This window comes from Hemiscyllium ocellatum, unplaced genomic scaffold (genome assembly GCF_020745735.1).
Source record: "Hemiscyllium ocellatum isolate sHemOce1 unplaced genomic scaffold, sHemOce1.pat.X.cur. scaffold_539_pat_ctg1, whole genome shotgun sequence".
Classification (NCBI taxonomy): domain Eukaryota; kingdom Metazoa; phylum Chordata; class Chondrichthyes; order Orectolobiformes; family Hemiscylliidae; genus Hemiscyllium; species Hemiscyllium ocellatum.
In genome coordinates, this window is record NW_026869106.1 from 65762 (window position 1) to 137850 (window position 72089).

The window sequence follows — 72089 nt, forward strand, 5'->3', positions numbered from 1 at the left end:
TGATGGATACAGGCCAATAGATGGTAAATGGGAATCCATTAGTTTAGGATTCCTTGTTGGCACAGACGAATTGGACCGGAGGTCTGTTTCTTTGATCTTAATAAATTAAGATGCATTCCTCTCTTTTGTGCAGAGCTAGCTGAAGCACAGATAATTATCCTTGGAGCTGAGAAGGTGAAGCAGTGATTTTGACCTGGTGCAGATTTTGTTCCAAGGTCTTGAATTTGCAAAGAGAGAGAGGAATTGTTAACCCTGTCACAATTTTTAGTAACTACTTTCAAGTAATTGGCAAATAATACAAGGTGAAAATGTGAACACTATTTTACTCAGTAAGTTCTGAGCATCTGGAACAGTCTGAACGACACAGATTCAGCAGGTATTTTGAAACAGACTTGGAATTTTACTTTTTAAGGAAAGATTTGGGGGTAGTTGGGACAGATTTGCACCATCTCCAGAGGGAGAGAGGACAGCTCCAATGGGCTGAATAGCCCCCAGCCCCTGTGCTCTGTGATACTGCCCCATTCACTGTGAATGATGAAGCTCATCCCAGAGCAGAGAGAGGGAGGAGCTCACCTCTCAATCGGCGCCGGCTTGATTAACGGCAGCTCCAGACCAATAGGAGGAGAGCCTGTGTGGTCCTGCAGCCAATGGGAGTGAATGAGGGGTGTGGCCAGCAAGACGACACCTGTCCATGAGCTGTGCAGGTGCAGTCTCACTGGGTGGGGGTGGGGAGAGACAGCAGAGACTGGGACAGAGGCTGTGGACCTGAATTACAAACTCCCGGTAATTAAAACCAAAAGAACTGCAGATGCTGTAAATCAGAAACAACAACCAGGAGGGTCTGGAGAAGCTCAGCAGGTCTGGCAGCATCTGTGACGAGAAATCAGAGTTAACGTTTACGATCCGGTGTCCCTTCCACAGAACAGATGTTACTGAGAAAAAAAAAGTCCGTTTATGTGCAGAAGATAGTGTGGGGGGATGGGGGCAAGATAAAAGGAGTAAAGGTGGGGATAGAGTGAGAAGAGCGGTTGGATAAAGGAGTGGATAACGATCTGACTGGGGAGGGTGATTAGCTGTTAATGGAGACTATTAGTGGCTAACCATAGGTAGTGTGTAATGACAGGCTGTGACATGAGGTGGCTACGACATGAGGTTGTTAACCTGTGGTTAGCCACTAACTGTCTCCATTGTAAGCTGTTGCCCACCTATATCACTGCACGATTGGAGCTGCTGAGGACACAAACCTTTGGAATATCCTCCCTCACCCCCTCTGTCCGCCTTAAAGATGTATCTAAAAATCGTTCTCTTTAATCAACGTTTCCATCATCCGTGAAGCATTTTAGGAGATTTGTCAATGTGAAAGGCTCCATACAATGCAGGTAGTTGTTGTTATTGTCTGACATCAGGAGAAACAGGGATGAGCCCTCTCTCTCTCTCTCTCATACCTGATGAACAGCAGCAAAAGCAGGAAGCACTGAGCATGCTCCAGCCCACAATGGGCCTCGGATTATTGATGTCAGCGCAGGACCAATAAGAGTCGGGGGAACGAGGCTGGAGGACCAGGATGTGCCAGTTGGTCCTTCAACCAATCGGAGTGAATGAGGGGCGGGACAATACTCAACCACGTGATAAACTTCACTGACAGCACAGTGTTGTTGTGGCCAAGGCATTGGAAATGTGTGAAGGTGCAGGGCAGGGGAAAGGAAAGACATAGACCAGAAAGAGAAGGAAATTTTCATGGTATGGGATGAGAGGTTTTACAGAACTTAGTGCACATTGTGAATCACAAATTTGAAAATCCCAAATTCTGCCCCGTTTTCCCTCCTTATAATGCATTTTGCACTCCCTGAAATAGCAACTGTGTTTCTCCCTCCACAGATCCCAGTGATCAGTGCCAAAGCCCCATTGCCTGTGGAGAGGGTGATGTTTGATTTCCCTGTCCAGCTGCAGTTCATGTGGTGAAGGTGCTCCCACAATGTGGTTGGGTAAGTGCTGTTATAGATTATTCACTCAGCAATATTGAAGAGTTGACAATGTATGTGCAAATCAGCAACAGTTTGTTTTTTTTAATCATGTTTATAATTTCACAGAAATACTATTGAAAAATTCTGGCATAAGGCCACAGATTGAGATACTAGGTCAAGTGATCAAAAGCATTGCCAAATGAGCAGGTTTTCGAGAACACCTTAAAAGAGGAAAGCAGGTCTGAGAGGGTTCAGGTGGGAATTCCAGACAGTGTTGCCTTGGCAACAGTAGAAACAGCCAGACAGGTGAAGCAATGAATAAACACAAATGAGTTGTCAAGGTCTTGCAGGGTGTGTGGTGCAGGGAGACAGGGATGTTCACAGGGTGAGAATTTTAAATTGTTGCCTGTAAATAGGAGCCTTTCGATGGATCAACTAGTTTTGGTACAAGTGAGCACTTGGGCAGGAGGGTTTAAGATACTCTTGAGATTACATGTAAGTTGAATGTGGGAGGCTGGCCAAGAGTGTTTGGATAATTAAGTCTGGAGATAAATACTCGTCCATCCCTGCATTCAGTAAATGAGCTGAGACTAGGGTGGAGTTGGGTGATGTCACCAATGAAGAAAGTGTGTTTTTGGAGTTGGGCTCTTCCTCCACATCACCCCCACCTCCCTCCCCTCACCAAATCACAGGTATTGTTCCTTGTTCTGTCTGTCTGTCTTTTCTGGTTATGTCCTTCTCTCCCATTCTGCTACGAAGTAATATTTTGACCTCACCGTTGTTGGAAAAACCTACTCCATCCCCACTCTCCCATTCCTTTCTAAATTCCTTGTATGTGGTGTCCCTCAAGGATCGATTCTTGGTCCCTCCTGTTTCTCACCCACATACTGTCAGGAGGTGACATCGTCCAAAAGCACCGTCTGAGGGTTCACATGTACACTGACAATGCCTAGCTCTCCCTCCCCATCATCCCTCTCCATTACTCAGTTATCAAACTGCTCATCACACTCCCACTACGCGATTGGCTGCAATTTCCTGCAACGGAACATTGAAATGGTTAAACCCATTGCCTTCAGTTGCTATTACAAATTCCTTTCCCTTACTGCTGAGCCCCTCCCTCTCCCTGGGAACTGTCTGAGGCAGAACTACACTCTTCACAATATTGCTCTCATATCTGTAACCCCAAGGTGACCTTCTGATCAGGTATCTACACAATCACAAACACCAGGAATTCCAATCTCTAAAACGTTGCTTTCCCCCCCCCCCCCTTCACCCCAGCTCCATTGCTACTGAAACCCCTGACCCGTGTTGATGTTGCCTTAAACTTGACGAATCTAAAACAGAACCCTTGATTCCGTGACTATCCGAGTATCTGATTCCAGATCCCTCATGATGGGAAACATCCTCTCAGTATTTACCCTGTCAAACTCCTTAAGAATCCTGCATGTTACAATGAGATCACCTCTCATTCTTCCCAAATCCAGTGAGTAGAGTCCCAACATTTTCAGCCTTTTCTTAAAAGATAATCCCTACAAGCCAGGGATCATCCCAGTTAATCTTTTCTGAAATGCCTCGGATGAAATTATGTATTCCCTTAAATAAAGGGACCAAAACTTCTGTCATTACTCCAGATGTGGTCTCACTCGCACTTTGTAAAGTTACTCTCAGGTATATACTCCAAACACTTACACTGAAAACTCCTTGTAATAAGAAACAACGTTCCATTCCCCATCCTGATTCCCTGTTATAACTGTGTTTCCTACGCAATTACCCCTGGTCCCTTTGTGGTGCAGCTTTCGACAGTTTCCACCATTTACATAGCACTCTGTTCTTTTATTATCTCCTCCAAAATGAGCAACTTCACAATTTCCCAAATTATGCTCCATTTGCTAACTTGTTGCCCACTTCTCCAATGAATCCCTCTCTGTAAACTGTTTATAATCCTTTTGGAACTTTACCGTTCTGCCTTTTCTCAGAGATTTCCCCGCTCATTCTTCTAAACATTTCCTGGGAGCACTGGGCAGTGGGAAGCAGTTGTTACCTTTTCAGAGAGACTCTTTGGAATGACTGGGAGGAGCTTGCTGCTCATGGGTCAGAATGGAGACAACTTGCCCATCGAGCTGCATGAGCCTTTCACCCCCCCTGTCTAATTGATGAGGCACAGCGGCAGCACGGAAGGAAAGAAAAGGAAGCACACATCCTGCTCTCCACATCGCACTGACTCTTGAAACATTGTGTCCCATGTGTCAAAGATCTGCCCTGTTCAGTCACATGAAGACCCAGTGTGGAAACTCACAGAAACCCATACAGATTTCCCCCTGAACTAACTGCTGACCCCCACAAGGGGTAATGTGTCCAGTCATCCTGGGCCAGGAGGAGGGGGTGGTGAGAGTTTCTTAAATGAACTGACAGTGACAGTTTTATAAACGTGTATTACAGGTGGACATTCAGATGGTAATCTCAGTAATTGTAACGCCAAACTGTGACAAAATTACTCAATTCATCAGGAGCTGGATATTCACATTGTGTGTGAGTATTGTATTCCAGCTCATTCCCATTTGCTGCATAAATGTCCTCTTTTGAATCACCCCACACTCTCAGTAGATCTCCCCCAAGTCTTCAATATGTGTCCTGTAATCCTTTTCTGATGAACTCATGAGTGTAAGGTGGATTATTCTAAATCTGTAAACCCCTCTGTCACAGGGCACCCGCAATTTCCTCTGCTACAAGGAGAACAATCTGTTTCCCCAAACCCCTGATTCCCCAATGTCTGTTTGCTCCCTATAAGGCACACATCAGGATTGTGTTGGAACATTCCCACTTGCCTGCATCAGTGCAGACCCCAACAATATTAAAGTGAACATCCTCCAGGACAAAGCACTGTGCCTGAGTGGTGTCCCATCCACCACCTTCAGCGTTCCCTCTCCCCATCCCCAGGGTACAGTGGCATCACTGTGTAAAAGGGAAAGGCAGCATTGTCTGACCAGACCATAGGGCTGCTCTCTCATTAGGGAGAAATGTCTGGTGGTGGGTTTAACCTGAAGGTTACCACAGCCCAGGCAAGGGGAGAGGTTGAGAACAAGAGTCCATCTATTGTAGATGGATATTCTTGATATTTATTAACAACACCCATGTCTCTGCAACTAAAATCCCCCATTCCTTGAACCATCCTGGTAAATCTCCTGTGCCCCCCCCTCAGGGACCCTGCCATCCTTCCCAATGTGTGGGTGATCTCTGGTTTGCACAGACCCAGCTGCTCTGTGTTCCTGTGGGTGATGTCCTCATCGAGCAACAGTTGCATTGAACCTCACTGTCTGTAAGGGTGGGAGACACAGAAATCCCGGTAGCATTTGAGATGTATTTAGTGTGCACTTGCAATGCCATGATAGATGAGACTTTTCCACAATTATTGGAAAATAGATGAGGACAGTTAGGTGGTAGTTTTCTTTGTCACAGACCCGATGTACTACCAGAGCCTTTTTCTGTTCTGTAGACCGCTAAGATGTTTATTATAGGAATATGACAGGCTCCATTGGACTTCAGGTCAGAAAGGGTGATACTAGAGTAGATGACAGATTATTGGCCGATGTTTTGGGAGGAAAAGGAGATTGAGAGGTTTAAGGAAGAATTCAGAAGCTCAGCACAGAATCGGAAAGGGCCGTCATCAAGTGAGAAATAAACATTGGGAATCCTGAAGGCTGGAAATAAAAAAGGCACATATAGCAGAGCTTTGAGAGACTGGAGGGGATTAGAGATAGGGAGAGTAATGAAGCTGGAGGAGATGAAAGTTGGAGAGGATTCTGAGGATTGAGGATGTTACAGAGATAGAGATATTTCTGATAGACTTTTTTGAGTTTTGAGGCTGGAGAGGAATTATCGAGATAAGGAAGAGTTGTAAGACTGGATGAGGTGGCATTGACGGAGAGTTCCGAGCATAGAGGAATTTACAGAGATAACGAGCGATAGAGTCAGAACGTTATACAGCACTGACACACACCCTGTGTTCCAACCAGTCCGTGTCAACCATAAATTCGAACTGAACTAATCGCATCTACCTCCACTTAGTCCAAATCCATCCAAGCATTCCCTATCGATATACAGGTCCAAATGCTTTTTCCTCTTAGAATCCCATTCCCCTACCGTTTTACTCTACATTTACCCCTTACTAATTCACTAAACCCAATCATCCCTGAACACTATGGGCAATTGAGGACTGCCAGTTCACCTACCCTGTACATCTGTGGCTTGTGGGAAGAAACGGGAGCACCTGGAGGAACTCACGCTGACACGGGGAAGCATATCCAAACTCCGCATGGACAGCCACCCAATGCAGGAATTGAACCTGTGTCCCTGGCAGCAGTGCTAACCATTGAGCCACTGTGCCACCCTTAAATTGTAATTGTATTCACAGCTACCACGTCCTCTGCTAGTTTATTCCACATGTGAATCACTCTCTGTACAAAAACAAAAAGTAAAATCCGGAACGTCTTTTTAGGGTCTTCCTTTTCTCACCCACTCTTGAATCGCGCCCCCTCCTGGAAAGGGCACCTGCTGTTCACATTACCTATACTCTTCAGGATTTTATAAACCTCCAATAAGGTCACCCCTCAGCCTCCTACACCCCAGTGAAAGAGGTCCCAGCCTACCTAGCCTCTCCTTATAACCGAAAGCATCCATTCCCATCAACATCCTGGTAAATCTCTTCTGAACCCGCTCCGACTTAATAACATCTGTCCTATAACAGCACAACCTGAACTGAGCACAGTATTCCAGAAGAGGCCTCACCAACATCCTGTACAACCTCAATGTAATGTCCCAACTCCTATACTCAAAGGTGTGAGCAATGAAGGCAAGTGTGCTATACATCTTCTGAACAACCCTGTCTACATGTGACATAAACTGCAAAGATCTGAACCCCGAGGTCTCTTTGTTCTATATCACTATGCAAGGCCCGACTTTTAATCAGTGTAAGTCCTGCCCTTTTATCAAGATGAAATATTTGGCATTTATTCCAATCCAGAACATCCTTCTAGTATAAAGGCAATAGAAGTATACTTAAGAGGAAAATCAGTAAGGCAAAAAGGGGACAGGACACAGTTTTGGCGAATAGGGTAAGGACAATCCAAAGGGTTTTTATAAATACATTAAGAGCAAATGGGTTACTAGAGACAGAATAGGGCTCCTCAAGGATCAGCAAGGCAGCCTGTGTGTGGATCTGCAGGCGATGGGGTGGGGAGGGGATACTAAACAAGTATTTTGCATCAGCATTTACTGTGGAGAAGGATATGGAAGATATAGAATGTTGGAAATCGATGGTGACACCTTGAAAAATGTCCATATTACAGCGAAGGTGGTACTGGATGTCTTGGAACGCAGAAAGGTGGATAAATGCCCAGGATTTCATCAGGTGTGTCCTAAAATTCTGTAGGAAGCTAGGGAAGTGATTGCTGGGCCCCTTGCTGAGATTTTTGTATCAGCGATAGTCACAGCTGAGGTGCCAGAAGACTGGGGGTTGGTTAATATGATGATACTGTTTAATGAAGGCGGTTTGGACAAGCCCGGGAACTACAGACCTGTGAGCCTGATGTTGGTGCCAGACAAGTTGTTGGAGGGAACCCTGAGGGACTGGATTTGCATGTATTTGGAAAAGCAAGGACTGATTAGGGATAGTCAGCATGGCTTTGTGTGCGGGAAATCATGTCACTTACTTGACTGAGCTGTTTTATGAAGAAGTAAGAAAGTGGATTTTTGAGGGCAGAGCGGTAGATGGGATCTATATGGACTTCAGTAAGGCGTTCGACAAGGTTCGCCATGGAAGACTAGTTAGCAAGATGAGATCTCACCATACCAGGAGAACTAGCCATTTGGAATATAGAACTGCCTCAAAGGTAGAAGACAGAGGGTGGTGGTAGAAGGTTGTTTTTCGGACTGGAGGACTGTGACCACTGGAGTGCCACAAGGGTCGGTGCTGGGTCCACTACTTCTCATCATTTACATAAATGATTTGGATGTGAACATAGGAGGGATTGTTAGTAAGTTTCCAGGTGACACCAAAATTGGAGGTGTAGTGGGCAGTGAAGAAGGGTACCTCAGGTTTCAATGGGATCTTGATCAGATGGGGAAATGGGCTGAGGAGTGGCAGATGGAGTTTAATTTAGATAAATGTGAGGTGCTGCTTTTTGGAAAAGCAAAGCCGAGCAGGACTGATAGACTTAATGGTCAGGTCCGAGGGAGTGTTACTGAGCAAAGTTTCCTTACAGTGCAGGTTCATAATTCCTTGAAAGTAGAGTCGCAGGTGGATAGGATAGTGAAGGTGATTGGTATGATTTACATTATTGGTCAGAGCAGTGAGTACAGGAGTTGGGCAGTCATGTTGTGGCTGTACAGGACATTGGTTTGGCCACTCTTACAATATTGAGTGCAATTCTGTTCTCCACCTATCAGAAGGATGTTGTGGAACTTGAAAGGTTCAGAAAAGATTGGTGGCAGAATATTCTTTAAAGGGTAGAATAACCAGTGGGAGGTCATTGGACATTGGTACCAATGACACAGGAAGAGAAAAGATAGGTCCTGATGAGAGAATATAGCAAATTAGCCTGGAATATAAAAAAGTAGATACTCGGTCGTAATATCTGAATTACTCCCAATGCTACATGCTAGTGAGAGTAGGAATAGCAGGATGGAGGAGATGAATGATTGGCTAAAGATCTGGTGTAGGGCAGAAGGATTCACATCTTTTGGTCATTGAATTCTCCTCTGGAGTAGAAGTGACTTGAATAAGAAGGATGGATTGTCCCTGAATTGGAAGGTGACTAATATCCAGGCAGGGAGATTTGCTAGTACTACTCGGGAGGCATTAAACCAGTGAGGGAGTGGGGGTAAACCTAAAGAGATAGTGAGAAAGGAGGTAAGTCTGAGGCTGGTACAGTTCAGAAATCAAACAGTCAAGGCAGAACGCGGTAGAACCGAGCAGTTACACTGCATTTACTTCAATGCAAGAGGCCTGACAGGGAAGGCAGATGCGCTCAGGTTATGGTTTGAACATGGGACTGGGATATCATCGGTATTATAGAAATATGACTCAGGGATGGATGTGACTGGCAGCTGTATGTTCCAGGGTATAGATGCTATAGGAAGGATAGAAAGGGGGACGAGAGGAGGACGAGTGGTGTTTTTGGTTAGGGATAGCATTAGAGTTGTGCTTGGGGACGATATTCATGGGAGTAAGTTCAGTGAAATTATTTGGACGGAACTGGGAAATAAGAAAGGATTGATCACCTTATTGTTAATATCTGCGTGTGTTTCATCTGATTGCTCTGGTTTCCTCCCACTATGTAAAGATGTGCAGGTTAGGTGGATTATCCAGGCTGAATTACCCACAGTGTTCAGGGATGTGCAGGTTGGGTGGATTATCCAGGCTGAATTACCCACAGTGTTCAGGGATGTGCAGGTTAGGTGGATTATCCAGGCTGAATTACCCACAGTGTTCAGGGATGTGCAGGTTGGGTGGATTATCCATGGGAAAGGCAGCATTACATGGGTAGGGTGGGAGTCTCTGAGGGTCAGTGCGGATGTGATGGGCTGAATGACCTGCTTCCCCACTGTCTGGATTCTCTGATAATTATAATAGTTTTAAAATAGTTCCAAAAAAGAATAGACCAGATCTAAAAGTTGCTGTTCTAAATTGGATAAAGGTGCATTGTGATTGAACAAGATAAAATCTTTCAATACTTCTTTGCTATTCCCAGGTAAAGGGACGGCTGAAAAGTGGGAACGTAACATAAGGAATAGGAGCAGGAGGAGGCCATCTGGCCCCTCCAGCCTGCTCTGCCATTCAATAAGATCAGGGCTGATCTCAGCTCCACTTTACTGCTCTCTCCCATAACCTTTAATTCCTTTCCTGTTCGTAAATCTACATTTTGACCTAAAGACATTCAAGATGAAAGTCTCAACTGTTTCAATCAGCTGGGAATTCCACAGATTCACAACCCTTTAGCTGAAGAAGTTTCTCCTGAACTCAGTCCTAAATCTGATGCACCATAGTTTGTCCAGTCCACAGTGGAAATGACCTCCCTGCTTCTATCTTATCTACTCCTTTCATAATTTTATATTTTTCCTATACAATCTCCCATTATTCTAAATTCCAATGAGGATCATGCCAGTTTTGTCAATCTCTGCTCAGAAGGCAACCCTTTCAACTCCAGACTCAAACTAGTGACCCTGCTCTGCACCCCCTCCAGCGCCATTACATCCTTCCTGAAGTAGGGGACGAAAACCTGTACACAGTACTCCAGGTGTGGCCTCCCCAGCCCCCTGTACAGCTGCAGCATAACCATCCCTCTAGCAATGAAGGACAATATTCCCTTCACTGCCTTAATTACCTGCTGTACCTGCAAACCAGCTTCCTGTGATTCATGCACAAGGACACCCAGCTCCCTCTGTACAGCAGCCTGCTGCATGTTTTCACCATTTCATCATCCAGTTTGTTGTTAGTCTGACCAAAATGGATGACCTCACATATCCCAACATTGTCCTCCATCTGCCAGACCCTTAACCACTCAATTAACCTCTCTGTATCCCTGTGCAGACTGACAGTGGCCTCTGCACACATTGCTCTACCACTCATCTTAGTGTCGTCCACTTTTCATGAATCCATGCTGTGTCTGCTCGATGAGACAATTTCTATCCACATAGCTCACTATTTCTTTCTTGAGAGATCAGACATTTCCCCCACTACAGAAGTTATGCTGACACGTCCATTTTAAAATATTGGCATCACATTTGCAGCTTTCCAATCTGTTAGAACCGTCCCAGAGTCAGCAAATTTTAGTGAATTATCACGAGTGTATTTGCTATTTACCCACTGCCATTCCTTACAGTCCCCGGGGATGCATTCCATCACGGCCAGGAGACCCATCTACCTTTCGGCTGGTATCTTTCCCAGCACTGCCTCTTTACTGAGAATGATTGATTGTTTCTCTGTCTTCATCTGCCATTGCCCCCATAGGCCTGCGACAATGAGTATATAGACAGTATGTTCCTGTTAAGGACGAGGCTGGGAAGTGTAAGGAATGCTGCTGTCAAGAGGAATTGTGGCTCTGGTCAAGAAAATGAAGGAGGGATATGGCAAGTCCAGACAGCTGGGTTTGTGTGAATACCTAGAGGTATATAGGGGCAGTAGGAGTATACTCGAGGGAAACTAAGAGGGCAAAAAGGGGACGAGAGAGCTTTGTGAAATGGGTTTGGGGAAAATCCAAAGAGATTCTAGAAATACACTAAGGACAAAAGAGTAACCAGGCAGAGAATAGGGACCCTCAAAGATCAACAAAATTGTCTATGGATCTGCAGGAGGCAGGAGAGATACTATCTGCGTATTTCATGTCCGCTTTTACTGAAGGAGGATATGGAAGTGAGAGAGTTTGGAGAAATAAATAGGGATAACTTGACAAGTGTCCATATAAGTTATGAGGCACTGGAACTTGTATAATGCATCAAGATTGATAAATCCCTGATACATGATCAGGTGAATCCCAGAACTTTGTGGGAAGCTAGGGAAGTGATAGTTGGGTCCCTCGCTGAGATATTTGTATCACCGAGGTGCTGGAAGACTGGCGCCATTATTTGAGAAAGGTGATGAGGAAAAGTCAGGGAACAATACACTGGTGAGCCTGGAGTCAGGTAAGTTGTTGGAAGGGCTTCTCAGGGATAGGATTTAGATGTAATTGGAAAGGTAAGAAATGATTAGGGACAGTCAGCATGGCTTTGTGTATGGAAATCACTAACTTGGACTTCAGAAAGACATTCAAGGTGGAAGAACTAGCTATTTGGATATAAAATTGGCTGTAAGGTTGGAGACAGAGGATAGTGGTGAAGGGTTGCCTTTCGGACTGGAAGCCTGTGATGAGCAATATGGTGTAAGGATCGGTGCAGGGTTCACTGCTTTTCATCATTTATATCAATGATTCCTATGGTTCGTGACTTTACATAGACACCAAATTGGATCTGGAGGAAGTGGATCGGGAAGAAGGTTACCTCAGAGTACAATGGGACTTCAATCAAATGGGCTGGGGAGTGGCAGGTGGAGTGAATTCAGATAAATGTGAGGTGCTGCATTTTGAAAAAACAAATCAGGGCAGGACTTATACATTTAATGGGAAGGTCCTGGGGAGTGTTGTTGAACAAAGAGACCTTGTCGTGCAGGTTGATAGTTCTTTGAAAGTGGAATCATGGATAGGCAGGGTAGTGAAGGAGGCGTTTGGTGTACTTGGTCAGTGCATTGAGTATTGGAGTTGGGACATTGTTTTGCAGCTCTACAGGACATTGATTCAGCCACATCTGGAATTCTGCTTTCAGTCCTGGTCTCCCTGCTGTAGGAGTGATATTACAGAACATGAAAGGATTCTGAAAAGATGTGCAAAAGTGTTGCCAGGGTTGAGGATTTGAGCTATAGGGAGAGGCTGAATAGGCTGGGGCTGTTTTCCCTGCATCATTGGATGCTGAGAGATGACCTTCGAGGTACATAAAATCGTGAAGGACATGGATAGGGTGAACAACCAGGGTCTTTTCCCAAGGTTAAGTGAGTACAAAACTAGAGGGCACAAGCCTAAGGTGTGAGGCAAGAGATTTTAAAGGGATCTTAGGGGCAATGTTTTCAAGCTGAATATGGAATGAGCTGCCAGAGGAAGTGTGGAGGCTGGTACAATTACAACATTTGAAAGGCATCTGACTGGGTACGTGATTAAGAAAAGTTTAGAAGGATATGGGCAAAGTGCTGGCAAATGGGACAAGATTAATTTGGGATAAATGGGTGGCATGGATGAGTTGGATTGAATGGTCTGTTTCTGTGCTGTACATCTCGGAATTTAACTATTTGAGGATAAATTTGGAGTGCTACGGGTAAATGGGAGGGGAGGAAGGGCAGATTGGCAGCATGTCCACAGGGAGAGAGTATAGCCGCAATGGGCTGAATAGCCCCCAACCCCTGTGCTCTGTGATACTGCCCCATTCACTGTGAATGATGAAGCTCATCCCAGGGCAGAGCCACAGACATATACAGCACGGAAACAGACCCTTCAGTCGAACTCGTCCGTGCCGACCAGATATCCTATCCTAATCTAGTACGATATGGCAGCAGTTGGCTCAAATCCCTCTACACCCTTCCTATTCATACCCATCCAGATGCCTTTCAAATGGTGTAACTGTACTAGCTGCCACCACTTCCCCTGACAGTAGCTTCCATACACGCACCATCTCTACATGAAAAAAGTAGTCTCTTGGGTCCCTTTTATATCTTTCCCCTCTCACCTTAAACCTATGCTCTCTAGTTCTGGACTCCCCCACCCCAGGGAAAAGACCTTGTCTATTTATCTCATCAATGCCTCCCATGATTTTATAAACCTCTCTGAGGTTACCCCTCAGCCTCCCACACTCCTGGGAGGATCCCACCACTCATGTCACAATGGGGCCTGGCTGATTGACGGCAGCTTCAGAACAATAGGAGACTAGATGTAATCCTCCAGCCAATGGGAGTGAATGAGGGGTGTTGCCAACAGGCCAGCATGTGACCATGAGCTGTGCAGGTGCAGTGTCACTGGGCAGGGGTTGGGAAGAGACCCAGTGAGTGTGAAGGGAGTGGGAGAGAAATGGAGTTAGTGTGGACTGGGAGGGTTTATAAACTCATGATGTAGGCTGCTAGACCTGAATTAGAAACTCCCAGTAAATGAAAACCAAAAGAACTGTGGATGCTTAAATCAGAAACAACAACCAGAAGGTACTGGAAAAGCTCAGCAGGTCTGGCAGCATCTGTGAAGAGAAATCAGAGTTAACATTTTGGATCCGCTGACCCTTCCTCAGAACTGATGTCACTGAGAAAAAATGTCAGTTTATATGCAGAAGGTAGGGGTTAAGGAGTAAATGATAGGTGGTGATATAGTCCAAAAAGAGATATAGCAGCAATTGGACAAAGGAATGAATAATGATCTGGCTGGGGAGAGTGAATAGATGTTAATGGAGACTGTTAGTGACTAACCATAGGTAATGTGTAATGGCAGGCTATGTAATAACAAGGCCTGGTGTGTGGGGTGGGGCACTAGGGCGCAAGGACGTGGGAGACTTAGGACCTAAAATTAATGAATTCAGTTTTAAGGTCAGAGGCCTGAAGGGTCCCCCAAGTACAAAATGAGGTTTGTTCTTCCAGCTTACGTTGAAGTTTGGCGCAGGAGAAGTACAGCCGGTCAGACAGTATCCAAGGAGCAGGAGAATTGACATATTGGGCCTGAGCCCTTCAGCAGGATTCTGAGTGGGGAAGAGGGTTGACAGATAATAGGATGTGTGTGTGGGGCTGGCGAGAAGGTAGTTGGGAAGGCGATAGGAAGATGCTGGTGGAGGGTAATGGTGAGAGGGTGGAGTGGGTAATTAAGAAGGAAGATGGACAGGTGGGACTGTTCAAGAGGGTGGTGCTGAGTTGGAGGGCTGGATCTGGGATATGGTGGGGGGAGGGGAAATGATGAAACATTGATTCTGTACTTAAAGGGTCCCAAGGTAGAAGATGAGGTATTCTTGCTCCAGGAGTCATGTAGCTAGGATTTTGTGGTGGAGGTGGCCCAGGACATGCATGTCCTTGGCAGAGTGAGAGGGTGGGTTGTAGAAATGGTTGACCACAGGACAGTGGGGTTGATTGGTGCACGTCTCCCAGAAAGGTTCCCTGAAACATTCTGCAAGTTGGCGTCCTGTCTCCCCATTGTAGAGAGCAATGAACACAATAGATGAGGTTATTCAATGTACAGGAAAATCTCTGCTGGATGTGGAAGGGACCTCTGGTGTCTTGGATGGAGGTGAGGGGAAGGTGTGGGCACAGGTTTCACACCTCTTGCAATGGCAGGCAAAGGTGTTGGGAGTGGAGGATGGGTTGGTGGGGAGCATGGATCTAATGCGGAAGTCACAGGGAATGGTCTCTGAGGAATGCTGAAAGGGGTGTGGTGGGAAAGATATCTCTGTTGGTGGGGTCTGATTGTCGGTGGTGGAAATGGCAGAGGATGATGTGTTGTATCTGGCTGAAAAGCGAGGACTTGGGGGTTCTATCCTTGCTGCGGTTGGAGGGGTGGGGTTCAAGAGCAGAGGTGCAGGAAGTGGTGGAGATACACTGAAGGGTATTGTTGACCACATGGGAGGGGAAATTGCTGTCCTTGAAATACAGGGCCATTTGGTATGTTCTGGAGTGTTCTGCATCAAGCTTCCCTGGAACACTGCATTAAGAATGAGACAGATGTTGGCCAGGGAACAGGCTCGTGTGTTAAAGTGGCAGGCAACTGGAAGCTCAGAGTCTGTTTTGGTCTGAGGGGGAGCATAGATTTGTCCAGATTGCACTTCGTCTCTTTGTAGGGACTGTCAGATTTAGTCCCAATCACCCACTTCATGATGCTAACCTGTAAACTCCTTATTTTCAATTCCCTGCAGCTCCTTATAAACACAAATTCCAGTACCGTTTTAGGTGGAATGTTCCAGATTCTAACAACTGTCTGTTCACCCAAAAACTGCTGAGGTCCATGTTGACTCTGGGGCTACAAAGGATTGAATTGAAAGATGAGATGCTTTTCCTGAGCTCCCATTGAGATGTATTGGAACAGTACAGGAGGCTGAGGGCAGTGTAGGGGTGAGCAGACAATGAAAATGACAGGGCTGCACTGTGAGGGCTGCTTGGCTCAATGAGTATTTTGGAGTTGGGTGTAAACAGAGCGAGGTGGGACAGGGAGAATGTGAAGCTGAAACTCCGTTTTGTTTCAGCCCATTCAGAAATTCACATGGTCCCAAAGGGAACAGCCAGTTTGTAAGCGATACCTGTGGAAATTTTGTAACAGTTTTTAAGGTATAACGTATCAACTTAAGTAAAGAATACGGGATTTTGATTACAATGTTTGAAGGGTAGGAAGATTGCTCGCTCATTTAAATTCTCTAAATGGGAGTAACTAGCTGAATCTAGAGAGCCTGTGTGACAGGAGCCCTCAGACCCATGGTGTGCTCCTCTTGTACAATGTGGGAAAATTAGGGATGTTTCCAGTGTCCCTGACGGGCTATGTGTGCAGGAAATGTGCCCATCAGCAGCTACTGGGAAACTGCTTTTCAGACCTGGAGCTGTGAGTGGACTCACTGTGGAGCATCTGCAATACTGAGAATGTTATGGACAGCATGTTCAGTGAGTTAGTCACACTGCAGGTGAGGGTTACACAGGCAGAAAGGGAATGGGGGACCATCAGATCAAGTAAAAGGCTCAGGAAGGAAGTGCAGGAGTTCCCAGTGGTTATTCCCTTCCCAAACAGATACTGTATACCGCTTGGGATTCGTGTGGGTGTGTGCGTATGTGTTGGTCTCAGAGGCAATCAGCAACAGCCAATTTCATGACACCGTAGATAGCTCTGCTGCCCAGAACGGGAAGAAAGATAGTGACAGGGGATTCAATAGTCAGTGATACAGACAGGCACTTCTATGGCCACAGCCATGAATCCAGGATGGTATGTTATCTCCCTGGTGATAGGATCCGCGATATCATGGTGCAGCTACAGGACATTCTGGAGCTGGAGGGTAAACACATCAATACCAACGACAGCATGAAACAAAGGGATGAGTGTTTGAAAGCTGGATATTGGGAGAGCAGGGACACATTATAATGCAGCTCCTGAAATGAAATGATGTCAGACTTGCTCCCAGTGCCATGTGCTAGTGAGAGCAGGAATAAGAGGGTAGATCAGCCGGATATGTGGCTGGAGAAATGGTGTACCATGGAAGGGTTTAGATTCTTCAGGCATTGGGAGCGTTTCTGGGTTAGGTGGGAACTGTACCAGCCTGACCGGTTACCCCTGGGCAGAGCTGGGTCAAATCTCCTGGGGAGGGGGGGGGGCGCTATTGCCAGTTCCATTGGTGAGGTATTAACTAGTCTGGCAGGGGGGTGGGAGCTAAAGTGTCAGGTTAGATGGGTCAGATTCAGGACAGAGAGTGGGAGGTAGAATATTAGTGATGTAGTCAGCGGCTCCGAAAACCAAAGGAAAGGAGGATTAAACGAGGATTGAGTCCCTCTTCATCCATCAGTCCTGACATCCCAGGAATCAGAGTCAACAAAATCTGGAGCTGTACAGCTCTCTGTCTCCAGTGCTTCAGCAAAATGGTGGGAATCTGCAACAAACCCAAGAAGTGCTGGAGATCCCCAGCAGGTCGGGCAGCATCTGAAATGGTGATACCTGCAGGAAACATTGCAGCCTTGGTCATCTTTTTCACTGTCCACTAAACCTCCAATTTTGGCGTCATCTGCAAAATTACTAATACCTCCTGTGTTTACATTCAAATCATTGATATAAATGACGGAAAATAATAGATACAGCACCAATCCTTGTGACACTCCACAGGCCTCCTGTCTGAAAAGCATCCCTCCGCCACCACTCTCTGTCTTCTACTTTTGAGCCAGTTCTGTACTCAAATAGCTGGTTTCTGCTTTATTCCATGAGACCTAACCTTGCTAACCAGTCTCCATGAGAAAGCTTGCCGAATGCCTTACTAAAGTCCACGTTGATCATGTCGACCAGTCTGCCCTCATCAATCATTTTTGTTACTTCAAAAAACATTCTAACCCCTGGAAAACATAACAGTTACAGCACCAGAGTAATCAGCCCATCGTGTCTGTGCAGATCATAATGCCATCCCAAACTAATTCCATCTGCCTGTAACATGATCCATATCCCTGATAACCTATGCCTGCTTATGTGTCTGTCCGAATGCCTCTTAAACTGTGATTGTTTCTGCTTTTCCCATCTCCCAAGAGAATACATTCTAGTCACTGACCACCTTCTGCACAAGACACTTGTCTGACACAACTCCCTTTAAACTTGCACAGATATTGTTGGAAATGCTCAGCAGGTCATGCAGCATCTGTGAAAAAAATCAGTTAAAGTTTCAGGTCTGGTCACCCTCAGAAACGTTATCGCTGATTTCTCTTCACAGATGCTGCTAGACCTGCTGAGCGTTTCCAGAAGCTTCTGTTTCTCTTCCTGGTTTACAACATCTGCAGTTGTTCCGGTTTTCATCTCCTTTAAACTTGCTCCCTCTCTTAAATGTGTGGCTCTAGAATTTGTCATTTCCACCTTGGAAAAAAGATTTACGTTTTCGTTTGGATTCCCCTACCCTGGGAAAAAAGAAACCATGACTAGTCACCCTATCATTGATCCTTATAATTTGATAACGTTCGATTAAAGCCACCTAACGTGTCCAGTGCTGCAGGGAAATAGCCTCAGCTTATTCACACTCTCCCTATGGTTCAAATGTTCCAATCTGGCAACACCCTTGTAAATCTTTTCTGAACTCTTTCAAGTTTCCCAACATCTTTCCTATAGCAGGGAGACTGGAATTGAAAGCAGCGGGCATTCCAAAAGTGGCCAAGCCAATAAACTGTACAACCGAAACATGATCTCCCAGCTCCTGTACTCAATGCACTGCCCAATAACAGCTAGCATACCGCACACCACCTTCACTGACCTGTCTACCTTCAACTACACTTTCAAGGAACTATTAACCTACACTGCACGGTCTGTTTGTTTGTCAATACTTCCCAAGAACTTGCCATTAAGAGGTTGAGTCATATACTGGTAACATCTTTCTGAAATCAGGGAGACTACAATTGAATGCAGTATTCTAACACTGGCCTGACCAATGCCCTACTCAGCCACAACGTGACCTCCTAACCCCTATACTCAGTGACAGAATCCCTGCAGTGTGGAAGCAGGCCTTTCGCCCCATGAGACCATACCAACCATCGGAACAGCATTCCACCCTAACTCTGTAACCTACCATTACCCAAAGCTAATCCACCTAACCTGCATGGCTTTGGATTTGTGGGAGGAAATTAAGAGCACCCAGAGGAAGCCCACGCAGACACACAGGGAGAATGTGCAAACACCACACAGACAGTGGAGTCGAACCAGAGTCCATTTATTGACCAGCACATTCCATTCAATGTTAGTGTCCCAAATTCCATGTTCAGCACCTGATCTCCCTGAAACTTTCCAGGAACTATGCAGTTGTTCTGAGCCCTTCAGAGGGAATTAAGGTGAGGAGGACAAAACACAAACAGGGTTGAGTTGTAGATCTATAAAATAACTCTCCATCTTCCTCCCCGTCTCCCCCCCCCCCCCGCTCTGTCTGTTCCCCCCCTCTTTGTCGTCGCCCCACCCCCTCATGGGTCGTCCTCCCCTCTGTCGGTCTGATCCCCCATCTGTCACCCCCTCGGTCTGTCCCTCCTCTCTGTCGTTTGCCCCCTCCAGTGGGTTGCCCCTCTCCTGTCGGTTGTTCCCCCCTCCCCTGTCGGTCGCGCCCCCCACCCTGTCGGTCGCACCCCCCCCGTCGGTTGCCCCCTCCTGTCAGTCGCCCACCGCGTCTCCCCCCCACCATCAGTCGCCCCCTCTGTTCCCCTCCTCTCTAATCCTACTTTCTGTCCCCACCTGTTTCTGTGCCACCCCTCTCTATCCCCCCTCTCTTTCCCTACCCATTGCTGTCCCACCCCTGTCAATCCACCCACTCCCTGTCTGCCTACCCTCCCTCCCAAACCCCTAGTTCTGTACTCCCCCACTGGAGGGAAAATATCTTGTCTATTTACCCTATCCATGCCCGGCCTGATTTTTAAAATCTCTTTTAGATCACTGTCTAGCCTCTGAAGCTCCAGAGAAAACAGCCTATCCAACCCTGGCAACATGCTATACTTCTTTTCTGACCTCTTTCAGATGGATGTTCTTAAACATGATAGGAAGGAGAACAGAATTCGATGGAATATTGCAAAAGTTGCCGAATCAATGTCCAGTACAGCCGCAATATGACCTCCCAACCCCTATACTCAATGCTCTGACCAATAAAGACAAGCCGGCCAACCGCCGCCTTCACTATTCGATTTACTTGCTACTCTACTGTCAAGGAACTATGAACCTGCACTCCCAAGGGCTCTTTGTTTAGCAGCACTCCCCAGGAACTTACTATTAACTGTAAAGGCCTGCTAAAGTTTGCTTTTCCAAAATGCAGCACCTCACATTTTTCTAAACTGAACTCCTCAGCCCATCACCCATCTGATCTAGATCCCCTTGCACTCTGAGGTAATCTTTTTCCCTGTCTACCACACCTCCCATTTTGGTGTCATCCGCAAACTTACTTACAATACTTATGTTCACATCCAAATCATGGATATAAATGGCGAAAAGTAGTGGATCCAGCACCGATCCTTGTGACACTCCACTGGTCACAGGCCTCCAGCCTGAAAAGCACCCTCTGCCTTCTACCTTCGGGCCAGTTCTGTACTCCATACGATCTAACCTTGCTGACCAGTCTCCCGTGAGGAACCGTGTCGAACGCCTTACTGAAGTCCATGTAGATCATGTCCATGCTCTGACCTCAGCAATCCTCTTTGTTACTTCTTCAAAAAAAACTGAGTCAGATTCATGAGACATGATTTCCCATGCACAAAGCTGTTATTAATATCCAGGATTTAACTCTGTACATCGGGGTCTGCGTTACCCAGTTATAGGTGTTAATATTCGGGATGAAGTTCAAGTATGCCAGCATTTTGTCTGTGACTGTGTATTGAGTCTTGTTAATGTCACCAACACAATTGAGTTCCTTTTTGAAAGGCGGTCCCCGTATCCCTTGCCCACCAGGAAATGGTGGCAGTGTCCTTACCTCTGGACCAGGAGGATCGGGCTCAGAGTTGAGGAACAGCATCTTTGAAGAGGCTGATTAGAAAACCTGCCCAAGCCACCAGGCCATACTGTCTCCCAGCTGTCCCTGCCTCAGCCTCTAAACAGAACCTTCCTGTAGTTTCTCTCCTGTCAGACTCTCCCATTGCTCAGTTTGTCCAGGATCCCCTCCTGCTGCTGCACTGCTCCTGTCCCTCACTGACCTGTCCATCCCCCAGTGTCCTCCACATTCATTCATTGTTTACAATCCCATTACCCCAGTTCTCCAGCTCCGCCCCTTCCCGTCCATAGAGACGGCTCAATGATTAGCACTGCTGCCTCACAGCACCAGGTACCCGGTTTTGATTCCAGCCAAACCTGGAATTTGTGCATTCTCCCCGTGTCTAAGCGGGTTTCCTCTGGGTGCTCCGGTTTCTGCCCACAATCCCAAAGATGTGCAGGACAGGTGAATTGGCCATTTTAAATTGCCCATAATATTAGTTACATTAGTCTGGGGTAAATATAGGGTAGGGGAATGGGTCTGTGCAAGTTACTGTTTGGAGGGTCGGTATGGACTTGTTTGGCCGAAGGGCCAGTTTCCATACTGTAGGGATTCTGATATATTGGGCAGCAGCTGCTGTCAATCACCCGGACTCCTGTATGATCGGGAGCACGTGCTGTAGGAGGGGAGACCAGTGTATGGGCACAGTGCTGGCCTATTGTGGGAATATGCACAGTACGGGTCAGTGCCTGGGATGGAGGCTGTGGGTGTATCGGATTAATCTGTCATTGGCATCTTCCGGAGCAGGACCCAGGGGAATGGCCCCTTTCCTGGTACCCTGCCATGTGATCAGACTATCAGTGGTGCAGCATTTTGCAGAAAGTTATCAGAACTCTTTTTTTTTGTGAAGATTCAGGGTTTTTGTGGAAAGTGACAAGGATGGACCTGCAATTTGAGTTCTAATTTGGTTCATTTTAGTAAGACGGGTTTTGGCCAGAGTGTGCAGGAAGCAGTGTATGCAGGATGGTTCCCCCACCCTCCCGCTTCCGGTGGACTCAGAATCAGACTCATTGGTTTGGTTCTTAGTCCGCAGACAAGAGCTAGGAAACTGAATTCAAAGAGAGGACAGAGTGTGTGAGAACCAGGTGTGGAGGAAAGGAGTGAGGAGGTTGGTTTGGATTTCAGTTCACAGAAGAAAGAAATTGTTAGATTGAGAGTTAAAACTTTGGGAAACATGAAACTACAATTTAATACTATAATTATCTTATAAAGATCCATCCTGTATTAATATGGTGAGTTGTTTTCTCAGTTGTAGGATACTGAAAGGGTGGATTTGTGGATGAGAAATTCAAATTGAACTTCATGTTCAGATCTGATAGTTACTTGATCCGTGCCGATCTGAATATTCATTGGCCTTTTCCTGTGGAAGGAAAGGTGTGTATTCTGTCCGTGGGCGAATATTCCAAATCTCAGTGTGACTGGAAAAACTACTGAGACACAGCCAAGTCCATGTTAGGGTGGTGACTGTGGAGAAAGAGTTCATTTGTTTTTAGAAGTCTGAAAAATCATGGCATGTTTCCCAGGAAAAATTAAGCCACAGCTTTGCTTTGTAGAAGGACAAGTCTTTAATTAACCATGCAACCAGAAAGACACAAGGATACCTGCACCATGGGAAATACTATGAAAACGGGATTGTTGTAAAGGAGTTCATTCTCGATCATGGACTGTAATCCATTGGCGTTGTCACGTCGGTTCCAGCGCCGTGGGGAAACACTGGAAATATGATGAATGCAGTGTAGGTTTCAGTTATTAAACTGTAAAAAGTGCAGAACAATTTAAAAGGATGTTGTCAGGGCTCAGGGGTCTGAGTTATAGGGAGAGGTTGGACAAGCGAGGATTGTTTTGTTTAGAGCAGAGGAAACTGAGTGGGTACTGTTCTAGAAGTGTGTAAGACCATGAGAGGCATGGATAAGGTGAATGCATTCAGTCTTTTTCCCAGGGAATCAAGGACTGGAGAGCATCAGTTGAAGGTTAGAGGGGAAAGAATAAAAGAGAAGTTGAGGGGCAACTGTTTTACACAGAGGGTGGTATGTATATGGAATGAGCTGCCAGTGGAAGTGGTTGAGGTGGGTACATTCACAACAGGTAAAAGACATTTGGACAAATACATGGATAGGAAAGGGTCAGAAGCAGATGGGCCAAGTGCAGGGAAATGGGGTTAGTGTGGATGGACATTCTGGTCGGCATGGGCCAGTTGGGCCAAAGGGCCTGTCTCTGCTGTAGGACTCTGACTCCAAGTATATTTACTATTTCTCCGGCTATCTCTGGTAGCACCCTGGGATGTATTCCATCAGGGCAAAGAGACTTATCTAGCTTTAGCTCCATTAGCTTGCCCAGCTCTAATGCTTTGGTGATAATCGTTGTTTCATGGTCCTCACCTTCCTCAGTCTCCTTATCAATTACTGGCATGTTCTTCGTATCCTCCACTGTGAAGACTGACTGCGGTGTACTCATTCCTAAACCCTGCTGGATAAGAATAACTTGGTACAGAACTCTGAGAGGTCTTCTTTGAGTCTTTATTGATGAGATATGGCAGTTACCTGGATAGTGTACATGCAGAACACCTCCAAGCAGCATCAGGTAACTCCCCACCTGTCCGATGTAAAGCTCCCATTCTTTATACCTTTTGTGGTTTGGGACTTTGAATAGAGAGTCTCTCTCAGTATTATCTCCATGGCAACGGTCAGTTAGAAAGTCTAGTTCAGTTTCGCACTTTGTGGTTAAAACATACACCCCTGCGGCTCCCTCAAGTATCTGACAGGCACTTCAGTTTCAGTGGGGCTGTCTATCAGGATTCTGATATGGAGGAGCCGGTGTTGGGGTGGGGTGGACAAACTTCTAAATCACACAACACTAGGTTATAGTCCAACAGGTTTATTTGGAAGTACAAGCTTTTGGAGTGTGCTGTGATTTGTAACTTGATCAGGATTATCTCTACGGTGACAGTTAAGTGCTTCAACAATTACAGAGACCATATGTTCCCCACACAATAGGTTCCTCTCTAGCAGTGTAAACTGCTATTCCGGCCCTGGGGATAGTTACTCATCACTTTTCTCCCCCAATCCCATCTAGCTTTCTGTTGATCTTTAAAGTTTCTCTAATCTCCTAGTTTCTCCGTAGTCTTTGCCAATTTGTATGCCTTCTATTACAATTTGATAGACTCCCTTATTTCCTGAGCCACTCATGGCAGATTACTCCTTTTCCTACAGTCCTTCCTTTTCCCTGATATATACTTTTGCTGAGCACTTCGAAAAATTCCCCCGTTGTCCGTCAACTTTCCCACGGTAAAGTCTTTGCTTCCAGTTTACATTAGCCAACTCCTGCCTCATCCTATTGTAGTCTCCTTTGTTTAAGCACTGGATCTTGGATTGGATTTAATCTTCCAGCTTTCCAGCTGTGTTCTAAGTTCAACCAGATTTATCAGAAGTCTTTTACCAGATTACGAGGTGAGGCGAAGTTTCCTGGGTGTTTTGTGTTACATTGTCGTATTAAAGTATAGGATGGATGTTCACAACAGAGTATTCGGGACGGTGTGAATGTCCTCACAGTCTAAAACCATAAATCACTGTCTCCCCTCAGTTTAAAATTGCAAAATCATTATCTCCTACACGCTTCCTCACTATCTAAGTTTGGAACGCTAATCCACCTGACTAGCCTGCTTTTTCCAAAATCTCCTTTGGTGAAGGTGGTGAGTTTTGGATTCAGCTTTCCAGTTATTACCGTAAGAAGATGAGCACTGGGCACAGGAGAGGCAATGCAGCCCTTCGAACCAGCCCCACCATTTAATACGGTGATGATTGAGCTCACCTCGGTCTCAGCTGGGTTTTCCCGCCTGCTCTCTCTCACCCTTCATCTCATTGCAAATTCAACATCTGTATCTCTTCATTAAATCTGCTCATTGTCCTGGCATCCACCGTATTTTGAAGAGGGAATGCCACAAATTTGCAACACATTGAGACAAGTACATTCTTCTTCATGAGAATAGAATAGATTCCCTACAGTGCAGAAACAGGGTATTCATCCATCGAGTCCACACCAGCCTATGATGAGCATCCCATTCAGACCCACCCTGTCCCTGTAACCCTGCATTTCCCATGGCTAATGGCCTAACCGGCACATACATGGACACTGTGGGCAATTTAGCATAGGCAATACACCTAACCTATACATCTTTGGACTGTGGGAGGAAGCTCGAGCACCCTAGGAAACCCACGCAGACATGGTGAGAACGTGTAAACTCCACACAGTCACATCTGGCTGAAATAAAACCTGGGTCCCTGACGCTGAGTGGCAGCAGTGCTCACCACTCAGTTACCTTTCAGTCTCAATTGCCAGTTCCAGTCCATGAAGCAGCCAGTTACATGCCCCAGTGAATTGAATTCTAACAGCAGCATTGCCCTGGTAGGAGAGATTGAGGAGCTTGAAGCTGTCTTCTCTGAAGTATCTAAACATGAAACACTTCAAATGAACAAAATCGTCAAGAGCTCGACAGGATAGATACAAGAAGGATGTGCTCCTAGGCGGGTGTGCCTGGAATAAAATAAGCACTAACTACAGTATCTTTACCCAGCATCCCCTTTAGCTACATAAATGTTGAAGATTTATTTGCTGCTCTAATTCCACTCTCTCGATCACTCCCATTTTTCACTGCTGTAATGTTGATGACGGTGCAAATGTATAAAATTTAATTTAATCCATCCCAAAGCCTCTCTGTACCTGTGTCTCACTTGTGTTCACCGAGACACTCATTCAATCTGACCTCTTTACAAACCCTGCTCTGATATTTCCTTAGAGGGCTCAGAATTAATTATTCACAGAATTGTTACTGTACAAAAGGAGGCTGATTGGCTGATCAGCTCTCCAAAGGATCACCTCACTTTACCCCATAAACATTCCAATAACACCAGCGAGTTCACAACTAACCACAGCGATTGGATTGTTTTGTTTGTTCATGGGATCACGGCATCACTTGCTGGGGCAGCATTTGTCATCCATTCTAACTGCCCAGGAGATGGTTCAGATTGTTAACTCAGACAAAAAGACAGAAAGAAAGCTGCACATTTAGATCGCACCTTTGATGACCTGGGGCAATGAAACATGAATCAAATCCAATGATTTCAACCTCAAATCTCTGAAAATACAGACACAAAGCTTCCTACTTGTACCAGGCAGTCTCTCCAGCGTCCTTTATTTCTTGAGAAAAGAGGTTTAAGCTGTGTACCCGTTCCTGGTGATTGTAACCTCTGTGTCCTTGTACGATGTATGACTGAACCTTTATTTTCCTGTTCCCTGTGAGCGACATCAGCAGAAACAGGGCCTGACCTGTGCGGGTTTCGGTTGGAGTATTTGTATTGACAAATTCATTCTCACCCTCACATACAGTGTGAAATTGCTGTAAAACAGAAGGAAAGGATTGAGTGAGAACCAACAGAAACACAAAGGCAGTGTGTGTACCTGAGCTGAATGAACCTGGCATGAGGAAAACGTGTCGACAATCACAACTAGTTAGAATCACAGAATCCCTGAGGCGCACAAAGAAACTATTCGGTCCATCGAGTCTGCAATGACCCTACCTCCATAACCCCACATTTTCCATGGTTAGCCCAACCCACCTAACCTACACACTACAGGCCGTGTTAGCACGGCCAATCCAGCAAACCTGCACATCTGTGGGAGGGTCACATATTATGTCTAAGTGCTCAGGATTGTGGATGAAGGCTCACAAACACTTGACTCTGACACAAATGCTCTTTTTTTTTCCAAAATAAAATCTGGGGGCAACTGCAACCGGAAAGATTTCTGATTATCTCATGAGGAAGAGAATTCAAAACTCATGCCATTGACCCAGGGGGCGCAGTGAAAGTTACAGAGGTCTGGGAACCATCAGAAATGTAACAGGTTGTGAGCAAGGTGGGGGTGAGACAAGGACAAAAGGACAGTCTGTCACTCGGGGGAAGACCGGAGAGATTAAGCAGCAGAAATGTAATCCCTCAAGGCCACGGGGAATGGAGTTAGGGCTGGGAAAGAAACAAGGAAGCAAGGTGAGCAGCTGCCAAAGAAATACATTGAAAAAACAGATCATAATCACATAGAGGGCAGAGTACACAGTCTGAAATTGTTGCTGTCATTGGTGAGTACAGAACGCTGTAAAACCTGGATCGTTCTATTACAGCCAACACATACAGGATGGACAAAGTGGCCTCAATCTGTGCTGTAACTTACTGACAAATTTACTTGAGTTTAATATTCTGGAGAAGTGTCAAATAAATCGCAATGATCCCATTCTGCAGACTTTAGTCCATAGCCCTGCATGTTCCAGCGTTTCAGTTACATCCATGTCCTTTTATTCTAATGTGATGCTGGCTACTGCCTTTACAAGCCCATCAGTGAGTTCCTGCCCCCACCATCCACTCCCCTTCTTTCTGAGAATTAGTTTCAATCTAAAACCTCCAGTTTCTGACCTCTCTGTTATGAATAGCTCCTTCCTATTCACTCGATCTGGATTCCTCAGCATCTTATCACTTCAATTAAATCTCAGCTCATCCTCCTCTGAAAACTTCCCCAACTTATCCAACCTTTCCTCAGAGCAGACATTCTCCAATCATGGAAACATTCTGATCAATCTCCTCTGTACCCTCTCTGGTGAGAACACATCAACGTGGGGACTCGGAGTGAGTGCAGTACCTTTATCATGGATTAACTTGTGTTCCTGACATTTCCAGTGTCACCTCCGTGTTCTTGTGGTTGTCGCTGATACAAGAAGTGTTCTGGTTTTCCCACATGGAACTGGATGTGCACTCCATGGGGCTGGGATTCCCTACCATTTGTTAACTAATCCTAAATTAACTTCAGATTAAAACAAGATTATCAGTTACCCAACAATCAACTTCTTTCATTATTCTCAAGTTACTTTTTTAAAATTATTACTATCTAAACACAACAGGCTTTAATTTGCTGAACAAGTATTCAGGTATCTTCTCTGTTAGAATTACTTGAAGATTATTATCTTCAGCTACATTTGGTGAATTGAACACTGATTGTAAATATATGAATACCAAATGGATTTGAGTTTGATGATAATTAATTTAGTCTGACATTCGTGTTGATTAATATCAATATAAACAGCAATGAGGTTGATTCATACCTGCCCTCTGGGCAATTAGGGATGGGCAGGAAATGCTGCCGGGCCAGCGATACCCTCATCCTGTGAATGAATAAAGGAAAATAAAAGTCTCTACCCAGTGTGAATGTGTACATGTTCCACAATGCTGTGAACATTCCCAAAGCTAAGTTCTCTATACGCAAAATAACTTGAAGGACTGCCAATACCATTGTTCATTACTTGGTGTGAAAAGAGAAAAAAAAGTCCTTCAAGTTGTGTTTATGAGTAAATTCATTGGTGTCTCAGCAGGATGGCTGCCTGAGTGAATCCCTTACCCTCATCCCCTCCCCTCCCCCCCCCCCCCCCACACACACACACACACACACACACACACACACACAGCAGGTGAACAGCTTCTCCCCTGTCTGACTGGTTTGGCCCGTTTCCAGGTGGGAATGGGTAAAGAATTCCCTTCTGGCATTCCCCACATTTCCAGAGTCTGTCCCTAGTGTGGCTGCACTAGTGTTTTGATTTCGGATAAGTGCTGGCAGACTGTTATACACACTATTACGCACCCCACCCACCGCCCCCTCCCTTCCCCCCTCCCAGAACCCAGTATAAGGCAGTAAAACTTTATCTCCTGCTGAGGAAGGACAGCCTGTGTTAGACTGAGTAGGAACACTGAGCATATTTACCTCAATGACAATTTAATCGGTGACCAGAGCAAGTTAAGCAAGTCCACATAAAATGCATTATAGCACAGAGAGAGGCCCATCAAATCCAAGCTGGTGCTCTGTAGCAGAATTCAATATTCTCATTCCCCATACGTCCCCCAAACTCTGCAATTTTATTTCCCTCGGATCTGATCTAATTGTTTTTATCAATCATTCATCTTCTCTGCTTGCACTACCATAATAGGCAGCATGTTCTGCATATTTCCAGCCAATACAGTCAGCAGAAACACTTGCTCATCTCCCGCTGTATCAAAACTTTACATCTGATCTTAATTCTTGTGCCATCACCTATTGAATACAGATATTTTTTGTCTGCTATATCTAGGTGTGTTATAATCTTATATAGCTCTATCAAAAATATATTCAACTTGTTTAATTCAAAGAAAATACAAATTTCTTCAAATCAATTCACTGAGTGCATTTTCTTCATCAGTGAACCACACCAGTAAGTCTGTACTCCACACTCTGAAGATCACTCATATCATTCAATATTGATGTCTAATTTGTTCCACAAATCCAGATGAGACAAGTTTTCTGCACAACAGCAGTAGTTTTATTATTGGACAGCTGGCGGGAGTTTCAAAATGTCTCTAAAGTAGCCGAGTGTCTCCTTGCAGAGACTGTTCTTCATGAATCTCTGCCTTACCCACAGAGACAGTATATTTAATAGGAATTAGACAAAGACATATCAGTCACATGGGCGATTGTCATTACATAGTTTAAAGCAGGTAATTATGACCTTACAAAGCTTGATGAATGGCGATGTCCTGTGATAAAGTGTGAATGGATTACAGAAACTGATTATCGTATTGTTCATGATTATGTGTTGATGGGAAGAGATTAAGGCAGAAGGGTTCTTCCTTCAGTAAATGGGGGATTCACTTACCTATGCTAATATGGAGGGGAGGTAAGACAATGGGAGCGGGAGGCAGTTTAACAGGGTTGTGCCCAGGGCTCTCAGTCTTGTCTGGAAAGGGCAAATTCCTCTGTCTGGGGTTACGGGGCAATCCCCATGTGTGGCTGCAATGCGTTCTATTTTGAAGGTACAGTCCGCCTCCCCCTACTGAGGTGTTCTGTCTGTATTGTAAGAGTACAGGCCTCGTACTGTTACAATGCAGCAGTAAGGCTTTTGGCAGGAGAATGTTTAACCCTTGAGTCGCCAATGCATACTGAAAGAAAGCAAAGTATGGAACTGGCCCCTCTGTGGTATTTTAAATTCCCCATTCTGACCAGGAATCTGGTGACCAGAATTGGATGCAATGATTGACTGTGACCTAACTAGAGCTTTGTCAATGGTCAGCATCTATTCCATGAGTTTGTTATCATTCCCTCTATTAATGAAGCCCAGTATCCTATACGTTTACTCAAAACACTTTATGTTCTCTCTCCTTTAATGATTTGTACACATTGTCCCCCATCCTGCTGTCCTGCTCCCTGTGTCTGTTCCAATCAAATATATATTCCCTTTCTACACTGCTTCTCTCAAAATGCATCAACTTACTATGTGTTCTAATGAAGAGACATATTCCACTCAAAATATTATCTCTTGCTCGACACATTCTACACGCCCCGGAAAACAGAACAGGACAGCACTGGGATAATCGGCCCACTATGTCTGTACGGATCATGATACCATTCCAAACTAATTCCATCTGCCTGTAAATGGTCCATATCCCTGCCAACCCATGCCTGCTTATGTGTCTGCCCAAATGCCTCTTAAACATTGTGATTGTTTCTGCTTTTACCAACTCTCAGGCAAGTACATTCTAGTCACTGACCACCTCCTGGAGAAGAAACTTGCCCGACATAACTTCCTTTAAACCTGCACAGACATTGTTGGAAATGCTCAGCAGGTCATGCAGCATCTGTGAAGAAAAATCAGTTGATGTTTCGGGTCTGGTCACACTTCCTCAGAAACGTTATCGCTGATTTCTCTTCACAGATGCTGGTAGACCTGCTGAACTTTTCACAAAAATGTTTTTGTTTTTGGTTTACAGCATCTGCAGTTGTTTTGGTTTTCATTTCCTTTAAACGTCCCCCCTCTCCCCTTAAACCTACGGCCTCTAGAATTTGTCGTTTCCACCTTGGAAAAAGAGTCAGATTATTCACTCTGTGCCTCTTGGTTCACCCCGCAGCCACTGACTTTCTAGTGACAACAACCCAAGATGTTCCAACCTCTCCCAATCCAGACAACATCCTGGTAAACCTGTTTTCAATCTCTCCAAAGCCTCCACACCCTCCTTATGTGGTGATCAAAACGGCACACAATACCCCAAAGGTGGCCTAATGACAGTTTTATATTCACTCCCCTGACAGAAGAAGGCAAGCCTGCCATCCACCTCCTTCACCACTTTCAGGGAGCTGTGAACGTGCACCTGAAGATCCCTCTGTATATCAATGCTGCTCAGGGCCCTTCCGTTTAGTGTATACATTCCTCTTGCAATGTGCCTCCCAAAATGCACCACCACACATTTGTCCAAATCAGATATATCTGTATTTTCTCCGTATAACCTTCTAACTGATCTTTCTTGCTGTGTCCTTTGACAACATTCTTCACTGTTCACAGCTTCATCAATTGTACCATTTACAAACTTGCTAATTCAGTTGTTTACATTTTCTTGCTAATCACTGATATATGTTGCAAACAACAGATGCCCCAGTTCTGATCCTTGTGGAACAGATGCACTGGCCACAGACCTCCAGCCAGCAACATGTCCCTGTACAACTGTTGCTGGGAGAAGTATCAAAGAGGAGCCTGAGTTTAGCAGCGCGGTGACCTTTATACAGCGCTCCTCATTTAAGCATGGTGGGAGAGTTCCCTCTCGAGAACTCTGTGGCTTCCCCAGCCAAGTACTGCTGGGTTTCCTTCATGCTTTCCGGTAATATTTTCACTCGACCTGATCTCCTGGGTTTGGAATGTTAGCTCGGATATTTCTGTGCTCCCTTTCCCAGTTTCTGATTCGCTGTCCCTCTGCAACTTCCCCTCTCAGCTCATGCAGTTGCTTTGCCAGTTCATTCAAGAATTGTTTGACCCTATCCTTGCCATTGGACATCTCGGGCACTCCCACTGCCACACCCTGTGGCACCTGCGTAGTCCGTCCGGTCACTAATACAAAGGGGGACTGCCTTGTTCCCTTTGCTGGGGTTGATGTTAATTTAATTAGGATGGTGGGGAGTACTCTAACCCATCTCTGCCTGTCTCTGGGAGGGCCTTAGTCAGACTAGCTTTCAGTGTCTGCTTCATTTCTTCTGCTGTACCTGAGCTCTGGGGGTGGGATGGGAGATGGGGTTTCTGTTCAGTACCAAACAGGCCACAGAGCTGTTTAACTATGTTCCCTGTAACATGTGTCCCTTGGTCAGAATCTGCAGGGGAATGCTTCCACCCACTGCGTAAACCTGTTTATTAAGACCCAGCAGGATCTCCTTCCCTGGGATTGGGATGGGTGTCTGTGTCAAATCCATCTGTAATTGTTCCCATGGACCCCTGGGTCCCTGCTGCTGCCTCCATTTTATCCTGATTGCTTTCACTGGCTCACACTGTGAACACACTACACACCTTCGACAAAACCTTGCTTTATCTCTCCCTGTTCCAGGCCTCCCCCTGTAGCGGAGCATCTGATATTGCATTGTATCCTGCTAAATATGGGCTGACCCATGATATGGTTTTAATAATGTTTGCCTTATACAGTGTGGTGGCACTGCTGGATCATCCAGACTCTGTCTTGTCCTATTACTGCCCCACCTTTTTCCCATTCCTCTTTCTCCTGTTGTGGGACTGTTTCTGGGAATATCTTTAAACCTTCCTCTCTCACTTCTGCAGCTCCTGCCACTGCCATCTCCTCAAATGTCTGCACTGTTTCAGTCAGTATTTTACCTGCCTTATCCACATACTCACTGCCCTGTTGGTGTGGGGTTTCTACTTCCCTGTGAGCTCTAATCTTTATTATTGTTGCTTCATTGGGAAAGTTAGCTGCTTCCACTAACTCTCTGACCGGTTCCTCATGCTCTATGTGGCCCCCAGACAAGGTGATGTACCCTCACCGAGCCCAGACCAACACATGGTCATGAACAATACCAAAGGCATGCTGACTGTCTGTGAATATGCTGACTCCCTGACCCCTGGCTAATGTCCGTGCTTCTGTCAGGGCTTGTGATGGTTCTGCCAATCCTGGCCTCCACAAAAGGCCTCCAATAATTAAACAATCTAAAGTTTGCCTTACCCTTTCGCGATGTGCAGATGGATAGTTTTAAAATCCTGGTCTTTTGTTCCAATGGGATTATCCCCTCTGCCTTCCTGATTTGATCTCCCTGATATGATGTCCCAGGTACGCCTCTACCTACCTTCCCAGTTGCACTCTCTGTGGGTTAATTTTAAGCCCGGCCTGCCTGAACTGACACAATACTATGTTTAATATTTGGATATGTTCTTTCTCACCAACTGAGGTAATGAGGTGTTGGTAAGATTAAATAGACTAACTCCATCAGCCATACATCGGTGGGATATAATGGAATATTATGGGATCCCTGAGGTAACTGGATCCAGGTGTACTGTTTTCCTTTGATAGTAAACATCAGCTTATTCTGCCATTATGGACCAGAACCCATTCACAATATCAAGGGCTGAGACCATATCCTGTTGCGATTTCAATCCATTAAATACAGTGGTGTGGTTTGCTACTGTAGGATACTCTTTAGTGGCGGATTTACCGAGGGAGGTATAATCAATAGTGAGGTGGGATGAGCCGTCTGGATTCAGTGAATTAGTCTGGGATACTGTCGGTCTGACTGTTCCCTGCTTCTCTCAATCTGTTACTGTCACAATGACTGCCTCCTCAGCCCCAGCTTTAATGGGATCCTGTGTGTGTGGGGAGTGAGAGGGCCCTCGATCTTTACAGGATCCACAGATAATAACCCACATTCCTGTTTGAGTTCCCCGCACTGCTGTATGGGTCCTAGCTATAACTCCCCAGATTCCCTGACTGTTCCAGTCTCCCTGCAAGGTAACTACTCTGGAGATGTCGCCTCTCCTTTGCTTCCTGTCTCAGGCCTGTCCAGGTTGTTCCCATATTACAGTTCGGGTCTCTACGTCAATAGTTGCTCCGAACTGTTCTAAAATGGCAACTCCCAGAATGGTCCCTTCCTCAGTTTCACACTCCCATATCTGAGTATATTTTGCCATATCGGTGATCTGCATCGGGTTATTTCATCCAGCTTCTTCGATTCCCTCTCCAAATGCTCTCATTTTAGTAATTGAGAGGGTGGGGGCAAATCCATATCGGTAACTGATATAGCTGCTCCTGTATTAATATTTATTAATACAGCAAACACAGCATCAATAAATATTCATGGGCTCTGCATGTGCCTACGTGAGCACATGCCACACACAATGTGAACATCTATCTTCCTCTCTCTGCCTCCGTTCCTTGGCTATGTGCCCTTTCCTGCTTCCCTTGTAACATTGTGGGTCTGATTACCCTCCCTGTATTGAATCTATTCTTCTGTGTTTCTGCGTTTGCCTCAGCTCTCATGACCAATTCAGCATTTGATTAGAATTATCTCCCACTGGGAGTCCCATGTTTATAATTACAGTTAAATGGGGTCCCATGTCATCTTTTAAACACATCAAACCTATTTCATCATCACACTTTGGGGTTTGGTAATCCCCCGTGTTCCTTACACACCTCAGGCTTCCTCTCTGTATGATCCTCGATATTACCCTTGGCTCCATGAGTCACCAAGGTTATTTTAGCCCATTCAGCCTGTCTCCTCCCCAGTGTGTCCCTGCAATATCTGTAAATGCCTGGAGCCACTGATCGGCTGTGCACTGGGGGGAACCGGCGTACACCCCCATACCCTCATTGCAGGGACAGATTCTGCTGTACACGTCAGGGCATCTTGGCCTGAGAGATCTTGGCTGACACCATCTTCGGTGAGACTGTGTACCTTACCTAATTCATCCATATTGTCTCAATAAGGCCCATTATTACCATTTCTCCATCAGGCTGGGTGTTCATTCACCAACACCTGTCGTTCAGCCGGGTAAACGGTTCAGGTTTGGTTTCTGTCAGTTCCCTTTGTTGCTCCCTACTGTCTAGCCACGTTGAGCTTTGATGCCGAGCGGTGCCATGGATACGGCCTTCTGGGCCTTACAGGGCAGTGGGTCATCCCACCCATTGCCGTCCCTCTGTCCATACGTGGGCGCTTCGCCATCTAACCTGTTCTACCCAGTGTCACCATCCTCACTGTCTTCTAAGGAGAGCGGGGCACTAGGTACCTCCCCCACTGTAACTACCAGCTGGCCCTTTGGCTTTTAGGTCTCACGTCTGAGAGTCACCACCTTCACTTGTTCCTGTTTCCCATAATAATGTAACCCATCCTGTCCTTCCTGGAATAAAACAGAACAAAATGTGAATTTGGTTTTACTTGACATATTTATAACTTGACATTCACTTTACAGATCTATAGAGGTGAGAATTGTACTGTGATTATTTAAGTGAATTTAACATGATCATACAGTGAAAATAACTCTTAACATCAACGACAATGAATGAACTGAATAATATGTGATCATTTGTACCAGTTCTTGCAATGAAAATTCAATTTTATTTAATGCTTGTCACCCATTACACCATAGGCATTGTTATTAGGGAATAAAGTAATGGAAGGATATCAGAGAAAATAAATAGACTTTAATTTTAGCTTCACTGCAATAATGAACCAAAACAATATTTGGAAATATGGTTAAACTACATAACAAAGTTTCCAGTGTCATTATTGACATGAAAACTATTTTAGTTTGCAAGTTGTTTTGCTCTAAGAATAATTGGAAATGAATTGTGATTATGAATTGACCATTTAAAATGTACTTTGAAGAGAATAGTTAGATATATTTTTGGAGGAAATTAGGGAAGGAAATAAATATGTATACATTGGTATTAATAGTTTAAAAATGTTTGGAAGTTGACTGGGATTCTTTGATTGAGAGAGGCTGCATGATTATAAAGACTAATTCACCTTTTCCATTGCATTGTTGGTTTCACTAGAATCTGTTGTGGTCTAAGCTCTTGTTGTGTGCAATGGACTGTCACTAATAGCTTCATTAACCTGCGAGTCTCAGATCAGGTTCCCTTTGTCTGTAAGTCAGTCTGTAAGTGCGCAATACACCTGCTTTTCTGAGGGGAAACAGAGACTCTTTTCAAAGGAAATAAGTGGCAGTTCACACACCATCGGCAGGGAAGTGTTTTTCTGAAGAATTTCATTGTCTATCTATAAACCGATTGTATCTGTGTTTGTCAGTTTGTGGAGGATTCAGCCCCTTTGTTCTCAGCTGTTTTTATACAAGCAGTAGCTTCATTATGTCTTTGCCAAGAATGTTGTTTACTTTCCCCTTTTACTGTGATTGTGCAGGTTAGAATATTCTGTGAATCAATAATGTTCAGTAACTGAACATTGAATAGTTTAGACTCTAACAGAGTAGTTGCCTTGTTTTCAGCTAATTATTCATTTCTTTTATTTCCTGGTTGTGTTGAATGTCACAGAAACAGGCTCTGAGCAATGTTTCCATTCACTTGTGTTGGAGACACTGAGAGCCATGTGGTCAGTCAGTTTCAGGCTGAGGGATCAGTTTCTCTGTCCTATGAGATGGTGGTCACTTGCTCAGTTTCCGATGGCTCACCTCAGCGTCAGTCCATCAGCTGCTGAAACCCTGCATCCAGCATTTGTTCCCTCTCACCATGACTATTCCAATACAGTCCCAGCTTGTCTCCCACATTCTACCTCCATTACCTCATGATCACCTCAGATTTTGCTGTCTGTGTCCTTGCAGCAAGTTGTGTCAGACACCTTCCTCAGTTTTAACCTGATCTACATTATGTTCAGAAAGATATTTTCAAAATTTGGTTCACTGCTTTTAAACCTACCCGGGCCTTCACCCTGTCCTCCCTGCGTAGTTCCACACCTCCCTGGGGTATCTGCACTTATCCAGTTCCAGCTGTGTGAGGGTTTCTTACTTTGTTCTCCTCCCTGTTGGTGGTTTTAGTTTCAGTTGCCTTGAACCTAAACTTGGTCATTCTCTTCCCCCATTCCCTTCAATGCTCCTTAATTCTCCCTGTTTGATCAAGGTTTTGGTTCCCACCCTTTGTAGCTCGGGAACAGTCCTGTGGTATCATTGCTGAACTGTTAATGCAGAGACCCAGCGAATATTCTGGGGTCCCTCATTCGAATCCCACCATGACAGACGGGGAACTTGAATTTAATAATCATCTAGCAATATGAGTCTATTGATGAAATTATTCTCCATTGTCAGGAAATACCCATCTGGTTCAGTAATGCCCTTTCAGGACGGAAGCTGCCATCCTGACCTGGTCTGGCCTACATGTGACTCCTGACCCACAGCAATGTGGTTGGCTCTTACCTGCTCTCTGGGTAATGAATGCTGCCCACAGCCAGTGGCACCTACATCCAGTGAATGAATTTTAAACAAAAATCTCAGTGTTGGGATCATGTGAGAGAAGCAGAAGGTGACCATTCGGCCCCTCGAGCCCAACCATTCATTAAGACCAGGCCTGATTTGTTCGTGATTTGTATTCCATCTCCCCTCAATGTCCCTTAACAAGAATCTATCAACTTGTGTCTTAAAAATACTCAGTGAGTCCACCTTCTGGGGCAGAGAGTTGCAAATTTGCACAGCCCTCTGATGGGAAACAAATATCATCATTGCTGTCCTGAAAGGGTGAACCCAATTTTAAAGCAGTTCCCTCTAGTTCAGGAATGACCCACAAGTGGAAACATCCTTTCCACATCCACCTTATCAAACCGTTCAAGATGTTAGATACTTCAGTCATGTCACCCCTCACTCTCCCAAACTCTAACTGTAACAAACCTATCCTGTCCAACCGATCCACATTTTATTTCTGTCACTCCGGGTGTGAGTGGGGTTGAAATGTTATGTTATGTTTATTATGCAGTGAATGTGTTGCTTCACTGTGTGGAGTCTAAGAGTCAACATGAGCCATACTAGCTTCCCTGTCTCACTGTATTACATATATCTTACATCACTGTCGTGTTTCCATCCCTCCCTACCTCATCGAACTAAAAAGAATGACAGAGATCGAGAAAAGTTGTTAGAAAATTTGTTGTTGCATAAAAGGTATTTAATCTGTTTGTACAGATTGCATTGTAATTGTAGTAACCAGTTAATTAAAAGTTACTGACAAAATATTTTAAGAGGATCTACTGTTGGTGGTGGAAATGCTGCTGGTTCATATAAGAGAGGGCTGGGGTGAATACTGTACTTGGTTTTGATGAGAAAGTTGAGCAAGGTCAGATTCTTTTATCTTTTTCAATAAGGGGCAGAGATTGCAGCTAGGACAGCGTGGAGCTGTTTTGGTCTTGCAGACATTATAATAATATTTATTTGATGTGATGTGGGTGTCACTGGCTGGGCCCAGCATTTATTGCCCGTCCCTAGTTGCCCTTGAGAAATTGGTGGTGAGCTGTCTTCTTGAGCCGCTGCACTCTACCTGCTGTGGGTATACAGCACACAACTGTGAGGAAAGGCTGAGGCACTTGGGTCTGTTCTCATTGGAGAAAAGAAGGTTTAGGGGAGATTTGATAGAGGTGTACAAGATGGTTAGGGGTTTAGATAGGGTTGACAGTGAGAACCTTTTTCCGCTAATGGAGTCAGCTGTTACTAGGGGACACAGCTTTAAATTAAGGGGTGGTAGGTATAGGACAGATGTTAGGGGTAGATTCTTTACTCAGCGGGTTGTGAGTTCATAGAATGCCCTGCCAGTAGCAGTGGTGGACTCTCCCTCTTTATGGTCATTTAAGCGGGCATTGGATAAGCATATGGAGGTTATTGGGCGAGTGTAGGTTAGGTAGGCTTTGGTCGGCGCAACATCAGGGGCCGAAGGGCCTGTACTGTGCTGTATTTTTCTATGTTCTATGTAATACCTTGGGGTGGGGATTTCCAGGATTTTGACCCAGCGACAGTGAAGGAACAGCTATATATTTCCAATTCAGGGTGATTAGTACCTTATTGGGGAACTTGAAGATAGTTGTCTTTCCATCTAGCTGCTGCTCTTGTCCTTCTCGATGGAAGTGGCCATGGGTTTGAAAGGTGCTGGTTCGTGATTTCCTGCAATGCATCTTGTAGATAGTATACACTGCTGCTACGGAGCATCAGTGGTGGTGGGGGTGTGGGGGGTGGATACTTGTGTATGCTGTGCCAATCAAGCGGGCTGCTTTGTTTCGTATGGTATCAAGTTTCTTGAGTGTTGTTAGGGCAGCACTATCCATGCAAGTGGGGAGTATTCCATCACACTCCTGACTTGTGTCTGGTAGATGTTGGACAGGCTTTCAGGAGACAGCAGTTGAATTACTCTTGTAGCCACCGTGTTTATGTGCTGACACCAATTCAGTTTCTGATCAATGATTATTCCCAGGATGTTGATAGTGGGTGTTCAATGATGGCAACACCAGCGAATGTCAAGGGATGGTGGTTAGATTATTTCTTATACGTGATGGTCATTGCCTGCATTTGTGTGGGATGTATGTTACTTGCCCCTTGTCAGCCCAAACCTGGATATTGTCCAGATCTTGTTGTACTTGGACTTGGACTGTTTCAGTAGCTGCGGAGGGAATTAATTATTAACGTTCAATAACCATGGAATTATGCAAATTCCTTTTTCTATCAAATGTCATGGACTGTATCTTGTGGTCACTCTGATATTCACTTTGGTTATCTCCTTACTCTCTTCCTGATTCAGACACAAATGTTGGATCATCGATCAGGATAAAATTACATCAATTTCTCCTTCTTCACGGTGCAATGATAGATTTTGAAAATCTAAGTGTTGCTAACATCTAATTATTGTTCCGTTCAGTCGGGGGTATATTTATGCTCAGTAAATGCAATAATGGCTCAGTACATGAAGTAATGTGAAGATATGGCGGGGTACAAACTCACAATGATTGTGAATATCAATTTTTATTTTAACCATATAAACACAGTTGAATTGTTTTAATTATATTTGACTTCAATGCTCACATTCATTGTATTTCTGATCACAATAAGAGTGAACTATTTCTTGTGACAAAATTATTTAAAATTCATGTCACTTTTTTATGGACGCAAAATCGAATCAACACCCGTTTGTTCCCTCCTTTACCCATCGCAGTCAAGTTTGAATTGTACTATGCTAGCTTGGTACAGCACGGAAACAGGCCATTCAGGCAGCCCGGCCAGGTTCCCTAAACTAAACTAGCCCCATTTTCCTGTGTTTGTTCCATATCCTTCTGGACGTTTTCTATCCATGTAACTGTCCAAAAGTCTTTTAGATGTTATAATTGTACCAGCCACCGCCTTTCCTCTCACAGCTCATTCCGTGTGAGCCAAACACACTTTGTGAAAAAAGTTGCCCCCCAGATCCCTTTTAAATCGTTTCCCCTTACCTTAAATGTAATTTACACTGTAGAATCTTTATGACTGCAAAGTTATTAAAAGTTGAGAGGTACTTAGAAGCAGCATAATAACATTCATAGTTTAGTCAGTGGACGGAAGCAAATAAATTCAAGATATTGTGAACATTACAATGAACAACGGATACAAGTTGAGAAAATGTTGGATTGAAAAATAATTCAGAAGACACTTAGATATTTTCTAATCAACTCTGAGGTGCTTTGACACATCTCTGTTGAAGTTTAGAATTGAATCCATACCTCCTGGTCTTTCAGTACAGACATTACCAGAGCCCTACATAATGTTCCTATGCAAGAAGGGCAGGACTATAATCACATACTTACGGTGGTTACTCACAGGGAAAACTGCTCAAATATTTATTGTGATAATCAGACTGGGTTGTATTCGACAATTCCAGTGTGTAATGGACTGATAAAAGGAATTAGTAATTCATAAAAATGTTGGAACGAAGCGACAATGATCTTAAACAAATATAAATCTCATGATAATCAAGTAATTAAATATGTTTGAAGCAGTCATTTATGTACTCAAAATTAAACTGCTTTGTAATGCTCATGACTTGGAAGTAAAGCATTAGTCATTCAATGTGACTATTAATCGAAAGATAATTTCCCTCATTTTCACAAAATTGTGATTTCTAAGAATTCAAGATTTATTGTAAAAGAATAGAGCAAACATTTGTTAATTCTGGTTTGTATACACAAGAAACACGTGAAATTAATACAATGTTTAACATGAAAAATACTTAGCTCTTATTGTAATAATTAGAAATATAGAAATGTTAGCATTGAAATGAAATACAATTAATACAAGGATGCAAAAAACTGTGGATACTGGAAATCAGACACAAAAATAGCTGATAACAAATTTAAGAATGATGAGAAACCCTTACTGCAATGTAATTGTACAATATGTTGGAAAGAACTGAAATATTGATGTGAAAACTAGTTAGTCATCTCTTAATTGATAAGACTGATTAATGATCATTTAATTAAAATGAGAATTCAAATGAAAGAGAATGAGATAGTTACTATGAGTGTTGGGTGAGAAAACTTTGCTTGATTGCAGGTGTGTTGACCTGAAACGAGTGTAAATATTTCATCATGATACTGGCACTAAGAAATAATAGATTCAACTCTCATGATGGTGTGATAATTGAAATTACAATTAAAGAATAATTAATGTTGGAACTAAACACTTAAAACGATTCAATATTTTCACAGCAGTTTGTACTAGATATTCAATAAGATCAGTAAACTGAGAATTAAAATATTGGGTTAATTTCAAAACAAAAATCACACCTTCAGAGATTATTCATCAGAATAGTTTTGTCATTGAAAGAAACCTCATTTATTCAAGAATTCTGCATTTTCCTCATTTTCTGTCTTTTTCCCACAGGGATCTGCACTGGAACCCTTCTGTTTGCGGGACAAATATATATAAGTGACATGGATTAAAATCTAATTTGGTGAGTTAATAAGTTTGCAGACGATACAAAGTTCAGTGCAGTTGTGGATAATGTAGAGGGTTGTCAAAGAATGCAGCAGGAAAAAGATAAATTGCAGATATGGGCAGAGAAATTAAAGGCAAAGTTTAATCCATACAACAGTGAGGTGTTTCACTTTGGGAGCTCAAATATTAAGGAAAAGTAGGTAATGGCAGGACCCTGAACAGCTTTGTTGTTCAAAGGGATCTTGGCATTCAAGACCATGGCTCCCTGAACGTGACCATGCAAGTAGATAGGGTGGTCAGGAAGGCAAATGGCATGCTTGCCTTTATTGGTCAGGGAACTGATTACAAGAGTCAGGATGGCATGTTGCAACTTTATAAGACTTTGGTTAAGGCATACTTAAAGTATTGTATTCACTCCTATTCGCCACATTATAGGACGGGTATGGTGGCTTTGGAGAGGGTACAGAGGGCATTTACCAGGATGCTGCCTGGATTTGGAGACGTGAGAAAAACTCAGGTTGCTTTTTTGTGGAGTAGCGGAGGATGGAGGAAGAATTGATGCAAGTCTATACAATCAGGAGATACGTAAATAGGGTTGACAGTCAAAATGGTTTTCCCAGAGTTGAAACGTCAAAAGTATGTGACATGCATTTAAGGTTAGGGGAGACAGTTCAAGGAGCATGTGAGGGGCAATTTGTTTTTTACAAAGGGAGTGGTAGGTGTCTGGAATGAATTTCCAGGGTTGGTGGTAGAGGCAGATACATTAGGGCTTTTTTAAATGTTCATTTAGATAATTTGGAAGGATGTGGACAGAAGGGGTGAGTTTATTTTGCATTATGTTCAGCACAACGTTATGGGCCAAAGGGCCCATTCCTGTGTTGCACAGATCGTTGAGAGAAAACTCATGTCTAACACATATGACATTTAATCTAATCAATATTTAGTCACTGGTGTCAAAAATAGGAATAAAGTAAGTAGAGAATGAACTTGACTCTAATCTAAAGATATAGTTTGACATTTACACAGGTAATGCTTTGGTATTTTTTTCTGAATTATCAGCTTTGATGGAGATGTGTTGAAAATGTTTGCAGTTACTGATCTGCTGAACCAAAATGACCCCTTTTAAACTGATGATTGGACTAGAAACCTTTTAGAAAAGTTGAAAATATTCGGTAAGGTGAGATGCACATCATAATTTAATCCTATATTTCTTATTGACAATACTCCAATAAAACGTTTTTTTCACGTCTATACCAAAAAGATTGATTTTCCATCCAATGCTCATTGGAAATATCTGAATGCTACTTATTTCAACAATCAAAGTAACCATAGCCTCATCGATTAAGAGTTATCTAATGACATTTTGCCAATAATTACTGTTTATTTCGGCACATTGTATCTTCAAACAACAATGTGAGATTTCTCTTTAATATTCAGTTCACTGACAGCATATTAATAATTTAGTTATTGCTAATATCTAATAACTGATCAATCTAGTGAGGGATATAAAAGTGGAATTATGGCTCAGTACATCAACTGATGGAAAGATATTGCAGCGTTCAATCTCCCAATTATTGTGAATATCGATGTATATTTTGATATGATTTGATTATATTTTTCTTCAACGTGAAAGTTTATTGTATTTCTGATCTCAGCAAGGGTTAAATATTTTAAAGCTAAAAATATTCAAATTTGTGACTTTTTTTGTAAACACGAGAAAAAAAAGTTACATGTGTTTGTTCTTCCCTTTATCAATCAGAGTACATTTTGAATTGTTGGAAGTTGTACATTTGTGGAAGGAAGGGGAGCTGCCTGCAGCTGAATAGTCACATTGAATTTTTTTTTGGTGATTCCATCTGCTGCTAAGCATTCTAATTATCTTTTCATTATCAGAAAAATTGCTTTAAACCTATTCAGCAGTTGTATTTTTCATGAATTTACAATAAGTGCATGATATGTCTATTTATTTTTCCTTCAATTGTCATGATATTAATTTTTTCGTAAGAGCCTATATACTTAGTACCATCATTATTGTGAATTACCATTTCATTCTCAGTCCATTGCATAGAAACAGTCGAATTAATTCCCAGCCCAATTATCAGAGTGAACACTGGTTAGTTTTCATTTGAGTAATCACAAGTAATTATAATCCCACCCTTCCTGGGTGGGAACATAATGAAAGGAACCTGTGGAATTCCAGTAGAGTATCTCCCACGAGACCAGGAAGTGTGCGTTGAGTTCCCATCTTCAACAGAGATGCACCAAAACAGCTTCGAATGGTGATTAGAAAATATCTAAGCAGAGTTTGAATTGCTTTTCAATCCAATTTTGGATTTGCTCTGTCTGTTGTTCATTCCAATAATCACAGAATCTGCAATTTGTTATCTTCAGGTCATTAATAAATGTATGTATCACATTACATTGTCTCTAAATTTTAGATTTGAGGACACTGTAGTTTTTCAAATTTAAAATATCACAATACCTTACTACTTCCACTTATCTCACTTTGTGTATGATGGCTTCAAAGCATTTTGCTAAGCAATTCTACTCAACATAAAGATTTTGTTGACTTTAAATAGTATCTTCAGCACTCGCTTATCAATCTATTCCTAAATCAAAGAATCATAGAGTCATAGAATCCCTACAGTGTTGAAACAGGCTACTTGGCTCAACAAGTCCACACCGACCCTCTGAAGAGTAACCCACCCAGACACATTCCCTTGTTCTATTACTCGACATTTCTCCTGACTAATGCACCTAACCTACATATCCGTGAACACTATGGGCCATTTAGCATGGCCAACTCACCTAACCTGTAGACTTGGATACTATGGCATTGTTATTGAAATCAATGCTCACACAAAACACTATTCATAAAGCCAGACAATGGTCTCATGATCATTTAATTACTGTTCAGTGGAATAAGCTGAGTAACTGTTTTATTGTTCCTGAGATCAATCACCACAGTAAGCATCTGATTATCATTCCCTCCAGTAAATACAATGAGTGTCTTCTGAAATTTCTGTTCTGTAATTATCCAAGATACGTATTGCGTACAGCAGTGTTTATTCTTCATTACGAGTGGCCAAGGATTCTAACAGCCATTGATCTTGATCTTATTGTTACTGAGTGCAGTAACCACAGTAAACATTTCATTATAATTCTTGCCAATAAATACAAGAGCTATCCTCTTACTTTTCAGCCCAGCAATTACACATGATTGTCAATGCTACTATATTAATACATATTTGTTCAGGCCAATCCAAAGACAAAATGACCAATAATATCCCTTGCAAAATTCTTTGTAAATATCTGATTTTTGCTCAGGTGAAACATAACAATTATCTCAGCCTTTGAAATTCAGAGAGCTCCAATTATGTTTCCCTGCAATATTATTCTTCATTTCTATATATTACTCAGTCTAATATCAAGATGAGATATCTCATTATTCTCAAATTCACAAATATGATTTTTAAAATCCCTTTGTTGCTAATATATCTTATATACAATAATTGTGCAATCCAGTAAGGGGTATAAATGTGGAATTATGCTTCCGTACAATAAATACTGCAAGGACATTGCAAAGTGCAATCTCTCAATCATTGTGAATATTGTATTTATTTTAAACTTGGAAACATTTTTGAATTGATTTGATTATAATTTACTTCGATGCTGACATTTACTGTATATCCAATCACAATATCTGTTGATTATAAGGAGGTATCATCATTCATCATTCATTCCAATAATCACAGTATCTGCTATATACTTTCTTCTGGTCACTAATAGCAATATGTATCTAATTCCACTCAATCAATATTCCTCGGAAAATATTTGAGAATGTTGCAGTCATAAAGCTGAAATATACAAAGTCATGTTAGTCATTAATTTTCTCTTGTTCTGTAGATCTTAGTTAAAACAACACATAGAATTTTATGTTCCAGTGCTATAAATATGAGAAAAGATCAATTGATTCTTCAGTAAAATAAACAAATGTCACATGATATTATTTATCTATTTTTTAATTACTGGTCAGTTTATGAATTGTGTGAGATTTGATTTTTGCTTTCCAGTCATTTATTTATATTGAATGTGACATTGAAATGGTGTGAAAATATCAGGTTGTGTTCATTTGAAAGTTGGATTTGCCAACTCTCACTTATCCCATTGATTGCATGATGGTTTAAGAACGTTTCACTCAACAATCATAGTAAGTATAAAAAAAACTGTCAGATTTTAAATCAGATCATTCGCATCCAATTATCAATCTGTTCCTAATTCATGTAAATATCTCAATTTTATTGAAACCAATGTTCACACTAAACAGTACACATAGAGCTGCACAAAGACTTCCATCACCACCTGATTATTGTTCAGTAGAATAACCTGAGTAAGTACCTGATTGCTCCTGAAACCAATGACAACAGTAAGCATTTGTTTACTATTTCATGCAACAAGTGCAATTGATATCTTCTATTTCGGTTCAGGAGTTAAAGATGATTTATGTTGCTTAAAACAATGCTTTTACTTTATCACGGATATTGACTGTAATACAATCATGCAAACAACAAACGTTTTGTCATTCTAAAAATCTTTAAGTTTATTTATTTTACATTTGTGTGCAAGAGATATTTCAAATTACAACCACTTTTGTTGTATAATTCAGCAAACCTAAACTTTGAATTTGGGAAAGTCTCCATTTTTGCAAAATGGAATTCGTTTTCAGTTTATATCACACAGTAAATGACTTTTTTTTTCCGAATCATGCGCTCTACAAAATGATTATTGGTTTCATTTAATTGGAAGAAAAGAACTGATTTGAACATGTTGATTCTTTTTGTCCTTTCTATTCCAACATTATTCATCACTGTACAATAATGACACAATTATTATAATTCCTTTATGTACCAAATATCTGCATCATTTGTTTATTTTCATGCTCACTTTCATTATCTATTAACTTTCTTCCAAATTTTGACACAAATGTCTGAAATCTGATCATAATATTAATCATCTGAATTAAAATAACATGTCTCTATGAGGAAACCATTTGATAGAAATTCACATTTCTTGTGTTACCTGTATTTAGTAAAGAAAAATAAATGTTCTGTAATCACTGGCTCATTTTTTCTTCAATTCATAAAGCTAGTTTCTATATTGTATTCCACAATTTACCAATTTTAATAAATATGCAATCAACATAACAACAGTGTTTTTGAAATATTGAATCATTTTAATTGCTCATATAACAACATTATCAAGTCATTGTCATAGTTATAATTGTGCAATTATTTAAGAAAGTCTTTTGAACAAGTGAGATTCACATTTTAATTTGACCAATTGTTTCTGAGTACCAACACTGCAATATGAAACTTTATTTTCTTTTATTAGAAAGAGCTTAATTCTAACATTTCAGGCACATAAATTGCTATTCTGCAGTGTTACAAAGGTGAAAAGCAAGTCAATTTCTTCATCAGTGAAATAAACAAATGTCACTTCTCGTTATTCATTAGTTCGCTCATTCCTAAATTTGCAACTAAACAATGCAATTCACCTTAGTATTGTTGTATTTTGATCATATTAATTTTCTAATTATTGTTCATTTGTGATTTGTTAGAGATTTTTATCTTTGTTTTGCACGCCTCTTACTTATCTCACTTCTTGCATGGGCATTGAGAACAGAGGGTCAGTGGTTAGCACTCGTGTGTTACAGTGTTATGCAAATGTGTTTGATTCCATCCTCAGTCACATCTTTGTGTGGAGTTTGCATGTTCTGGTTTTCTCCCACAATCCAAAGATGTGCAGATTAGGTAAATTGGCCATGTTAAACTGCACGTTCTGTTCAGGGATGTGTAGGTTAGGAGCATTAGTCAGGGGTAAATGTCCAATAATCTGTGAGCAGAATGGTGCTGAGTGGATTATTCTTTGGAACGTCAGTGTAGACTTGTTGGGCCAAATGGCCTATTTCTACATAGTAGGGATTCCGTATAATTAGAATTGTGTTTCGCTAAACAAAACTGACATTTAAAAAAAAGTTGCCTTTGAAACTTATCTCTAACAGTCAATAGTCAATCTTGTAAAATATCTCAATGTTACTGAAATCAATGTTCAAACAAAACACTGCACATAAGCCACACAAAGATCTTCATCACCATCTAATTACTGTTCAGTGGAATAATCACAGTAAATATCTTATTGTTTCTGAGATTAATCACCACTATCACAGTAAGGATCTGGTTATCATTCCCTCCAATAAATGCAATCGTTGTCCTCTGGTATTTCAGTTCAGTAGTTATACACCATACTGGTTGTTCACCGCATGGTTATTCTTTATTATGAATGGCCAAGGGTTCTAACGGCAAGAGTGTTGTTCGATCTGATTTGTTGCATGTTCTCGAACAGGTTTTCTCTGTAAATATTGCAAAAAATGTGTTTACTTGGTCTTGTCCAACTGCTGATGCTAACCTTTTCAGTTCATGTTCATTAAACATATTTGGAGAAAGTGAGGAAAGCTGAAGCTGACGATCAGAGCCAAGAGTGTGGCATTGGACAAGGGCAGGCACATCCAAAGAGCAGGAGGATCGACCTGTCGGGCATTAGGCCGTCATCAGAAAAGATTCCTGATGAAGGGGTGATGCCCAAAACGTTGATTCTGCTTCTCCTCGAATGCTGCCTGACCTGCTGTGCTTTTCTGGCACCACGCTCTTGACATTAGAAAAATTTGACTGAATATTCAGAGATTATACTAAAAGCTGCCTCTGTCAATTTAATTTCCTTTGCTTTCTATTCACTAAAGTTTTCATGTTAATTGTTTCTCCTTTTCTTCTTAAATCGGATACAAATCTCAAAATACAGAACGCATTAAAATTCACATGAACTATAAATCTGCATTCTCGACAAGAAAACCAATGGAAGGCGAGATAGAATTCTTGAAGAGCCAACACATTTAAATGAAAAAGCAATGCCTTCCAAAAAATGTTTGCCCATCTGTATCTCTCCTTCAATTCAATAATCCTGCAAATAGTTTATAATTGTTAATTGATCTCTCTGAATGAGTACCTAATCAATGTCAATGTAACCCGCTGAAACATTAACAACAGATTGATAACTGGGTGTTATAGATCTTATTTGAAGTCAACAAATGTTTAGAATTTACTCGAATTCCACCAGGAAACATTCTTGAATCATAATACAAGAAATGAGATATGTGAGAGACGTGCAAACCTTATTTTTAAATGAACAAACTCCAATCTATTGGTCAAAATGAACAGGTGAATGGAAAAATAAAAGCAAGTTTCTGACAATTCATAAACCGAACAAATCCAAATTCACTTTGATAAAAGGACAGAGTAATATTTAGATGAACACAACATTTAGTTACAAAGTAGGTAACCAGCTGGCTGACATGTAATTGGTGGTAGCACTTGTTAGTTTACTGAAGAAGACATCAACTTTATTTCAAATTTATAGCACGAGAGAATAATGTTTAATGTGTTTCAATTGTTTGGACTTGCCCCTTTGTAACAAAAAAAATCAATCACATTACTTAGACATCGTAATCTTTAATTCTGCAACATTTTCAAATATTCTCCAGGAACTTATAAGCAACAGAATTAGATACAGGTATCCCCACAATCTGAAAGTAGAGCATTATTATGAAACCTCACATAAACGGAAAAGGGGCAAATCGAGGAAACATTAATTTAAATGGGAAACATCTCCCCTTTTTTCATAAAAGTGAAAATCCTCCTCAGATTTCTTTTAGTTAGAGAAAACAGGGACAGATGTAAGTCCTTTGTAAAAGCAATGTGGCTAAAGTGAAGTTTCCAACACATATTTCTTGGTAACCTGACTCAAATAAGTATCAGATTGTGTGATTTTTGATATAATAGATAAGTGCAGATCTAATGTTGAATTGAAAAGCAGTTCAGTCTGTGCTTAGGTGCTCTCTAATCACCATTCAGAGCAGCTCTTGGTATATTTCTGGTGAAGGTGTGATTTGAAACCTTCCCTCGAGTCCAGTAATATAGACACTGCCACAGCTCCACAAGCTCCTTTCATAATGTTCCCACCCAGGACGGGCAGGACTGCAATATTATGTTTAATGTGGTTACACAAATGAAAACTAATCAGCTGTTTATTGTAGTAATTCAAATGGGAATTAATTTGGTAGTTTCTGTGTGTAATGGACTGGAAATTAAACAATATTTAACAATAACAATACAATGGTGGTCTTAAATAAAGAGGAATCTCATGACAATTCTTTGAAGGACAAATTGATAAAACTGCGTGATCATTGTACTTTGATTTAAAAATGCAATTTCCCTTCCTTTCAACAATGTACAACTTCCACAAATTCAAAATGAACACTCATTGATAAAGAAAGGAACAAGCAGATGTTAATTCTATTTTCTGTACATAACCGTGCGATGAATTTTAAGTAAGTTATATATATGTAAAAATGAAACTGTTGTTGTGCTTGGAAACACAATAAATGTTAGCATGAAGTGAAATATAATCAAATCAATTCAACTGTGTTTTCTCAGTTAAAATACAACTCAATATTCAAAGTAATCTAGTGATTGTACACTGCAATATCTTTACATTAATTCAGTGCTGAGATATAATTCCACATTAATACCCCTTATAGTGAAGCAAACTTGTGCCAGGAGTCAGAGGGGATGGGGAGGTCCTTAATGAGAACTTTGCTTCAGTATTCATGAGTGAGTGGGACCTTGTTCCTGTGAGGACAGCGTGAAACAGGCTGATATGGTCGAACAGTTTGATGTTAAGGCAGAGAATGTGCTGAAAACATTGAAACATCACAGGGATAGATGTCCGCTGGGCCAGAGAGGATATAACTTAGGTTGTTATGGGAAGGGAGGCAAGTGATTACTGTGTTTTGGCAATGATCTTTGCATCCTCACTGTCCACTGGAGTCATATCAGATGATTGGAGGGTGGCAAACATTATTCCCTTATTCAAGATAGGCAATTGAGATAATCCTGATAATCATCAATGAGTCAGTCTTACATCAGTTGTGGGCAAATTATTGGAGAGGAGTCTGAAAGACAGAATTTATGATTATTTGGAAAAGTATTGATTGATTAGAGATGGTCAGCATGGCGTTGTGAGCCGCAGGTTATGCCTCACAAACCTTACTGAATTATTTTGTGGATGTGACAAACACATTGGTGAGCACAGAGCAGTGGATGTGGAGTATATGGATTTTAGCAAGGTGTTTGATTAGGTTCCTCATGGTAGGCTCATTTAGAAAGTAATGAAGCATGGGATACAGGGAAACCTGCCTGATTAGAGAATAAATTAGATGGCCCAAAGAAGACAGGGTGAGATTACATGGATAGTTTTCAGCTTGGAGCACGGTGACCAGTAGTATTCTGAAGGGATTAGTTCTGGGACCTCTGCTTCTTGTGATTTTTATAAATGACTTTGATGAGGAAGTAGAAGGGTGGGTTAGGAAGTTTGACAATGACACGAGGGTTGGTGGAGTTGTCGATAGTGTGGAGGGCTTTTGTAGTTGCTAGAGGACATTGGCAGAGCTGGGCTGAGAAGTGGCAGATGGAGTACGACCTGGGAAAGTGTGAAGTTATTCATTTTGCAATTTCAAATTTGAGTGCATATTTTCGGATTAAATGCAGGATTCGTGGCAATGTGGAGGAACAGAGGGATCGTGGGGTGCACGTCCATACATCCCTCATGGCTGACATCCAAGGTAATAGGTTTATTGAGACGGTGTATGCTGTGCTGGCTTTCATTCGCAGGAAAATTGAGTTTAAGAGCCATGAGGTTATGCTGCAGCTCTATGGATCCCTGGTGAGAATACACTTGGAATATTGTGTTCGGTTCTGATCACCTCATTATACATAGGATGAGGAAGCTTTAGAAAAGGTGCAGATGAGATTTACCAAGATGCTGCCTGGACTAGAAGGCATGTCTTATGAAAAAAACGTTGAGGGAGCTGGGGCTTTGGTCATTGAGGTGAAAGAAGGTGAGAGTTTACTTGATAGATTTTTATAAGATGATGAGAGACATAGATAGAATGGGTAATGAAAGAGTTTTCCCCACAAAGTGGCATAATTTTAAGGTGAATGGGGGAAGTTGTGGGGAGATGTCAGAGATAGTTTCTTTATAGATAGTGGTGGGTGCATGGAATGCCCTGCCAGTGGTGGTAGTAGATTCAGATCCATCAACGACTCGAAGCGACTCTTGGATAGGCACATGGATGATAGTAAATGAAGGGCGTGTTGTTTAGTTTGATCTTAGAGTAGGTTCATTCAACTCAGATCCAAATGCTTCCTTTATGGTTCTGTGGGTGCTCACTCACTCCTTCCCTTCAGTTTTACATCAATTTCACACTGAATGTGAGGGTGGGAATGAATTTGCAAATATAAACACTCCAATCGAAACCCCTCACAGGTCAGGAACTGTTTTTGCTACTTTCATCACTCACAAGGAACAGGAATATAAAGGTTCAGTCAAAAATCTTACAGGAACATAGTGGTTATAATCACCAGGAAAGGCTGAACAGCTCAAAATGCTTTTCTCAAGAAAAGAGGAGGCTCAGAGACAGCCTGGTACAAGTAGGAAGCTTTGTGTCTGTGTTTTCAGAGATTTGAGGTTGAAATCATTGGGTTGGAAGCATGCTTCATTGCCCCAGGTCAACAAAGGTGCTATCTAAATGTGCATCTTTCTTACTATCTGCCTGAGTTAACAATCAGATGGACAGGTCAATGTCTGAGTGTCTTACCAAATCCCTGATTGAATCTGTCTCCCCCCCACAAACTCAGGTGCCTCACCACTCACTGGGTCGCGGAGAAACTCTGCCGTTACAATGAGAACTGTCCTTGCTATCACCGCTCCTCGTGCTTCCGCCTAATCCCCACTTCCCTTCATCCCAGATGCCTCTAGTCCACCCACATGGACATGTTGAAGAGCTTGACAGGAGAATGGATTGAAACCGAGAGTTCAATCGACAGAATGAAAGAGGAAGAAGGAAATAAACGGTGATTGTGGATCCCAGCGGATACAGACTCCAGGATTAATCCTTGTCGGTATTCCTGCAGTAATATGAGACAGCACTCCACGGTGAGAGTTAAACCCAGGAGGCAGGAAGGGGAGCCATTGAACATGAGCAGGTTTAGTTCAAACACAAGAGGTTTGTTCAGTCAGTAACAGTGTGTTCGACATGGAGGTGAAGTGAGCAGTGAGGGGAAATGTTACCACAAGCTGACAATGGATAACTTTCATTGGAACAGGAGGAGGCCATTCAGCCCCTCGACTTTGCTGTGCCACTCATGATGATCATAGCTGATGTGTGACCTAATGTACAATTTTTGAAACCCTTTAATTTCATCAATAAACTCCTCTGCAACAGACAAGATGAGTATTGGAAAACTAAACATCTGCAAATGCTGGGAAGTCAGAAATAAAAACAGAAATTGCTGGAAAAAAATCAGTAGGTCTGGCAGCATCTGTGGAGAGTGAACCTTCCAGGACCAGTGACCGGTCAGGTGACCAGCTGCAGCTAACCATTCTGCCTGATCTGGAACAGGTTCTGGTGCGGGGGGGATGAGATTGTCAATAACAACTGAGAGAAACAGGAGGACGGGCTCAATCAGAATAAGGAATTTACTTACCCCTCTCAGTGGGACACTCACCAACACAGTCACACTGCGGAGAGGCCGCTCACCTGCCCCACGTATGGGGAGGGATTTACTCATCTTCCAATCTGCTGAGGCACCAGAGATGGCACAGTGGATTTAGACCCTTCACCTGTTCCATGTGTGAGAAAGGATTCATTCAAACCTCTCACCAGCGGAGACATCAGTGCATTCCCACCGGGGAGAGACCATTCACCTGCTCAGTGTGTTGGAAAGGATTCACTCAGTCCTCTGACCTGCTTAAACACCAACGAGCTCACTCTGGAGAGAGGTCATTCACTTGTTCCCAGTGTGGGGGTAGATTCACTCAAATGCAGCACCTGCGGAGTCCCCAGTCAGCTCACACAGGGGAAAGGGCATTCAGATGCTGTGTGAGAGAAGTGATTCAGTGATTCATCCTGCCCCACCAAGGGGAGGGGCCATTCAGATGCTCAGTGTGAGAGAAGGGATTCAGTGATTCATCCTGCCCACTGGGACCCCAGCGGGTTCACACTGGGTCGGCGCTGTTCACCTCTCTGTGTGACAAGGGATTTGCTGCGTCTTGAACATGATTGAGAGACCAGTGAGTGTTCACAGGGAAGTGGCCATCCACCTGCTCCATGTGGACTGCAGGACTCTGATTCTGATGTTACTGTTCATCCGAGTCAGGAGTGGCCCTTGTACATGATGACACTGTTGGAGTATTGATTTTGTTGTTGTTAACCACATTAACTGGGCTGGAGTTGACTGAACTTACATCGCCACTCTCTAAACCTCAGGATGTCTCTACAAACAGCAATGGGACAATGAGCAGGGATTATCTGTTTTGATTTAAATTGTGATTATAGCACTCCTGCTTCACAGCATCAGGTTAGAGACCAGCCTTGGTCAATGTGGATTTCCCACATTCTCTCCATAATAGTGTGGGTCCCCTCCAGGTGCTCTGGTTTCCTCCCACAGCCCAAAAATGTGCACGTTATGTGGATCGGTCGTGCCACCTTGTCCACAGTATCCAGGATTGTGCAGACTAGATGGATCAGCCTTGGGAAATGCAGGATTACAGGGATGGAGTTCAGTGGGTCGGATGTTCTTCGGGTAGTTGGTGGGGTTTGATGGGCCAATGCTCTCCTCCACACTGTAGGGATGCAATTCTATGATTGTCGATAAAGGCTACACAGCAGGGTGTCCTTGGAGAAGGAGCATGTGGTCTGTATCAATGCTCTTGATGCCTTTAGATAGAGGTGGGCACTGCATGGAATATAGTGCTTTATCCCCACCGCTGCCCCCTCCCCACAACTCTACTTTGATTTCGTCCTTTTCTCACTCGGTCACTTGTAAAGGTTTGCATGGCCCGTAATGGGTTTTGTTTGGAAATATTCAATCGGTTACACAAATGGTTTACTGCTACTGATATGTCGAGATTAGAGTGGTGCTGGAAAAGCACAGAAGGTCAGGAGCCAGAAAAATCAACATTGTGGCAAAAGCCCTTTTCCAGCACCACTCTAATCTAGGCTCTGGTTTCCAGCATCTGCGGTCCTTACTTTTGCACTGCTGGTGATTATATGTTCACCAAAAGCAAAATGGCATAATGATGATTTTGATGGTGGGAAGGTTGCTGTGATAACATTTCTGGGTCTGAGAAATGGGGAAAAAGAACGCTTCGCAGCTCACAGAACGAGACCTGAAAAACAGTTATATCAAACCAAAGGTTCAGACAGGGAGGGAATATTTCCCTGGAGCTTGAGTAGCTGAAAAGTGAATGGACAAAATTTTGCTTTACAGAGGTTGAAAGTTTTAAAACTGTTATATTCAGACAGTTGAATTTATTTTCTTTAATTTTATTTGCTGTGCAAAAACTTTGACAACATTTTAAAACCAAAATTCTCAAACCTTGTGTTAAAGATAAATGTTAAATAAAATCCATCAAACCTTCCCTCACTGAAACCTGTTGTGGTAGTGCAATCTCCTGGAGAATCCCTGCCCATTCCATCCTACCCGGGCTCCATGACTATATACATACCTGGGATATAGCAGCAGGAGACGACCATTCAGCCTTTCCACCTGCTCCACATTCAATGGGAAACAGCTGAGCATCCAGCTCAGTCTCCTGTTCCTGCTGTGTTCCAATCCCTTTTCATGACTTTACCTCGAAGAACTATATCTAAGTCCTCCTTTGGCTTCACTGCCTTTTGTTCCAGTGACGTTGCTGTGTTACTGTGTGGGTGTAGGCAGGGGTAATGTGATGGTGCTGCCTCCTGGAGGATGCACTCAGCATCCCTCATCATCCTGCAGTAACATCAACCGGGTTTCAGCAACTAGAGACAGAAACCATTTCCAGGATATGGGCATCACTGGCTCTGCCAGCATTTATTCCCCATCTCTAGTTACCCTTGAGAAGATGGTAGTGAGCTGCTGTCTTGAACCATTCACAGTCCATTTGGCGCAGAGAGACCGACAATGCTGTGAGGCAGAGTGATTCTCTATCTTTGGTTCTTCAAATGCTGATTAACTTAATCACAATATGCACATGATTTTGAGATTTCAGTCTGCAAACCTTCACCATCTAGCCCCCTGTATCAAGGAATATGTACAGGTTAGAAATTCAGAACAGACAATTCTAGTTTCTGTGGAATATCTTTTTCCCCTTTCTTCCCCCAAAGCTGTAACCCTCCAGCCCACTTACTCTATCCCACCATTCTGACTCTGCTGCCCCCTAGTGTACACCCTCCCCATTCTCATGGAGTTACTGATAAACAGATCCATGCCACCGCTTCCCGTCCCTGGTTAGACTCTGCACCTTTTCTGGCTCACTTCCTTTCCCTTCAGTTGCTGCAAGTCAATAATGTAACAGCAGAATGAAACAAAAGGAAACTGAAAGGGAGGTGGCAGATCCTGGACAGAAGAGGAACCTTCAGTCTGGGAGAATCGGTCAGATCCTTCTTTGTTTCCCATTGGTCGATGTCCAGTGTTATGACGAGTTGGGAATGGCCTTTGGACCCGCATGGGTGTAGTGACACTTTGACCCCCCGCCCCTCCTCCAACCAATACGCTCCTCCTCCAGCCAATCCCAGTGTGAAGTACTTTCTGCTAGTTACCCCAAAGCACATGCTCCGAAATCAGCCCACATTCTGTACATTTACAGTGCCAGGCATCCCCACACACGTGTGGTCCCCGCCTCAGGGATTGTGGGAGTTGTAGTCCCCATGAAGCCACTGGAGACATGTTTCTGTATAGTGAATGAAAAGTGTGGACTGGAGGGTGTTGTGTATAGGATCCCCATTCAGACACACAGAACATATGGGCTGTCACTGGATTTTACTGAGACATCTGCTTCCACAACCTGATTTCTGATGTAAAGAACACAGATTCAGCCAATTGCGGGGCAGGGAGGTTAATAAGGGGGAGCAGATTTTACCAGAGGTGGCTCAGTGGCCAGCACCACTGCCTCACAGCGTCAGGGACCCGGGATTGATTCCAGCCTTAGCTGACTGTGTGGAGTTTACACGTTCTCCCCATGTCTGTATGGGTTTCCTCTGGGTGCTCCAGTTTCCTCCAACAGTCCAAATATGTGGAGGTTAGGTGGATTGGCCAAACTAAATTGCCCACAGTGCCCATGCATGCGCCGTTTAAGCCATTAAACCTGGGAAATGCAGGGTCACAGGGATAGGGTGGTTCTGAATGGGATGCTCATCATAGGTTGGTGTGGACTCCATGGATGAATACCCTGTTTCTGCACTATAGGAACTCTATTCTATTCTCAGGAAGAATGTACTTGTCTCAATGTGTTGTGAATCTGTGGAATTTCCTATTCAAAATGCGGTAGACGCCAGGCAATGAGCAGATTTAATGAAGGGATGTTGAATTTGCAATGAGCTGAAGGGTGAGAGAGAGCAGGCGGGAAAATCCAGCTGAGACTGAGGTGAGCTCAGTCATCACCGTATTAAATGGTGGAGCTGGTTCGAAGGGCTGCATTGCCTCTCCTGTACACAGTGCTCATCTTCTTCCGGTAATAACAGGAAAGCTGAATCCAAAACTCACCACATTCACCAAAGGAGATTTTCGGAAAATGCAGGATAATCAGGTGGGTTAGTGTTCCAAACTTAGATAGTGAGGAAGCGTGTGGGAGATAATGATTTTGCAATTTTAAACTGAGGAGAGATAGTGATTTATGATTTTAGACTGTGTCGTACATTCACACCGTCCAGAATACTCTGTTGTGAATATTTATCCTGTACTTTACTACAAAGTTAAGGTCACTGATAATGAAAACCAAAACACCCAGCAAACATCCCCTCACCTTGTAATCTGATAAAAAGACTTGTGATAAGTCTGGATGAATTTAGAGTACAGTTGGAAAGCGGGAAGATTAAATCCAATCCCAAGATCCTGAGCTTAAACAAAGGAGACTACAATAGGATGAGACAGGAGTTGGCTAATGTAAACTAGAAGCAAAGACTTTACAATGGGGCAGGTGACGGCCAATGGAGAAATATCAAAGCAATTTTTCCAAGTGTTGAGCAAAAGTCTATATCCATAAAAAGGAAAGACTGTAGGAAAAGGAGTAATCTGCCATGAGTGGCTAAGGAAATAAGGGAGTCTATCAAATTGAAATAGAAGGCACACAAATTGGCAATGACCAGCGAGAAACTAGGAGATTAAAAAACTTTAAAGATCAACAGAAAGCTCGATGGGATTGGGGGAGATAAGTGAGGAGTAGCTAACCCGAGGGCCAGAATAGCAGTTGACACTGCTCGAGGGGAAGATGTGGCCTCTGTAATTGTTGAAATACTTAACTGAAGTCTGCCATCATCGAGATAGCCCTGATAAAATTAAAAATTACGCCGTGCTCGGAAAGCTAGTGCTTCCAAATAAACCAGTTGGACCATAATCTGGTGTTGTGAGATTTATAACTTTGTCCACCCCACTCCAACACCGTCTCCTCCACATCAGAATCCTGACAGACAATCCCACTGAAACTGAAGCGCCTGTCAGGTACTGAAGTGAGCCACGGGGGGCTGTGGGGCAGGGGTGCGATGTGAAAACAATGTGCTGAATTGAACTAGACTTTTTAAACTGCCGTTGCCATGGAGATAATCCTGATAAACAGCCTCCATTCAAAGCTACAAACTTTGCTAACATGGACTTGGCTGTGTCGCAGTAATTTTTTCCAGACACACTGACATTTGAAATATTGTCCACGGACAGAATACACACCTTTCCTTCCAGATGAAAAGGCCAATGATATTCAGATCGGCACGGATCCAGTAACCATCAGGTCTGAACATGAAGCTCAATTTGAATTTCTCATTCACAAATCCACCCTTTCAGTACCCTACAACAGAGAAAACAACTCACCACTGTTAATACAGGATGGAACTTTATAAGATAATGATAGTATTAAATTGTAGTTTCCTTGTTCCCCCCAAAGCTTTAAATCTCAGTCTCACAATTTCTCTCTCTTGTTAACTGAAGACCAAACCAATCTCCTCACTCCTTTCCTCCACACCCAGTTTTCACAATCTCTCTCCTCTCCTTGAATTCAGTTGCCTAGCTCTTGTCTGCAGACTAAGAACCAAATCAATGATTCTGACTCTGAGCCTCCCGGGTGTTGGTGAATCCTCCCGCCAGGTCCCCGGGTTTCCTTCCTGGTCGGAATCGCATTGGGGAAAAATCAATCTGGAACCTCATTTATATTCCCCACCTCCACCCGCTGATGAGAACCATCCTGCACACACTGCATCCTGCACACTGGCAAAATCATATCTGGTTGAACTGAAATGAAGCAAGTTAGAACTCTAATTGCAGGCCCATCCTTGTCCCTTTCCATAACAATCCTGAATTTTCACAAAATGTGTTCTGATGACTTTCTGCAAAATCCTCCCCCATTCATACTTTGACCACTCGTCAGGATACCAGGAGAGGAGCTATTCCCCGGGTCCTGTTCCCAGAGGAGAAAGATAGGGAGCTGACAATGATAGATTAATCCCATACACCCATAGCCTCCCTCCCTGGCACTGGTTCCCCCCTCCGACAGCACATGTTCCAGATCACACAGGAGCCTGAGTGATTGACAGCAGCTACTGCCCAATAAGGTGGAGGGGGCGGGGCTGGAGGACTGGGACAATGGGATTGTAAACAATGAATGAACGAGGAGGGACACTGGGGGATGGACAGGTCAGTGAGGGACAGGAGCAGTGTAGCAGCAGGAGGGGATCCTGGACAAACTGAGCAATGGGAGAGGCTGACAGGAGAGAAACTATAGAAAGGTTCTGTTAAGGCTCAGGCAGGGACAGCTGGGAGACAGAATGGCCTGGTGGCTTGGGCAGGTTTTCCAATCAGCCTCTTCAAAGATGCTGTTCCTCAACTCTGAACCCGATCCACCTGGTCCAGAGGCAAGGACACTATCACCATTTCTTGGTGGGCTAGTGGAAAGAAGGGAAGATGTTCTCAATCTCACTCACATGGAAACTCCATGAGCTCCTCCCACTTACTGTCTACAGTGGGTACAGAAGAGACAGAGCAGATGGTGGGGGGAGGGATAGGGATATAGGGACTGCCTTTCAAATGGAACTCACCTGTGTTGATGATATTAACAAGACTCAATACACAGTCACTAACACAAAGCTGGTGCACGTGAACTTTATCCAGAATATGAACACCCATAACTAGGTGACGCAGACCCCAATGTACAGAGTTAAGTCCTGTATATTATTAACAGTTTTGTGTGTGAGGCATCACATCTCATGAACTTGAGTCAGTTTTTTAGAAGAAGTAACAAAAATGATTGATGAAGGCAGAGCGGTCGTCATGATCTACATGGCCTTCAGTCAGGCGTTTGACGAGGTTCCCGAAGGGAGACTGGTTAGCAAGGTTAGATCTCATGCAATACAGGGAGTACTAGCCATTTGGATACAGATCTGGCTCAAAGGTCGAAGACGGAGGATGGTGGTTGAGGGGTGCTTTTCAGGCTGGAGACCTGTGACCAGTGGAGTGTCACAAGGATCGGTGCTGGATCCACTACTTTTCGTCATTTATATCATTGACTTGGATGTAAACATAAGAGGTATTGTTAGTAAGTTTGCAGATGACACCAAAATTGGAGTTGGAGTGGACAGTGAAAAAGATTACCTCAGAGTACAAGGCATCTGGATCACATGGGCAAATGGGCCGAGGAGTTCAGTTTAGAAAAAAAGTGAGGTGCTGCATTTTGGAAAAACAAACCTTAGTAGGACGCATACAGTTAATAGTAAGTTCCTGGGGATGCTGCTAAACAAAGACCTTGGAGTGCAGCTTCATAGTTCCTTGAAAGTAAAGTCGCAGGTAGATAAGATAGTGAAGGTGGCAGTTGGTCTGCTTGCTTTTATTGGTCAGAGTGTTTAGTATAGGGGTTGGGAGGTCATATTGTGGCTGTACAGGACATTGATTAGGCAACGTTTGGAATATTCCATGCAACTCTGGTCTTCCGATCAGAAGAATGTTCTCAAACTTGAAATGGTCAGAAAAGAATTGCAAGGATTTGCCAGTAGTTTTGCCTGGCGTGTCGGAGGCTGAGGGGTGACCTTATAGAGATTTATAAAATCACGCCGGACATGGGTAGGTTAAATAGACAACGTCTTTTCCCTGTGGTGGGGGAGTACAGACCTAGGGAATAGGGAGATGAGGGAAGGCAGGGATGGGGTGGCAGAGGGTGGGGAGACAGAGAGGCTGGCGGGATAGAGAGGGGTGGCACAGAGAAGGGGGAAGAGAGAGATGGGGAACAGACAGTAGGGACAGAGGAAGCAACGGGAACAGGTGCGGTGAGGCAGCAGACAGACACATGGGGAACAGACAGAGAGGGGGAGACGGGGATAACAAACAGACAGGGGAGACAGGCAGAGAGGGGGAAGATGGAGAGAATTTTTACAGATCAAAATTCAACCCTGTTGCTGTTTTCTCTCCATCCCCTTCAATCCCTCTGAAGGGCTCAGAACAACTGCATAGTAAACTGCAAAGTCGAGTTTCAGGGAGATCATTTGTTGACATTTGGGATGGTGACCATTATTGGTCAAGGCACTGATTAATAAATGGACTGGGTTCAATTCCACTGTCTGTGTGGTGTTCACACATTCTCCCAGTGTGTGTCTGCGTGACCTTCCTCTGGGTGCTCTGGTTTCCTCTCTCAATCCAAAGTCTTGCAGGTAAGGTGGATTCGCTGTGGGAAATGAGAGGTTACAGAGTTAGGGTGGAATGCTGTTCCGTTGATTGGTATAGTCTCATGGGCCGAATGGCCTGTTTTCACACTGTAGGGATTCTGTCACTGAGTATAGAAGTTAGGAGGTCGTGTAGCGGCTGTACAGGGCATTGGTGAGGACAATTTTAGAATACTACATTCAATTCTGGTCTCCCTGATTTCAGAAAGATGTTACCACAATAAACTCAACCTCAATGACAGGTTCCTGGGAAATGCTGATGAATAAACAGACCGTGCAGTGTGGGTTGATAGTTCCTTGAAAGTGGGGTTGAAGGTAGACAGGTCGGTGAAGGTGATGCTTGTAATGCTAGCTGTTATTGGGCAGCGCATTGAGGATAGGAGTTGGGAGATCATGTTTTGGTTGTACAGTTTATTGGCTCGGCCACTTTTGTGATTTCCGCACTGCTTTCAATTCCAGTCTCCCTGCTCTCGGATGGATGTTGAGAAACTTGAAAGAATTCAGAAAAGATTTACAAGGGTGCTGCCAGTATTGGAACATTAGAACCATAGGGAGAGGCTGAATAGGCTGAGGCTATTTTCCCTGGATCACTGAACACTTGAGGTGGCATTGCAGAACTTTATAAAATTATGAGGAGCAAGGATAGGGTGACTAGTCATGGTTTCTTTTTTATCCCAGGGTATGGGAATCTAAGAGTAGAGAGCATAGGTTTAACAGGAGAGGGGAAAGACTTCAAGGGGATTTGGAGGCTTTGGAGAGGGTGAAAACAGGTTTACCAGGATGTTGTCTGGATTAGGAGAGGCTGGAAAAACTTTTGTCTTTGGCAAGTCAGTTGCTGCAGGGTAACCCGAGACGCACAGACAGAGTGAATAATGTGTATCTTTTCTCCAAGGTGGAAGTGACAAATTCTAGAGCCAGACATTTAAGAGGAGAGGGGGCAGTTTAAAGGAAATGAAAACCAAAACAACTGCAGATGCTGTAAACCAGGAAGAGAAACAGAAGTTTCTGAAAACGCTCGGCAGGTCCAGCAGCATCTGTGAAGAGAAATCAGAGTTAACGTTTCTGAGGAAGGGGGACCAGTCCCGAAACATTAACTCATTTTTCTTCACAGACGCTGCATGACCTGCTGGGCATTTCCAACAATATCTGTGCAGGTTTAAAGGGAGATATGTCAGACAAGTTTCTTAAGCAGAAGGTGGGTCAGTGACTAGAATGTACTCTCCTGGGAGATGGTAAAAGCAGAAACAATCACAATGTTTTTGAGGGGTTTGGGCAGACACACAAGCAGGCATGGGGTGGCAGGGATATGGATCACGTACAGGCAGATGGAATTAGTTTGGAATGGCATCATGATCCACACAGACACAGTGGGCCGATTATTCCGGTGCTGTAACTGTTACATTTTCCAAAGGGAAGAATGTCTTTTGAAGAAGTAACAAAGGATTGATGAGGGCAGAGCGGTGGACATGATCTACGTGGACTTCAGTAAGGTGTTCCGCAAGGCTCCTCATGGGACACTGGTTAGCAAGGTTAGATCTCATGGAATACAGAGGAAACCAGCCATTTGGATACAGAACTGACTCAAAGGTAGAAGACAGAGTGGTGGAGGGCTGCTTTGCAGACTTGAGGCCTGTGACCAGTGGAGTGTCACAACAATCGCTGTTTGATCCACTACTTTTTGTCATTTATATAAATTACTGGGATGCGAACATAGGAGGTATGGTTAGTAAGTTTGCAGATCACACCAACATTGGAGGTGTAGTGGACAGTGAAGAAGATTACCTCAGAGTACAATGGGAGCTTGATCAGATGGGCGGATGGGCTGAGGAGTGGCAGATGGAGTTTAATTTAGAAAAATGTGAGGTGCTGCAGTAAGGACTTATCCACTTAATGATAAGGTCCTCGGGAGCATTGCTGAACAAAGACACCTCGGAGTGCAGATTCATAGCTTCTTGAAAGTGGAGTCGCAGGTAGATAGGATAGTGAAGGCAGCGTTTGGTATGATTTCCCTTATTGGTCAGAGCATTGAGTACAGGAGTTAGGAGATCATATTGCGGCTGCACGGGACATTGCTTACGCCACTGTTGGAATAATCCATAGAATTCTGGTTTCCTTCCTATCAAAACAATATTGTGAAACTTGAAAGGGGTCAGAAAAGAATTTCAAGGACGTTGCCAGGACTGGAGGATTCGAGCTACCGGGAGAAGTTGAGTAGGCTGTGTTCCCTGGAGCGTCACAGACTGATGGGTGACCTTATCAAGGTTTGCAAAATCACGAGGGGCATGGATAGGGGAAATACACAAGTTCAGATGGTTGGCATAGTCTCATTGGCCGAATGGCCTGCTTCCACACTGTAGGGATTTGGTCACTGAGTATAGGAGTTAGCTACAGTTGTGCTGTACTGGGCATTGGTGAGGCCAGTTTTAGAATGCTACATTCAATTCTATTCTCCCTGATTTCGGAAAAATGTTAGCACAATAGGGCTCAACCTCATAATGACAAGTTCCTGGGAAGTGTGCACAAACAAATACACTGTGCAGTGTGTGTTGATAATTCATTGAAAGTGGGGTTGAAGGTAGACAGGTCGGTGAAGGTGGTGTTTGGTATGCTCGCTGTTATTGGGCAGTGCATTGAGTATAGGAGTTGGGAGATCATGGTTCGGTTCTACAGTATATTAGCCTGGCCATTTTTGGAATTCCCAGACTGCTTTCCATTCTGGTCTCCCTGCTCCAGGAAAGATGTTGGGAAACCTGAACAAGTTCAGCAAAGATTTACAAGAGTGTTCCCAGTATTGGGACATTTGAACCATAGGGAGGGGCTGAGGCTATTTTCCCTGGAGCAGGAGATGCTGTGGGATGGCTTTATACAACTTTATAAAGTTGTGAGGAGCAACAACAGGGTGACTAGTCAGTTTCTTTATTCCCAGGTTAGGGGAGTCCAAAAACAGAGGGCATAGGTTTAACGTGAGAGGGGAAAGACTTCAAGGGGACCATAGGAACAACTTGCTTGGTACATGTATAAATGAGCTGATTGGCATGGACGATTAGGACAGAGGGTCTGTTTCCATTCTGTACATCTCTATGACTCTGTTTCACAAAATTTGAGCAGGGATTCAGAAAATATCTACAAGGTTATTGCTAGGACTGTGGAGTTAAAGGGAAAGGCTGAATAAGCTGGGGCTTTTTTCCCAGAGCTTCCGAGACTGAGGGGATACCTTACAGAGAAGCACAGATAGGGTGAATAGCCAAGGTCTTTGTTCCAACCCAGTGTCGGGGAGTTCAAAACTACAGGGTATTGGATTTTAGGTGAGAGGAGAAAAGGTTTCAAATGGACCTGAGGGCCAAACGGTTCACTCAGAGGTTGGTGAGCGTATGGAATGAGATGCTATAGGAATGATGAACACAGGCCAAATTAAATTTAAAAGGCGTCTGGAGGGGGACATGAATAGAAAGTGTTCATGTGTGATATAGGCCAACTCTCCCAAATGGAGCTGGGTCAGGTTAGGATATCTGGTCGACATGGACGAGTTGGACTGAAGGGCCTGTTTCCGTGCTGGATAACTCTCTGACTCGAAGTGCCTCAGCAAAATGGTGGAAATCCACAATAAAAACAAAACCTGCTGGAGATCCTCAGCGGGTCAGGCAGCATCTGAAATGGTGACAGATGCAGGAAACAGTGCAGCCTTGAAGTAGTGTTGAGATGATCACACCAAGCACTACAATATCGATTACTCGCTGAGTGCCAGAACGTGGAGCGAGAATAAATAGGTATTTGATGACCAGCATGAATACGATGGGGTTGGAAAGCTGACGTTCTAGGTCAGGACTATTCATCAGGACTGACACAGGGTCCCGACCCAAAACATCAACTTTCCTGCTCCTCTGATACTGCCTGACCTGCTTCGCTCCCCCAGGTCGACATTGACTTCCAGCAATGCCCCCATTTTATCCATACTGGTGATTGTGTTCAGATCAGGCAGCATCAGTAGTGCTTGGTGTGACCATCTCAACACTAGTTCAAGTTCTACCTGCGCCTCTACTTTCGAGGAATTATGAATCTGCACTGCAAGGTGTCTTTCTTCAGCAACACTCCCCAGGACCTGACCATTAAGTCTATCAGTCCTGCTAAGCTTTGCTTTTCCAAAATACAGCACCTTGCGTTTATCTAAATTAAACTCCATCTGCCACTCCTCAGCCCATTTGCCCATCTGATCAAGATCCCATTGTAATCCGAGGGAACATACTCCATTGTACGCTATATCTTCAATTTTGGTGTCATCTGCCAACTTACTAACTATACCTCCTATGTTCACATCCAAATCATTTATACAAATGACAAAATGCAGGGGGCCCAGCACAGATCCTTGTGGCACCCCACTGATCACAGGCCTCCAGTCCAAATAACTATCTTCCACCATTACCCTCTGTCGTCTAACTTTGAGCCAGTTCTGTATCCAAATGGCTAGTTCTCCCTGTATTCTGTGAGATCTAACCTTGCTAATCAGTCTCCCATGGGGAACCGTGACGAACGCCTTACTGAAGTCCATACAGATCACATCTACCGCTCTGCCCTCATCAATCCTCTTTGTTACTTCTTCAAAAACAGCTCAATCAAGTACGTGATACACGATTTTCCACACACAAAGCCATGCCGACTATCCCTCATCATAGAACATAGACAAGTACAGCACAGAACAGGACCTTACGTCCACGATGTTGCACCGAGATTTAATCCTAATGTAAAACATACTAACTTAACCTACGCACCCCTCACTGCTATCCATGTGCACGTCCTGCAGTCGCATAAATGTGCCCAAAGACTTCGCTTCCACCACCAACGCTGGTAACGCATTCCATGCATTCACAACTCTCTGTGTAAAACACCTACCCCTGACGCGTCCTTTATACCTTCCTCCTAAAATCTTCATAGTATGACTTCCCATACAAGTCAATCCTGCCCTATGGAAAATTCTCTGGCTATTGATTGTATCTATTCCTGTCATTATTTTGTACAACTTTAAGGTCTCCTCTCTTCCTCTTTCTGTCCAGAGAGAAGAGTCCGAGCTTATTCAAACTTTCTTCATACAGGAAACCTTCCAGTCCAGGAAGCATGCTAGTAAACCTTGTTTGCACCCTCTCCAAGACGCCAATTTTTATTTCTCACTTGATGATGGCCCTTTCTGATTCCTGCGCTGAGCTTCTGAATTTCATCTTAAAACTCTGTGTCTCATTTACCTCCCAAAAACATCGACCAGCCATGTGTCATCTATTCTAGTATCACCGTTTCTGACCTGATGTCCAATGGAGCCGGTCATATTCCTATAATAAACATCTCAGCTGTATACAGAACAGAAAGAGACTCTGGTGATCCAACTGTGAGAAAGAAAACTACCACCGAACTATCCTGATCTATTTTCCAGTACTTGTGGAAAAGTCTCCTCTATCATAGCATCGCAAGTGCACACGAAGTACATCTCAAATGTTTTCGGGATTTGTGTCTCCCACCCTGACAGACAGTGAGGTTTAGTGCAACTGTTGCTCTATGACGACATCACCCACAGGAACACAGAGCAGCTGGGTCTGTGCAAACCAGAGATCGCCCATACATTGGGAAGGATGGCAGGGTCCCTGAGAGGGGGCACAGGAGATTTACCAGGATGGTACAAGGAATGGGGGATTTTATTTGCAGGGACATGGGTGTTAATGGTACAAATCAATAATATCCATATACAATAGATGGACTCTCCTTTCTAACCTCTCCCCTTGCCTGGGCTGGGTAACCTTCAGGTTAAAACCACCACCAGCCATCTCTCCCTAATGGGAGAGCAGCCCTATGGTCTAGTCGGACAATGCTGCCTTTCCCTTTTACACTGTGATGCCACTGTGCCTCGGGGGTGGGGAGAGGGAATGCTGAAGGTGGGGGATGGGACACCACTCAGGCACAGTGCTTTGTCCTGGAGGATGTTCACTTTCTTCAATATTGTTGGGGGCTGCACTGATGCAGGCAAGTGGAGAATGTTCCAACACAATCCTGATGTGTACCTTATCGAGAACAAACAGACATTGGGGAATCAGGGGTTTGGGGAAACTGATTGTTCTCCTTGTAGCAGAGCAAATTGTGGCTGCCCTGTGACAGAGGGGTTTACAGAAATTATACATTAGGATAATCAACCTTACACTCATCAGCTCATCATAAACTCATGACAAGACATATATGAAAGACTTGGGGGAGATCTATTGACAGGATGGTTTGATTCAAACGAGAACTTTTATGCATCAAATAGGAATGAGCTGGAACACAATACTCACAACTAAATGCAAATATCCAGGTCTTTATGAATTGTGTAATTCTGTCAGAGTTTGGTGTTACAAATACTGAGGTTACCATCTGAATGTCCACCTGTAATACAAGTTTATAAAATCCGTCACTGTAAGATCAGGTTAGAAACTCGCACCATCTCCTCCTCCTGGCCCAGGATGACTGGACACATTACCCCTTGTGGAGGTCAGCAGTCAATTCAGGGGGAAATCTACGTGGGTTTCTATCAGTTTCCATCTTGAGACTTCATGTGACCAAACAGGGCAGATCTTTGACACATGGGAGAGAATGTTCCAAGAGTTAGTGAGATGTGGAGAGCAGGATTTGCTGCTTCTTCTTTCCTTCCGTGGTGCCGCTGTGCCTCATCAATAAGACATGGGTTGGGGGGGGGCGGGGGTGCTGAAAGGCTCATGCAGCGCGATGGGCAAGTTGTCACCATTCTGACCAAATAGGCAGCAAGCTTCTCCCAGTCATTCCATAGAGTATCCCTTAAAAGACAGGAATTCTGCATGCTTCCCACTGCCCAGTGTTCCCAGGAAAAGTTTAGAAGAATGATGGGGAAAATCTCCTAGGAAAGGCATAACAGTAAAGTTCCAAAAGGATTATAAACAGTTTACAGAGAGGGATTCATTGGAGAAGTGGGCAACAAGTCGGCAAATGGGAAAATGTGAGGTTGTTCATTTTGGAGAAGATAATAAAAAGAACAGAGGACTATGTAATTCGTGGAAACTGTAGAAAGCTGCACCACAAAGGGAGCAAGAGGTAAATGTGCAGGAAACAAAGCAAGCTAGCACAAAGTTACACCAGGTTATCAGGAAGGGGAATGGAATATTGCTCCTGATTTCAAGGGATTTGCAGGATAAGAGTTTGATGTATATACCTGAGAGCAACTTTATACAGTGCGAGTGAGACCACATCTGGAGGAATGAGAGAAGTTTTGCTCCCTTTATTTAAGGTAATACATCACTTCATCAGAGGCATTCAGAGAAGATTGACTGGGATGATCCTTGGTTTGAAGGGATTCTCTTTTAAGAAAAGGCTGAACAAGTCGGGACTCTACTCACTCGATTTGGGAAGAATGAGAAGGGAACTCTTTCAAACATATCGGCTTCCTCAGGGGTTTGACAAGGTAAAGACTGACAGGATGTGTCCCAGCATGAGGGAACCTAGAACCAGACTCTGGGTCAGTCACAGAATCAAGGGTTTTGTCAACTTTAATGCAACACCAACACGGGTAAGGGGTTTCAGTAGCAAGGGGGCGAGGGGGAGACAAGCAACATTTTAGATTGGAATTCCTGGTGTTTGTGATTGTGTAGATGTCTGATCAGAACGTCACCTTGGGGTCAGAATAGGAGAGCAATATTGTGAAGAGTGTAGTTCTGCCTCAGTTCCCAGTGAGAGAGAGGGGCTCAGCAGTAAGGGAAAGGAATTTGTAACAGCAACTGAAGGCAATGAGTTTAACCATTGCAATGTTTCATTGGAGGAAATTTCAGCTAATCGAGTAGTGGGAGTGTGGCAAGCAGTTTGATAACAGTGGAGTAATGGAGAGGGATGATGGGGAGGTAGAGCTGGACATTGTCAGTGTACATGTGAAACCTAACAGTGCTTTTGGACGATGTCACTTCCTGGCAGTATGTAGGTGAGAAACTGGAGGGACCAAGGATAGATCCTTGAGGGACACCAAATACAAGGACTTCAGAAAGGAAAGGGAGAGTGGAGATGGAGAAGGATTTTCCAACAACCTTGAAGTAAAATATTAGTTAGTAGCAGAATGGGTGAGCAGGACATAACCAGAAAAGACAGACAGAACAAGGAACGATATCTGTGAATTGGTGAGGGGGAGTGATGAGGAAGAGGAGCCTGACTCCAAAACTGTTATTTCGACATTTGTGAGATCACCCAACCCCACCCGAGTCTCAGCTAATTGACTGAAATACTTGTCCATCCCTGTGTTATCTCCAGACTTCATTATCCAAACACACTCCTGGCCAGCCTCCCACATTCAACTTACATATAATATCAAGAATATCCAAAACTCTACTGCCCAAGCGCTCACTTGCTCTAAAACTTGTTGATCCAACAAAGGGCTCCCATTTACAAGCAACTTAAAATTCTCACTCTTGATGTAATTCCTGGCTGTGAACATCCCTGTCTCCCTGCACCACACAACCTGTGAGACCCCGACAACTCATTTTCTTTCAGACTCCCATATCCCTTTCATATCTGTTTTTCTCCTTTAAGGTATTCCCGAAAACCTGCTTATTTGGCAATTCTTTTGATCACCTGACCTAATATACCCATCTGTTGCCTAATGTCAGAAATTATCAATAGTATTTCTGTAAAATTATAAAAATGATAAAAATACAAACTGTTGTTGATTTGCACATACATTTTCAACTTTTCTCTGTCGCTGAGTGAATAATCTGTAATGTCTCTTACCCAACCACATTGTGGGAGCACCTTCACCACACAAACTGCAGCTGTACAGGAAGTCAAACATCACCCTCTCCACAGGCAATGGGGCTTTGGCATTAATCACTGGGATCTGTGGAGGGAGAAACACACAGTTGATATTTCAGGGAGTGCTAAATGCATTACAGGGAATGAAAATGTTGCAGATTTCGATGGTCAGAAATAGAGGGAAAATGCACTCTTTTGTTGTAAAAAGGAATTATTCACTCGCAAAGTGATTGTGGAAAATTCAGTCCGTTTAGAGAGCAGCACGTTGTTAGGGGTTGGGCAGCAGAGGAAAATTAACTCACAAAAGGTCTGTGAAAGTAACAGTAAAACACTGAACAACCCAAACACCCTGTTTCCCAACACTTTAACTCCCCTTCCCGCTCCACCAAGGACATGCAGGTCCTGGGCCACCTCCACCGCCAAATCCCAGGCATCTGATGCCTGGAGGAAGAACGCCTCATCTTCTGTGTTCGGATCCTCCAACCACATGGGATCAATGTGGATTTCACCAGTTTCCGCATTTCCACTCCCCCCAACCTTATCCCAGATCCAGCCTTCCAACTGGGCACCACCTTCTTGTCCATCTTCCTTCCCACCGATTGGCTGCTGCTTGACCGGCTGTGCTTTTCCAGCATCACACTCTGACATTGAAAACACCCTGACTCTGACACTCTGTAATTCCTGCCCTATCACTCCCTGCCAGGCAAAGCTGTGCATGTGTCCCCCTGCAGCTTGCCCCTCACAAAGTTGGCTGCCACACACATGTCCCATGAATCACTGCCCCCAATAAAGATGGCGGCTCTCACTCGCACCATTCACCATTTGAAGCATTTTCCCGTTTGCCACAAACACGGTCCTGGGATTTTCAAATTTGTGTTTTCCGATGTGCACTAAGTTCTGTAAAATGTCTCAGCCCGTTCCATTAAAATTTCCTTTTCTTCCTGGTCAATATGCCTTTCCTTTCCCCTGCCCTGCACCTTCACACGTTCCCAATGCCACGCCCCTCATTCACTCCGATTGGTTGGAGGACCGACAGGCACTGCCTGGTCTTCCAGTCCCATCCCTATCTTCTTATAAGAGGTATAAGAGAGAGAGGGTTCATTCCCGTTTCTACTGATGTCAGACATTAACAACAACTACCTGCATTGTATGGAGCCTTTCACACTAACAATTCTCCTAAAGTGGTTCACGAATGCTGGAAACATTGATTAAAGAGAACAACTTTAAGATACATATTTAAGGAGAACAGAGGGGGTGAGGAAAGATATTCAAGAGGTTTTTTTTTAGATTAGATTACTTACAGTGTGGAAACAGGCCCTTTGGCCCAACAAGCCCACACCAACGCTCTAATGAGCAACCCACCCAGACTCAATCCCCTACATCTAACACTACGGGCAATTTAGCATGGCCAATTCACCTAATCTGCACACTTTTGGACTGTGGGAGGAAACCGGAGCACCTGGATGAAACCCACACAGACACGGGGAGAATGTGCAAACTCCACACAGACAGTTGCCTGAAGTGGGAATTGAACGCTGGTCTCTGGCGCTGTGATGTAACAGTGCTAACCACTGTGCCGCCCGTCTGCAGCTCCAATCGTGGAGTGATGTATGTGGGGAACAGCTTACAATGGAGACAGTTAGTGGTTAACCACAGCTTAACAACCCCATGTCCTAGCCCCCTACCCCACACACCAGGCCTTGTTCTCACAGCCTGCCATTACACACCACCTATGGTTTGCCACTAAGTCTCCATTAACAGCTAGTCACCCTCCCCCAGCCAGATAGTTATCTACTCCTTTATCCAACCATTCTTCTCGCTCTATCCATACCTATCCTTTACTACTTACATCCTCCCCTAAACCCTACCTTCTACATATAAACCAACATTTGTTCTCACAGTAACATCAGCTGTGAGGCAGGGACACCGGATCTGAAACGTTAACTCTGATTTCTCGTCACAGATGCTG

At 43.6% G+C, this 72089-nt stretch overlaps 2 long non-coding RNA genes across 4 annotated transcripts; one reads left to right on the forward strand and one right to left on the reverse strand.

Annotated features, from left to right (window-relative positions):
* The first annotated feature begins 1881 nt into the window (after positions 1-1881).
* Positions 1882-52828, forward strand: LOC132813922 (uncharacterized). Of its 3 annotated transcripts, none has more exons than XR_009644213.1 (4): positions 1882-1985; positions 4404-4493; positions 41440-41509; positions 52302-52828. It is a non-coding gene; the product is annotated as an uncharacterized LOC132813922 (long non-coding RNA). The 3 variants fall into 3 exon arrangements; XR_009644212.1 differs by lacking the exon at positions 52302-52828 and adding an exon at positions 42553-42634; XR_009644214.1 differs by lacking the exons at positions 4404-4493; positions 52302-52828 and adding an exon at positions 42553-42634.
* Positions 52829-66599: 13771 nt separating this feature from the next.
* LOC132813923 (uncharacterized) lies at positions 66600-70200 on the reverse strand. The gene is made up of 3 exons (XR_009644215.1): positions 70100-70200; positions 67651-67741; positions 66600-66678 (listed from the first exon to the last, which is right to left on the reverse strand). It is a non-coding gene; the product is annotated as an uncharacterized LOC132813923 (long non-coding RNA).
* Positions 70201-72089: the final 1889 nt, after the last annotated feature.